Genomic DNA, 72,089 nt, shown 5'->3' with positions numbered 1-72,089 from the left:
TCCATGTCCTCAAGTCTTCAATGTCAATATCCTCAAGTCTTCAATGTCCATATCCTCAAGTCTTCAATATCCATATCCTCAAGTCTTCAATATCCATGTCCTCAAGTCTTCAATCTCATTCATATCCTCAAGTCTTCAATATCCATGTCCTCAAGTGTTCAATGTCCATGTCCTCAAGTCTTCAATATCCATATCCTCAAGTCTTCAATAATCATATCCTCAAGTGTTCAATATCCATACCCCCAAGACTTCAATGTCCATGTATTATAGTCTCCAGTGTCAATATCCTCAAGTCTTCAATGTCCATATCCTCAAGTCTTCAATATCCATATCCTCAAGTCTTCAATATCCATGTCCTCAAGTCTTCAATATCCATATCCTCAAGTCTTCAATATCCATGTCCTCAAGTCTTCAATATCCATATCCTCAAGTCTTCAATGTCCATGTCCTCAAGTCTTCAATGTCCATGTCCTCAAGTCTTCAATATCCATGTCCTCAAGTCTTCAATATTCATATCCTCAAGTCTTCAATATCCATGTCCTCAGTCTTCAATATCCATGTCCTCAAGTCTTCAATGTCCATGTCCTCAAGTCTTCTTCAATATCCATATCCATATCCTCAAGTCTTCAATATCCATGTCCTCAAGTCTTCAATGTCCATGTCCTCAAGTCTTCAATGTCCATATCCTCAAGTCTTCAATATCCATATCCTCAAGTCTTCAATATCCATATCCCTCAGTCTTCAATATCCATGTCCTCAAGTCTTCAATATCCATGTCCTCAAGTCTTCAATATCCATGTCCTCAAGTCTTCAATATCCATGTCCTCAAGTCTTCAATGTCCATGTCCTCAAGTCTTCAATGTCCATGTCCTCAAGTCTTCAATGTCAATATCCTCAAGTCTTCAATATTCATATCCTCAAGTCTTCAATATCTATATCCTCAAGTATGTTTCAGGTTCATCCAGTCACAGGAATGGTCTTCGATTCTGCCTTACTAGGAAGCCTTATGACTGTAAGCACGCGTATGCTGAAATGTTTGTGTGTTTCTGTACACGCTTGTGGGTGTGCTTCGATCTGGACAAGTTTGTAAATGTGTCTGTATGTCTGTAAATGTGTTTTCGTCTAATTGCTTCGTTGCAGGGGTGCATGTAAATGTCTCTTTAAATGTTTTAAATGTTTGATGGCGTGTGCTCACAAGCGTAATAAAGTCCTTGATCACTCTCTCGCCCTCCGAAACAGGAGTCAGCTACATGTATATGATTTCAGGAATGTATCATGGATGTCCTTGACCACAAGAACATCAACATGGACGTCCCTGACTTCTGGGATACGGTCACGTGAGTTTCCCAGCCTGGTCTGTAGATATAGAGCTAGCACGGCTCTATTTAGTACAGTGATTTCTGACCAGTAGGTATTTGACCTGCCTCCATCAGACCTGTGTTTACGGGTAGCAAGTTGTCCCAACCGTGAACTACACTTAAGCAAATGGCATACCTTACACGTGTTATTTACATTAGTTATTCTAGTTATAATTCGCAGATCCTAATACCAACTATGTAAGGTAAACGCACCAACCTATTTTATTGTCATCATGACTGAGCTTGCATGGTACAGAGATATGTTGATTACCCTCAAATTATCTCAAAAACGTGTGTTATTCAACACTTAAGACCATTCTAGCTTTAAGGTCACAATGTGAGTTTCTAATATTTCATGCAAAATGTCTGGACATTATACTGATGCCATGTTCAGATATTATCAATTCATACTGATCCAATACCTATGCTGACATTGTGATTACATTTTCTAAGTAAAGAACATATTCTTGTACGTTTTCGTGCAAGTTCCATGTGGGATTTGGATCCACACTCTCAAAGTGAGGAAACTTGTCTCCAGCAAGTCAACGGTCAAACCCACAGTATGTGATATAGACTACAGCTGTCAGGCTTTCATTTGTTGAAGCGGCGGCTGTGTAGTGTAATCCCAAATACAACATAATTATGTTGCAACTGACTACTTTCTGAAAGTCATGCCTATAACATTTTGAATGGTCTGAGCTTTTCACAAGCGACCGATTACCATTTATCTAGAACTTTGATATTACATGAAATGTAGCAAATTGTGTCTTGGTTTAATTGCAGGACCACGGAGAACATCGTGATGTTCATCTGGAATCAACTGAAGAGAAAGATCCCCGCTGATCTCCTCTACGAAGTGCAGGTGCAGGCCAGCGAGAGAAACACAGTCTCGTACCGTGGGAGAACGAGGCTGCGCAGTCACAGTTAGAGTAGTCTCCCCTGCAGCTGAACACAATTTACTAAGACTCACGGTCACGTAATACTGTACCGTGTGGGGACGGAAATGCACACATGTACGCATAGTTGCACAAGTACACTATGCATCTGGGTGCCGTTGTACAAAGCAACCTTAGCGCTACGCTAGTTGTAAGTCTATGTTAAGGTATGGGAGTTACGGTCACCTTAGCGCTGAGATCGCTTTGTACAACGGCACCCTGATCAGGAGATCACCGGACACCTGCCTCGGGGAGAACGCGGTATATTCCACCCCAAGTCAAAATAATTGACGTTGTTCTAATATACTAAGTATGCCCTTTTAAAATGGAATAAAACACAATTGCTTTGTTGATTTGCTGTCTGTTTTTTCTCCTTTACTCTCTGAAGAAGGAACATATAGAGAATATTTCATGTGTCAAGTGAAATATGATGGAATATGATTAAATACGACTTTGGATTTTGGATGTCTTTGTTTAATAAATAGTGTACTTCAAAATAAGAATTTGGTGATTTTGACATTTCCAGGCAGTTTGTGTTGCTTGAAGATTGTGACTAGTGTGACTGAGACATTGGACGTATGTAGTCGAGCAGAAAGATGATCCGTTGCACCAGGCTGCTGCTTTGGCAAACGATTGTTCACCAACTCACAGGGTTAATTTTAGGCAGACAGGGTTTTCAGGCAGGAATTCACAGGTTCTAAACAAGGAAGGTATAGTTCAACCTCTCCTAGATTTCGTTCAAACATTCAAGTTCTGGTTCTGACTTTGTTGCCAAAAGGTCAAGTTCTACCCCGTGTGGTTCTAAATATACTTCCCTCGGAGCCTAATTGTTGATATTCCTGCACGCCAGGGTTTACGGGTGTGGAAAGCTCGCAGTCACAGCTTTGTCAATGTCACAGCTTTGTTTTTGTTTGGCTTGGAGGGGCTGGTACATCAGTCACCAGAGACTGTTGTGAGGGAGTAGTACTTGCCTTCCTAGTAAACGTTTTGTGTCAGCTACAACTGACAGTTTTTTAGACCTTGAAAACATTAAGCTGTCAATGTAAGTCTAAAACATGACAAAATTAGGGGACGAGGTATGTAAGGGAGAGTTGTCTTTAAGATACGTATAACATTGTTGGGCGCACACTGGACATGCGCTTTCCGTTAAGTTACAGTCTGTCCTGGTAAAGCTGGAACATTGCCGATCGTATTGTTAAACAAAATTATAGTTTATACAATATCGACTATAACAACAGTTATTTCAATTTTTAGTTCCTTAAAAAGCTTGGTATGCTCACTTTTGCATCTCGGTTTATATATTGTCAACGCGTGGATATATGCGTTGACTGGGGAATTTGCTCATAATTAAGATGAAGTGTACGTACAATACGTTGACAAGACGAAAGAATACGTTGAGCTCAAAGAGGTGAGTGGAGTACCTGCTCAACCCCAGGGCGTTTCCTACGAGCGGCATTATCCTGCTCGTCGTCGTCCCTACACAGAGAGTCGGAATACCACACTCGTACTCCTTCACCGTATAGATGTGAGCATACTAAGTATATATACAATTTTTTGACAACAATGGACAGGCGACGACTCGACAATGGACAATTAGAAAAACAATAGCACTTCCTTGACCAGTTGATGTGATGGCAGACACGGCCAAGGGCAATGACCAATAAGGGTTGTAAATGTCATATACAGTAATTAATTGTCAATGTACAATGCGGAAGTGATAAGGATTACATAGAATACAGATTAGCGTCATATAAATAATTACAATAAAGTCTCACATGTCTTGACTACATAGTTTTTTACTTTTTAAATATGTGGACGATGGCTGACCTGAATTAGTCACTATAACAATATTAAGGGGTGGGGGTAGTGTGAGTGAAAGGTGTTTATGGTGTGACATATATATGCACAGGTGACATATATGTACAATTTTTACACATTAAAATTAAAAAGATAGAGGACCTCGCCAGGAGTGGAGTATATGGAATTTTGATATATGGCGGTGTGAAAATGTAAATGACAGACGTGTGTATAATACTTTCGATAACGATAACATTATCTGTGAAAAACACGCCTATAGATTCTGGGGGAAAATTCACAGAACACAGATCTGATTTTTAACCTTTGGACAGCCATATTGAAAATTCCCTCTCTGATCGTCTGCTGCTGAAGTACTCTCAATAGCCAGGTCGAGATGTACTTGGCAGGAAGCCAGTTCTGTGTAAGTTACTAAACTACCGGGCAAACGACAGTAGACTACTTGAAAACTAGACTTGACCAAAAACTTTCAAACTGCATCGAAGTCGAGTAAATATCTTGTTCATTTCATTTCTGGCCACATCAACTCATGGATATAATTTTGCTTTGTCTGGTTGTATTTTGTGCATATCTTATTGCATATTGTTAAATAATGTATATATGCAGGCACAATTTATTCATATAATTTAAGTCACGGGGGTCGTTGCCAAAAGAGGTTTCGTGCTACTGCTACTATAACTAGTTATATCTATTCTAGGTAATGGAAATTATAGCTGAAATATTGCTAAGTGCAGCGTTAAACCCCAATCAATGATTTGAAATAGTATCCACAGTCATTGTAGGTCGCTTCCATCAGCTAGTTAATTAACACTGCTTCGGATTCGGAACACACAACTATTTCAGCACAGACAGATATAATCACCTAAAGTTCTAATCGGAATTCGGAGAGGGAAGGTATCGGCCAAAGCACCACAGTCTGCCGTAAGAGTTCCCTCCCTTAGCAGCCTCCGATTCCGATTCATCAGGATTCTGATTATTTTGTAACTATCATCCTATAGTCTCCGGCTATCGACGTTGCATCAAGTGTCAATTCCAGTCTTCATTCATTTTGCAACTGATAAAATCAGGGATTTAAAAAAAAATAATCCTGTACTCACGTCTTGAATTGCAATAATTAATTCTGTGCGTATACTTGGCTAGAATTATATTCCTCACTTTTGAAGGTGGATTGACAGTTTCCCTCAATAAATAGCCATTTCTAATGCACGCCTTTTGTTGTCAGGTAGGTACTAAAATGTTATTAGGGTCATGTACACCCAACACAACTGAAATTGAAGCTTGGGTCAAATCCATGTATTTGACTTGCACAAATACTTTCAGATGATTAACGAGGAGAACCCTAAAATATAACGTCAACATCTTAAAAATGAAGCACTCGTAAAAGAACCATGGTTGACATAAAGTAGCTTACAGTCTCCATATAGTGGTTGCAGCACACGTGTCAAAGATTTTGTTCAGCCTAAAGTCTCAAGCAGAGTTTAGATACACAAGGAATTCCCAAGGAATGGAGCATCGTTACATGCAATGTGTGTGTTTACCATTACACGCCAATACGCTAAAAGGTGTTGGCTATCTGATTCACGAAGGTTTACTTAATACCAATGTCGGTGGCAGTAAAACATACAATGTTAACACACACTTTCTCAGATGATTACATTTACTTTAACAATGAAGGCGTTTTTAGGATGGAAGAATGGTGCAAATAAATATTCTCACATTCAGACGAAACAGATGAATTCTCGCAAGCCCTTCGCCACAGGCCATATTGAATGCAAGCTAAACGACTAGAACGTTCACAGAAATACAACGGGTAGAACATGAAACAGACGCGAAAACTTATCATCAGAGTTGCACTTGTTGAGATTCTAAAGTATTCACATCAACAATCGATTTTTAAATTCCCATGTGAATGCCAGAATACACATATACTAACAGTTAATTAAACGGGGGTGGATTGCGGGTCAACCGAAGTGTGACATAACTCACAGGCTTACACAGGTCAACTGAAGTGTGACGTCAATCACATAGTCTAACAGGCTTACACAGGTCAGCGGAAGTGTGACAGTAGTCACAGGCTTACACAGGTCAACCGAAGTGTGACAGTACTCACAGGCTTACACAGGTCAACCGAAGAGTGACAGTACTCACAGGCTTACACACGGAAGTGTGACAGTAGTCACAGGCTTACACAGGTCAACCGAAGTGTGACAGTACTCACAGGCTTACACAGGTCAACCGAAGTGTGACAGTACTCACAGGCTTACACAGGTCAACCGAAGTGTGACAGTACTCACAGGCTTACACAGGTCAACTGAAGTGTGACAGTACTCACAGGCTTACACAGGTCAACTGAAGTGTGACAGTACTCACAGGCTTACACAGGTCAACTGAAGTGTGACGTCAATCACATAGTCTAACAGGCTTACACAGGTCAGCGGAAGTGTGACAGTACTCACAGGCTTACACAGGTCAACCGAAGTGTGACAGTACTCACAGGCTTACACAGGTCAACCGAAGTGTGACAGTACTCACAGGCTTACACAGGTCAACTGAAGTGTGACGTCAATCACATAGTCTAACAGGCTTACACAGGTCAGCTGAACGCCCGTTCTCACTAATGAGGTGCAAATGGGTAAGCGTCGTAAGTCAAAAATCAACTACACAAAATCTATGCAAAAACATTTTATTTAGACAGTTTGGTATATGGTCTATTACATATCACTTTTTCAGCCACACCATTTTACAAATAACCATACAGCTGTTATCTAAATGTGGCACCTTGAATTATAAAATATTATCACCTGATACGTACGTGACTAGTTTTTCTGACTAGAGAATTAAGTGACAATGTGATAAATTATTTGAGTAACCTATCAAATATTCCGCATGAGTTTGGCGACACACATGTCTGCTCAAAGACTTTAGAAGTACTTTGACATACACATTGTAAATCATTATTACTCAGATTGTTTTTTAAAAAATACCAACAAATTGCAAAAACATTCTAAAATCAAACCTGATAACTAGATTAGCCGACAATCTGAGGGCGTAGTAGACTAAAAAATGAGTAGCAAAATATTTGATCGATAGCCAGTTGCAACAACATAAAACTCATGAAAATTACCAGTCACTTTTTGCAGTACGAACAGTAACGTATGTAGCCCAACTTTCAATTGTTTCAAATAAGATTTTTATTATGAAGAATAATACTTTTTCTTACCTAAAACATCGATTAAAACACATCAGTATCATTTTCTTCAGGATTACAAGATTCTATCGTTTCTTCCTTTACAGTTGTTAGTACTACATAAAGACAATATCAGGGTGATCAATATTAATCATCATAAATTTGTTTTCCACAAAAGGAACATAACAAGACTGTATCCTCGATCGTTCTTTCTCAAGGAAGGCAGGTCCTTTTGCTTTCCGAATTTACCGATATTCTGTCTGATTTTCTGCTCTACGTTTTCCCACTTGAAATAAGTCCAAAAACAAATGAGTAACGTATGTATAATATATTTCGATACATACGTTACCCTATAATTATGCTCTTTCACATAACAAAGACCCAGGACTAATCCAAATGTTATTACAAATATATAAACTCTGTCTGATAAGCTACTAATAAAGTACCTCCCATTTGTGCATCAATCCTTCCATTCCATTAAACAATCAAATATTCATATCAATATTCATATCATTCAGAGAGGTGACCATCTCTTTCCCAACACATAGCTCATTATGTGAAAATTAAAGGACATTAAATAGCACTGATTGCCAGTTTAAGTCTGAATGTTTTTAATAAAAAAACCAAAGTTTCTGGCTTCAAATGATATGACATTTACGTTTGAAACCTTCAACAAATGTTGTTACCTACGTTACCGTTGATAACGTATGTATCAGTTACTTTAGCATGCCTTGATCGAAAACTGGACCACCAAATGATGCCCTTAGCATCGCTTTCCTGTTTGTTATGATGGTAGTTAAAACACACAATGACAATTTGAAAGAATTACACTTTGTAACATGTTTAACATGACGTCTTTAATTATGCATGGTATCACCTGAATTTTAAACAACATTACCTCATAAAACTGATGTGGTTTCTCTCTCAAAATGTGTCTGCTGTTCGATGACTGTCGCCACATGAAGTAGGTATAGCCAAAACCTAATCATATTGTTTCGAACACTTAATTCCGTACTTTCTAGTAACGTATGTAACGGTTACGTATGTATATATTTTCAATGGTTTTCATTTTCATTTTGCAAATCTATACACACTACTGATCGTGATATGAACTGTTTTACAATGCTAGAAATGTGTGTTGTTGGTATAATGTTTTGCGTGAAGTGTTATAGAAATTGAAGTAATTATTGGCATGATAACGTATGTATTGCTTGATTTCTACGCATCTTGTTTGTGGTGTTGAAAAGTATTTTTTCCAATACTGAACTATACTTATAGTTAAAACCTGTCGTAATTAAATTGGTAAATGTTTTGAGTATAAATAATTGATACTGTACTTCACTTAAGCCAGAAAGGTACGCTGCTACACTGTCATCCAGAAAAACACAACGTATGTATCCAAAGTTTGGCGACAACATTTCAACACTCTATAACTATTCCAATTTGGATGGTTTGCCTTCTTATTCTCATTTGAATGTAGCGTAATAAGTACATTGTTCTTTAAATATTCAATCTGAACCCAAACTGCAATATCAAAATGACAGAATTAACTTAAGTGAATCGTCTCCAACATGGCGACAGTAGTTATAACAAGTCTTTATGGATGCAAATATCAGCTCAGCCAAAATTTATGACTTTAAATATCAGTAATAACATGTGTTTACACGTGTAAATATCACAGTTATAACCAGCCCTTAGGCGTGTAAATATCACAATTAGAACACGGGTATATGTTTGTAAATGGCATAATTATACAGAGGGTATATGTTTTCAAATATCACAATTATAACAGGTGTTTATGCTTGTGATCATAATAATAACTAGTGTTTTTGTTTGTAAATATCAACATTATAACACGGGTTTATGTTTGTAAATATCAACATTATAACACGGGTTTATGTTTGTAAATATCAACATTATAACACGGGTGTATGCTTGTAAATATCAACATTATAACACGCATCTAGTTGGTGTGTGTGTGCGTGCGTGCGTGCGCGTGCGTGTGTAAACGGGTGTTTGTTTTCAGCATCAACATTATAACACGGGTGTATGCTTGATAACATTCGGGTGTCTAGCTTCCAAATATGACATTATAACACGGGTGTATGCTTGTAAATATCAACATTATAACACGGGTGTATGCTTGTGATAATAGTTATAAGAAGTTGATAAGCTTGTAAAGTCCTAAGTATCTAGTGACATGTTTATTTCTTCCAATGATATATCCTTCCCTACTTAATGTACATGGTAAGACAGTGTGTCGAGCCCTGTCGTGTGTAGGTCGTATACGCACCACGACGGGGACAACAGCGAGTAGCCATCCACACTGATAGCTGGCCGCCCAGAATAGTGGCAGAGCTACTGACAGAAACATTTTCTCGTTAGATTGAACTGTTTCACAGTATATATCAATCTGTCACACATAATATGTGACTGTGCTGATGTTTGTTCATCATCACATATTGCACAACGACAGCCTTGGACTTTCGCTGTGATTTCTCACGTGACATGTGGTTATCACAACAACTCGTGATTCATTCAGTGTACCAGTACAAGTGACAGTTCAGAACAGCTGACTCTGCATTTTGCAATAAACACGTGGCACAACACGTGAGCTTCAATGACGTACAGCTTTCAGAAACCTCCACAAGTAGATGAAAGTGGTGTTCTCCAATGGCATCCTAGACCAAGGTTGTCCTTGTTATTGGGACTAACCCGTTAAACCGACCATCCTGTAATGTGACTTAATGACAGTATAGATGGTGATGTGGCTTAATGAAAGTGTACATGGTGATGTGGCTTAATGACAGTATACATGGTGATATGGCTTAATGACAGTATACATGGTGATGTTGCTTAATGACAGTGTATATGGTGATGTGGCTTAATGACAGTGTATATGGTGATTAAGTTGTTTAATGACAGTGTACATGGTGATGTGGCTTTAACGTACAGTATATAACGGTGAAGTATTTACCGACAGTAGCGCAATCACGTATTTAACGACAGTGTGTTGGTGATGTTTTCACGACAGTTGTATGGTGATGTGGCTTAATGACAGTATACATGGTGATGCAGCTCCCTATGACAGTCCATGTATGACGATTGCTCTGACAACAACGGTATACATGGTGAATCTTAATGACGCATGGTGAACGTCGCGGTGCTTAACGACAATGCATATGGTGATGTTGCTTAATGACAGTATACATGGTGATGTTATATGACAGTATACATGGTGATGTTGCTTAATGACAGTATACATGGTGATGTGGCTTAATGACAGTATACATGGTGATGTGGCTTTAATGACAGTATGCATGGTGATGTGGCTTAATGACAGTGTATATGGTGATGTGGCTTAATGACAGTATACATGGTGATGTGGCTTAATGACAGTATGCATGGTAATGTGGCTTAATGACAGTATATGGTGATGTGGCTTAATGACAGTGTATATATGGTGATGTGGCTTAATGACAGTGTACATGGTGATGTTGCTTTAATGACAGCATACATGGTGATGTTGCTTAATGACAGTATACATGGTGATGTGGTGCTTAATGACAGTATACATGGTGATGTACTTAACGACCAGCATACATGATTATTTGCTTAATGACAGTGTACATGGTGATGTGGCTTAATGACAGTATACATGGTGATGTTGCTTAATGACAGTATACATGGTGATGCATAATGACAGTGTACATGGTGATGCGCTTTAATGACAGTATACATATGGTGATGTGGCTTAATGACAGTGTACATGGTGATGTGGCTTAATGACAGTATACATGGTGATGTTGCTTAATGACAGCATACATGGTGATTTGCTTAATGACAGTATGCATATGGTGATGTGGCTTAATGACAGTGTACATGGTGATGTGGCTTAATGACAGTGTGTATATGGTGATGTTGCTTAATGACAGTATACATGGTGATGTTGCTTAATGACAGCATACATGGTGATGTGGGCTTAATGACAGTATACATGGTGATGTTGCTTTTAATGACAGCACCCATACACATGGTGATGTGGCTTAATGACAGCATACATGGTGATGTGGCTTAATGACAGTGTACATGGTGATGTTGCTTTAATGACAGTATACATGGTGATGTGTGCTTAATGACAGTATACATATGTTGTAATGACATGGTGATGTTGCTTAATGACAGTATATATGGTGATGTGGCTTAATGACAGCATACATGGTGATGTGCTTAATGATGGTGATGTGGTAATGACATACATGGTGATGTGTTTAATGACAGTATACATGGTGATGTTGCTTAATGACAGTGTATACATGGTGATGTGGCTTAATGACAGTATACATGGTGATGTGGCTTAATGACAGTATACATGGTGATGTTGCTTAATGACAGTGTATATGGTGATGTGGCTTAATGACAGTGTATATGGTGATGTAGCTTAATGACAGTATACATGGTGATGTTGCTTAATGACAGTATACATGGTGATGTGGCTTAATGACAGTATACATGGTGATGTGGCTTAATGACAGTGTATATGGTGATGTGGCTTAATGACAGTATACATGGTGATGTTGCTTAATGACAGTATACATGGTGATGTTGCTTAATGACAGTGTACATGGTGATGTGGCTTAATGACAGTATACATGGTGATGTTGCTTAATGACAGTATACATGGTGATGTTGCTTAATGACAGTGTACATGGTGTACATGGTGATGTTGCTTAATGACAGTATACATGGTGATGTTGCTTAATGACAGTATACATGGTGATGTTGCTTAATGACAGTGTACATGGTGATGTTGCTTAATGACAGTATACATGGTGATGTTGCTTAATGACAGTATACATGGTGATGTTGCTTAATGACAGTATACATGGTGATGTTGCTTAATGACAGTATGGTGATACATGGTGATGTGCTTAATGACAGTTAATGACAGTATACATGGTGATGTTGCTTAATGACAGTATACATGGTGATGTTGCTTAATGACAGTATACATGGTGATGTTGCTTAATGACAGTATACATGGTGATGTTGCTTAATGACAGTATGCATGGTGTGTGTGGTATACATGGTGATGTGGCTTAATGACAGTGTATATGGTGATGTGGCTTAATGACAGTGTACATGGTGATGTGGCTTAATGACAGTGTATATGGTGATGTGGATTAATGACAGTATACATGGTGATGTGGCTTAATGACAGTATACATGGTGATGTGCTTAATGATGTGGCTTAATGGTGATGTGGCTTAATGACAGTATACATGGTGATGTGGCTTAATGACAGTGTACATGGTGATGTGGCTTAATGTGGCGACAGTATACATGGTGATGTGGCTTAATGACAGTGTACATGGTGATGTGGCTTAATGACAGTATACATGGTGATGTGGTTTAATGACAGTATACATGGTGATGTGGCTTAATGACAGTATACATGGTGATGTGAATGCTTAATGACAGTATACATGGTGATGTGGCTTAATGACAGTATACATGGTGATGTTGCTTAATGACAGTATACATGGTGATGTAATGCTTAATGACAGTGTACATGGTGATAATGGCTTAATGACGGTAGTATACATGGTGATGTGGCTTAATGACAGTGTACATGGTGATGTGGCTTAATGACAGTATACATGGTGATGTGGCTTAATGACAGTATACATGGTGATGTGCTTAATGGTGACAGTAATACATGGTGATGTGGCTTAATGACATGGTGAGTGTACATGGTGATGTGGCTTAATGACAGTATACATGGTGATGTTGCTTAATGACAGTATACATGGTGATGTTGCTTAATGACAGTATACATGGTGATGTGGCTTAATGACAGTGTATATGGTGATGTTGCTTAATGACAGTGTACATGGTGATGTGGCTTAATGACAGTATACATGGTGATGTTGCTTAATGACGAGTGTACATGGTGATGTGGCTTAATGACAGTGTACATGGTGATGTGGCTTAATGACAGTATACATGGTGATGTGGCTTAATGACAGTATACATGGTGATGTTGCTTAATGACAGTGTACATGGTGATGTGGCTTAATGACAGTATACATGGTGATGTGGCTTAATGACAGTGTACATGGTGATGTGGCTTAATGACAGTATACATGGTGATGTTGCTTAATGACAGTGTACATGGTGATGTGGCTTAATGACAGTATACATGGTGATGTGGCTTAATGACAGTATACATGGTGATGTTGCTTAATGACAGTGTACATGGTGATGTGGCTTAATGACAGTATACATGGTGATGTGGCTTAATGACAGTGTACATGGTGATGTGGCTTAATGACAGTGCACATGGTGATGTGGCTTAATGACAGTATACATGGTGATGTTGCTTAATGACAGTATGCATGGTGATGTGGCTTAATGACAGTATACATGGTGATGTGGCTTAATGACAGTGTACATGGTGATGTGGCTTAATGACAGTATACATGGTGATGTTGCTTAATGACAGTGTACATGGTGATGTGGCTTAATGACAGTGTACATGGTGATGTGGCTTAATGACAGTATACATGGTGATGTTGCTTAATGACAGTGTACATGGTGATGTGGCTTAATGACAGTATACATGGTGATGTGGCTTAATGACAGTATACATGGTGATGTTGCTTAATGACAGTGTATATGGTGATGTGGCTTAATGACAGTATACATGGTGATGTTGCTTAATGACAGTATACATGGTGATGTTGCTTAATGACAGTGTACATGGTGATGTGGCTTAATGACAGTATACATGGTGATGTTGCTTAATGACAGTATACATGGTGATGTTGCTTAATGACAGTATACATGGTGATGTTGCTTAATGACAGTATACATGGTGATGTTGCTTAATGACAGTATACATGGTGATGTTGCTTAATGACAGTATACATGGTGATGTTGCTTAATGACAGTATACATGGTGATGTTGCTTAATGACAGTGTACATGGTGATGTGGCTTAATGACAGTATACATGGTGATGTTGCTTAATGACAGTATACATGGTGATGTTGTAATAATGACAGTATACATGGTGATGTGGCTTAATGACAGTATACATGGTGATGTGGCTTAATGACAGTATACATGGTGATGTTGCTTAATGACAGTATACATGGTGATGTTGCTTAATGACAGTATACATGGTGATGTTGCTTAATGACAGTATACATGGTGATGTTGCTTAATGACAGTATACATGGTGATGTTGCTTAATGACAGTATACATGGTGATGTTGCTTAATGACAGTGTACATGGTGATGTTGCTTAATGACTTAATGGTGACAGTATACATGGTGATGTTGCTTAATGACGGTATACATGGTGATGTTGCTTAATGACAGTATACATGGTGATGTTGCTTAATGACAGTATACATGGTGATGTTGCTTAATGACAGTGTACATGGTGATGTACATGTGATTAACGACAGCATACATGGTGATGTGGCTTAATGACAGTATACATGGTGATGTTGCTTAATGACAGTATACATGGTGATGTGGCTTAATGACAGTATACATGGTGATGTTGCTTAATGACAGTATACATGGTGATGTGGCTTAATGACAGTGTATATGGTGATGTGGCTTAATGACAGTGTATATGGTGATGTGGCTTAATGACAGTGTACATGGTGATGTGGCTTAATGACAGTGTACATGGTGATGTGGCTTAATGACAGTATACATGGTGATGTGGCTTAATGACAGTATACATGGTGATGTGGCTTAATGACAGTATACATGGTGATGTGGCTTAATGACAGTGTACATGGTGATGTGGCTTAATGACAGTGTACATGGTGATGTGGCTTAATGACAGTGTACATGGTGATGTGGCTTAATGACAGTGTACATGGTGATGTTGCTGACAGTGTACATGGTGATGTGGCTTAATGACAGTATACATGGTGATGTGGCTTAATGACAGTGTACATGGTGATGTGGCTTAATGACAGTGTACATGGTGATGTGGCTTAATGTGTACATGGTGGTGTACATGGTGATGGCTTAATGACAGTGTACATGGTGATGTGGCTTAATGACAGTGTACATGGTGATGTGGCTTAATGACAGTGTACATGGTGATGTGGCTTAATGACAGTATACATGGTGATGTGGCTTAATGACAGTGTACATGGTGATGTGGCTTAATGACAGTGTACATGGTGATGTGGCTTAATGACAGTATACATGGTGATGTGGCTTAATGATAGTGTACATGGTGATGTGGATTAATGACAGTGTACATGGTGATGTGCCTTAATGATAGTGTACACGGTGATGTGGCTTAATGGCAGTGTACATAGTGATGTGGCTTAATGACAGTGCACATGGTGATGTGGCTTAATGATAGTGCACATGGTGATGTGGCTTAATGACAGTATACATGTTGATGTGGCTTAATGACAGTATACATGGTCACAGTCACGTATGTAATTATGAACTGCATAATCAACACTAACAGTTGATAATTCCTTATTACACAACAACACAAGCTGCCATCTTGTTCAATCAGGCAAAGGCTGGACATCTGCTGTAAACTGTGGACTATTGTCGGCGCCCCAAGCTCAGCTCTGATCAGCTGTAGCATGCCAGGTTGAGGATTTATGCCGAGGTTGTGTTGTAATGTTGTGTAATGGTGATAAAGCAAACTCCACACACTGCGTCGTTGTGTCCTGCTTGGTGGCAGAGTTTCTAGCGATGATCAGGGATACTCTACTCTTATAGAGTCTCCTGCTATGATATACTGCTATCATAATGGCATTGCGTATTCATAACGATACGGATTTTTGCGCCTAACTATATATCGCGGAGGGTTTTAAACTGCTTCTTAAGGACAGGCATACAGGCTCTGAACTTAAAACTACAAACGCACACACATTATGAATCGATCCTAACATCATCGAAAGGAAAATGTAAAAGCTGGTGGGTACAATGTTTCATAACGACTTCGTTATGTGTGTCACTGCGATGCTGTTTTGACTACATCTAGGTGATTACGTCAGCTCTCGACTCACGTTCGCGAACACACCTTTCTTTGTCCGACCGACAGGAAAAAGAGCTTGTCAGGTGACTTGTTGGCACGATGCCAAAACAGAGTTCAACCTGTTTCGGCCGCGCATAAAGACCTAGATTTATATATATACTAACCGTCACGTACAGAGTTTATTCAAATCTTACAGTTTGAAATTTGTAAATTTAAATCAGTCACATTCTAAGTCTGCATAACGAATTCTTGAACTCGACACACCGGGATTTTGTATGACGGTTATTTGGTTAATGATGCCCGGAAGGGGGCTATAATATATAAATTAGCCCCTTTTGACACATAATTAATTAAATATCCCCGTCGTTTGAAGCTTGGCACGAATGAATACTTCTTATGTAAGTCGAAATAAATGCCATGATGCCATTCTTAAAATGGAAGCGACTTCATTTATTTAGCTAATCCTTTTTATCAATCAACCATCCATTCGTTGATCCCATACAACAACACCGCATTTTAAACGACACATTGTTTCAATTGGTATGACACATCTAAGAAATATACTTTCATTGTTTGACATCGTACCGTACTACGTGAGTGAACATCGTTCTTCTACACGCAGCTTTTTACACGTGTCACACAAATACATGGATGAGTTCAGTTAAATCAGAGACCATATCGGTATATGGTCTCTGGTTTATTCATAAGATCACTTGTCATAATGGTGACTTTCAATAAATTATATAATTCACATCATTATCTACCATGCTAAGAACCCCGTCAACATTGAATGCAGTATATATATACGTCTACATAATTGCTTCTCTGCATGAAATATTCAGCGATTACGCGTCAACCTTGATCAAGTAACACACTTGCCTCTCGGCATGAAATATTAAATGCGTGCCCCGTGAGCTTTGATCACGTGATACTCTCAACTGCTGTGGTCGAAATAGGAATCTGAGCAAACCGTATTTACCACTCAAATGATACTCGCACAAAAGCGATGTATGTACACGGGGTGTAGCTATTTCTTCATAAAGTGTACACTATTACGTGTTACAGACATGTAAGCATTGATGGTAATAAAGTAACACATGACAATAATCATGGTTCTATAGTCTTATATCAACAGAACGGGATCTTGAATTCACGGTGTGTCAACAGGTTTAATGTGGGAAAAGGTTTGCATGGTTTGGCCATTGACAAACATTCCGCTGGCGTCTCAGGGTGCTACGTATATTTATTATGCTACGGAACCATGTTTTATGGATACAAATATGGCTGTCGAATGGCTTCTCTAATCCATTAAAACGCACATACCGCTATGGGGCTAAGGTATAATGTGACACGAGCATAATAATATTCTTACATTATACACGGTATAGCTTGAGCATGCTCAGACGCGCTGTTGATACACAGAACACCGTCGAACTTTCCACGTTGCCCAATCATAGAGCGCACTCATGGTCATGTGACTTGAACAATCTCGCGACTATAAATAAAACCCGCCATTGCAAGAGCGTCATTAACACAGCTGTTCCACACCGAGGAAGAGTCAACGTTACCACCACGTAAGTAATTTGAACGTGTTTAAAAAGCATTGATGTAAGACTTTAGTTGACTTTATCGTAGATGAGATGATTAAGGCGATCGTGAGTTCGATTAGTACCTCTGATCAACGAATGGAAATGAATTAACAAATCTGGGACCATCGTGGTGTTTACATTTAATCAAGAATGATAAGGGAAAACCAACACGAATATGTATCTCAAACTAGACCATCCTTCCCGGGCGCTGCTGTTGCGATGACCATATTTATGTCTACTACTAGGATGTCTTATTACATGATCTGGAACAATGACGTATATACGTGCCTGGAATATATCCGGGAGGTAGTCCGCCATGATGGATTATTGTTACTCGGGAACTGAGACAGGTGTAGGCCAACATTAGGGTCTGTCAATCGTAGTTTATGTAGTCTTGGGAAAGGATTCAATTAACCAGTAATGTTTACATCTTGTCTTCATTACCCTCCTACCAGATGATGTTGGAACTTCACTATGATAGATCTTAATTAATTTGTTCAGCATATTCATGTTGTTTTTTCTTTTCAGAAGATGCAGATCTTTGTGAAAACCCTCACTGGCAAGACCATCACTCTCGAGGTCGAGCCATCTGACACTATTGAGAATGTGAAGGCCAAGATCCAAGACAAGGAAGGTATTCCCCCAGACCAGCAGAGATTGATCTTTGCCGGCAAGCAGCTTGAAGATGGGCGCACACTTTCAGACTACAACATTCAGAAGGAATCCACTCTTCACTTGGTGCTCCGTCTGAGAGGAGGTATGCAGATCTTTGTGAAAACCCTCACTGGCAAGACCATCACTCTCGAGGTCGAGCCATCTGACACTATTGAAAATGTGAAGGCCAAGATCCAAGACAAGGAAGGTATTCCCCCAGACCAGCAGAGATTGATCTTTGCCGGCAAGCAGCTTGAAGATGTAAGGACACTTTCAGACTACAACATTCAGAAGGAATCCACTCTTCACTTGGTGCTCCGCCTGAGAGGAGGTATGCAGATCTTTGTGAAAACCCTCACTGGCAAGACCATCACTCTTGAGGTCGAGCCATCTGACACTATTGAAAATGTGAAGGCCAAGATCCAAGACAAGGAAGGTATTCCCCCAGACCAGCAGAGATTGATCTTTGCCGGCAAGCAGCTTGAAGATGGGCGCACACTTTCAGACTACAACATTCAGAAGGAATCCACTCTTCACTTGGTGCTCCGTCTGAGAGGAGGTATGCAGATCTTTGTGAAAACCCTCACTGGCAAGACCATCACTCTTGAGGTCGAGCCATCTGACACTATTGAGAATGTGAAGGCCAAGATCCAAGACAAGGAAGGTATTCCCCCAGACCAGCAGAGATTGATCTTTGCTGGCAAGCAGCTTGAAGATGGGCGCACACTTTCAGACTACAACATTCAGAAGGAATCCACTCTTCACTTGGTGCTCCGTCTGAGAGGAGGTATGCAGATCTTTGTGAAAACCCTCACTGGCAAGACCATCACTCTTGAGGTCGAGCCATCTGACACTATTGAAAATGTGAAGGCCAAGATCCAAGACAAGGAAGGTATTCCCCCAGACCAGCAGAGATTGATCTTTGCTGGCAAGCAGCTTGAAGATGGGCGACACTTTCAGACTACAACATTCAGAAGGAATCCACTCTTCACTTGGTGCTCCGTCTGAGAGGAGGTATGCAGATCTTTGTGAAAACCCTCACTGGCAAGACCATCACTCTTGAGGTCGAGCCATCTGACACTATTGAGAATGTGAAGGCCAAGATCCAAGACAAGGAAGGTATTCCCCCAGACCAGCAGAGATTGATCTTTGCTGGCAAGCAGCTTGAAGATGAGCACACTTTCAGACTACAACATTCAGAAGGAATCCACTCTTCACTTGGTGCTCCGTCTGAGAGGAGGTATGCAGATCTTTGTGAAAACCCTCACTGGCAAGACCATCACTCTCGAGGTCGAGCCATCTGACACTATTGAAAATGTGAAGGCCAAGATCCAAGACAAGGAAGGTATTCCCCCAGACCAGCAGAGATTGATCTTTGCCGGCAAGCAGCTTGAAGATGGGCACACTTTCAGACTACAACATTCAGAAGGAATCCACTCTTCACTTGGTGCTCCGTCTGAGAGGAGGTATGCAGATCTTTGTGAAAACCCTCACTGGCAAGACCATCACTCTGAGGGTCGAGCCATCTGACACTATTGAAAATGTGAAGGCCAAGATCCAAGACAAGGAAGGTATTCCCCAGACCAGCAGAGATTGATCTTTGCTGGCAAGCAGCTTGAAGATGAAGCACACTTTCAGACTACAACATTCAGAAGGAATCCACTCTTCACTTGGTGCTCCGTCTGAGAGGAGGTATGCAGATCTTTGTGAAAACCCTCACTGGCAAGACCATCACTCTTGAGGTCGAGCCATCTGACACTATTGAGAATGTGAAGGCCAAGATCCAAGACAAGGAAGGTATTCCCCCAGACCAGCAGAGATTGATCTTTGCTGGCAAGCAGCTTGAAGATGGGCGCACACTTTCAGACTACAACATTCAGAAGGAATCCACTCTTCACTTGGTGCTCCGTCTGAGAGGAGGTATGCAGATCTTTGTGAAAACCCTCACTGGCAAGACCATCACTCTCGAGGTCGAGCCATCTGACACTATTGAGAATGTGAAGGCCAAGATCCAAGACAAGGAAGGTATTCCCCCAGACCAGCAGAGATTGATCTTTGCTGGCAAGCAGCTTGAAGATGGGCGCACACTTTCAGACTACAACATTCAGAAGGAATCCACTCTTCACTTGGTGCTCCGTCTGAGAGGTGGAAACTAAGCCTGTGCTATGAACAGTAACTTATTGTGATGTGCTAATAAATATTGGATTGATATGTTCTCTGCAATAAATTCACTTGATGATAATTTGTTTTTGTTACCAGTTTGTGGCTGTATGCACCGAGGACAAAGTTCAGCACCAATCCTTCATTTTCTTTTGCATTGTGAGGTATTACACTTAAGTATGCCTGATGAAAGGTTTGCGTGAGAACAGTGTTCCTCCAGGTTTTCTCAACGACTTAACCTATCAACATTTTTTAGACGCAACTGAAAGCATTGCCTGTTATCTTTGGGATGAAATTACTATTTTGGATGCAAACAGAATGTTATATAAGCATCTGTATTTCAAGGAGGTATTAGTGTTAAAGATGCTTGTTTTGTCTGATTTGAACAAGAAAACAATTATGAAGTGTATTTTTCTGGGAATAAAAGTGACAGGGCATGTTTTGAGATTGGGGAAACTAACTTATCCTTACTGCAGGTGGTGAAAGATATAGGGGGATTACGAACATAAACAGGTACTCAACCTGTGGTTGTCTGGGTATTAGAGATTAAACTGTTATGCATTGATCCTGATAAGCTGACTGTTTACTCTCAAATGACCAAACAATTACATTTGATAATTCATATGATATGCAGCTGCATCATTGGATGATCAGTTTCATGTTAGAGGCATGTTTTCACATCATTCCCACTCAGGCCTCCAATGGCTGCTTAGAGTTAACAAAATGTATTCACAACATTGTAAACATGCACATAACATTATGATCATATGCAACGGCCTGGAAATTTGTTTTAAAAAGCAAGCACAGGGTTTCATAGAAATGATGAAAGATGAAACCAAGTCCCAGTTCCTTCAAAGATAAGGGTACCCAATTATGTTGACAGGTTGCAAGAAAATTGCCCTTAAAATTCAGTTAGTTTATGAGGACAACTTGGAAGCTTGTTCCAGAATGAATTTTGTAATACGAGATTCTGAGAGACCTGCACAGAAGGCCATTGTTGATGATTGCAGTTGGTCTTATCTGAGAATTTAAAAGAAAAATTCAATCAACTTACGAGGGACAATCCGTATGTATGAAAAAGTACCTTACGGTGGGATGTGAACAGATTGGGCTGTAGGAACATAATCCATGGTATATGCATTTGATCTAAAATGCTGAAGTTAATGTTTTCCCAATTACAGCACAGACCTTCCTTTTTGTATTACTGCAAAGTTGATCTCTGTATTCTAATACCTTGAAGTGTGCTCAGAAAGAAATGTTTATATAAAACATACAATCAATGAGTTGAAAATGGTGATAATTATTGAATACCATAAATATACTCATAGAAACGAATATGGGGAACACATGAAAGTACAAGTGTTCCTTTATTTATTTCCAGAAAAGAAACATGGAAAAGAAAACCGACAATACCGAACTTTTAGAATCTTTTTATGAATAATATTTAATGTTTAATTGAATACTAATGTAATTCTCATTAACCGGCTCACACTGATGTTTGGCATATAATTGGTCAGGGCATATGCTAATTTGAACCATGATAACAATAGGAGAATTCAATTTAAACTGTTAAAAGTAAAAAGACTGAAGGAAATCTTCCCCATGCAACACTATTGCTGATGCTGTGAAAGAGATTCCAGTTCTGGCACTGCTTGTGAAGTTGGAAGGTGTTTTGTTAGTTTGTTTGTTCTTTAACACCATACTCAGCAATTGTCCAGCCATGTGGCAGCTGTCTGTAAGTAATCAAGTCTGGACCAGACAATCCAGTTATCAATGACATGAGTGCTGATCTACACAATTGTGATACAATGACATGAATCGGTCAAATCAGTGAGCCTGACCATCTGATCCCATTACCCACCTCTCAGGACAAGCATGGGTTGCTGAAGGCCTCTTCTAAGCTGGATCTGTGACCTGGATAAATGTGTTTAGTCACACCCTGACAGGTGATTCCATCATTCATGCCATCAACCACTGGGTTGCCAAAATGAAAACACATCAAGCAATCGTGTTTGACATAATAGTCATGAAAGATGACCAATTGTAATCATATGTCAAGACAGTCCAGGGTTGTTTGGTGTTGTTTAATAGCCAGTCAGGATCCACATCAAACTCACACTTTCATCTCTGTTAACTTGTTCTTCAATCGAACTGTTGAACTTGTTGGAAATGCAAATAACCACACATTTTGCCATAGCAAGTGCATCAAGTCAGAAGACACACAGATGTTTGTGGACAAACTGAACATTAAAGATTTATATTGATAATGGTACAAAAGACATTTCCTAACGCTTGGATTTGCACGTCGGTACATTATACCGACGACCAGAGAATAAAAGTTCATAAAATTCAGGCGCTATAAAAGTACTCTTATTATTGTTATCATTATAAAACATGAGAGGGATCAGTCATAATTTCGAAGCTAAGTTTAGAGCCTTTCCCCCATGAAGTTCATCTGTTCTCTTAAAGATACGATAGTAATTTTCTCTCTTTGTTTTATAAAGTTTTTTAGTCGGTTTTTATTACTGAGTGAATAGGAGGATGGGTTATACACACGTTTTATAGAAAAGTATAATTGACAATATATATAATTTCTCTCAAAAAAACAATTCCGTGTCAGTCTCACCTTCATTTCCCCAGGAAATTCCGATCTTTTCACATAGGTTCAACTTTTTGGGGAGCTTCCTGGGGAAATGAAGGCTGAGACTGACACGTAATCGTTATTTTTAGAGAAATTATAGTTATTGTCAATTATAGTTCCAAGATACTTACACAATTATTAGTATACAAAGTGAAAAGTATTGGAGACAATACACATCCTGTGGAGCACCGGTATTAATAGATACAGTCTGAGAACGAGTACTTTTCAGTTTGACATATTGGGATCAGTTAGATAGTAATAATGAGGCTATCCAATTAACTAGAGAGGGACATATCTAAATCAATCAGTTTCCTTATCAAAAGATGAGGCTGAATGATGTTAAAGGCTGACTAGAAGTCTACAAACATAATTGATGACTTATATTGTGCTTAATGTGGAGAAGTGAACTTTTTTGGACGGGTGGACGCTCTAACCATCAGGCTTAACTGCCATCCTGGAACACATGTATAGTGGACATAACATGTAACAAATAAAACTATGTTACATAGACGTATCCAGGAATTTCCAAAGGGGGTGGGGTGGGGATCAAACCGCCAAAGTAAAACATAAACTTCAATGTGTTTTTTAGTTATTTCGGGGGAAGGGGGAGGAGAGATTTGGTGGTTCCCCCTTAACACCAACACACACACATTCTCTCTCTCGCTCTCTCCCCCACCCATTGAATCCCCCCCAATGATATTTATCTGAACGAAAACCAAGTTTTATGGAGTGATGCTTCATGAGGGTGTTAGTATCTACACCGAAACGTGGCATTCATTGCAATAAAGAAGTTGACTCTCCATAGAACTTGGTTTTCCTTCATTTTACAACTTGTAAAATGACTCTCAAAAAGTTAATTTATCTGGATGATCGAGTGAGTACAGAACCCCGTTTGAACATCTTCTTATCGCTATGGTTTAACGAAATATATATTTTAGCCAATGACATATCAGCAAATCATTGTGTGCGTGTGAGGATTCGTGACTTCCGTTTCCGTAACAAGGCGGGCTTTCTCTTCTCACGCCGGGTTTCAAGCTTGATAAATAAGACGTAATAATGTCTCGACGACGAAGAGCATCCTACAGCGATGACGAAGATGATGGTGCGTTGATAATGCAAGCCATATGATATAGCTTTATTGTATTTAGTTCCTAAAAGAAAAGTAATGAAATATTGCCTTTTCAGACCATCCAATCTCGTGTTCTGCAGATTGTAGTTGACTGAGATAAATGCTACAAATGTAGATTCAAAAGGGCACACCTCATTCAAGGGACATTTGCCTCTCATTCGCCTGTTTAGTAAGAAGCTGGTCATTTTGTAAAACGTTTATCGTTTGCAAGTTTCAATTGTGTGTCCGTGAACAGCGACCTTTGTTTCTTTTCTAACTATTGTTATATTTTCATAATTTCATAGGCTACTGTGTGTAATGTCAGGAATAATGTATCCTGTTGGTAGACATGCAGCGCACCAGTAATACACAATTAGTAAATTGCTATTCTGACGAGTCAGTATGAACAAATGATTTACTTGTTTATTGCTGCAATTCCAATGTTTACTCTGCAACCTACTGGTTACCTGTCAGACATATCCCGGTGTCAGGGGTTTTCGACGATGTAAGACAAAAACGTAGTTTTTATCTGTAATATCATTTAAAGTTTTTATTTTACTAACCTCAAGTGATAAAGGATATATTCATCTATTTCACACAAAAATATGAAGTGTTTCCTACAAAAATATGATATGTTTCCTACAAAAATAGCGTTGATGACATCGCATCGGCAAAACAGTGGCCGCTCGTAACATCCGGGTATTTTGTATGGGTTTTCGACGATGAGCCATACTTTTTGCTCCGCACTGCAAGGGAGTGTTGTGATCACGTGGCTTCCTATTTATATATTGCCTGTCACCAGCGACGACTGATCTTACTGAATTTTTGCTTGCTATGTTTTGTTATAAAGGCAACTGATTTTGCATCTGAAGTGGTATTAACTATCTCGGGTAAATAATATTGATGTTTGTTTGCTTTTTATATAACTTTACTTTACGATTTCCATTGTCAATAAAACTTTTCACGACAGTGACTGGGCACCCGCCCTACCAGTGAAACTCTTTGTGCACTCCGATCGCACACGTACTCATCCGATATAGTGTGAGCAATGCAATCGTCGAAATCACCAGAACATCGAATTCAGCTCGTGTTGGGATATTTGTTGATGTTTTAAATATTGCAATGTGTGACATAAGTCTAGACTGAAAGATGAAATCTTAAAGATACAAAATTCTACATTCATGGAGCCAAACATTGCCTGTATTAATGGAATATGGCCTTTTTTCTGAATAAACTGTGTAGTCTCTCTGTCGGTAAAAATTGTAGAAAGATGTGTGTGTTATTATTTGTATGGGTTAGAATAATTCAGCATTAAATTAGATATAGTTGTTCATTTCATTGGCAATTTAAATAAAAGTATGACAACTATTGATATAAATGAACAGTATTCGATGTACAGCATAATAAATGGCAATGACAACTTGAATGCTTAGTCATATCAGAAGCTGCTTTTTATCAATAGTGTAACATGTACAATTTAGGGTATTTTGTGCCAGAAAATGCTTAATTGTAAATATATGAACAACATCTGTTATGCGAATCCTGTTGATATATGATTAATACAGGTGGAATGATAATGGCAATCAAAGAAACTGAAAACCATTACTGAGATAAGGAATTCAATATTGGTTGAATGCATTGTGTAAATTATCCACATTTTCAACATGTTTTGCTTTTGTGATATTTAGCAATTCAGAAATATTTGTTGTCCCTGAACATATAATTGGACAGTTAACATAGTTTTATGTTTGTCAGTTTTATTGGAAAGCATTGCCTTGAATTATTTACAATTCGAAAAATAGATCATTTATGCATTTTATAATGTGCCTATCCTAAGTATTAGTAATATGTATCCAGTGAGTACGCAGATTGTCCATTCTGATATTTTTCCACATTAACATGTAAATTTAAGTTGAATACAAATATTGTGGAATAGCAAGAAGCCTTTCAACTTTGATTGTCTTGTCAGGTCCGTCACGGAAAAGGAGACGTCAGTCAGATGTTGTGGACATTGAGGACCGTCTGGAATCTCTTATCACAAGAGTTGGAGAAAAGGTATTTGTTGTCTTGTGCAGACTTTGATAAGAGGCTATTTGGTAACCATGGTAATGTTTTGCTGAACATATATGGCGTATTAACTGAATGGAACTGATTCACTATTAATAGTATCTTTCTCTACAATTCTGAGGCAAAGACACCAGTACACCGGGTATGGTCTTGTGAGCAGCAACATAGATACTATATCTTTACATGCTGCCATGTTATGGTGTTAATCATAAGTACTGACAGCTCACTCTTCGCAGTCGATTGTATTCCTCAGCCCTCGATATGTAGACAGGGCTCCAGATAAAGGCCGTATCGGCGTATGTACGGATAAAAAATATGCATGATACGGTAGCAAAAAAATTCGAAAACGTAGCAGATACGCACCACAGCAATGGTGTATGGTCTTAGAATCATTTACAGACGCATTTATCTGAAAAAGTATTGTTTTATTGTTTATTGACCTGTTTACACAAGAGTAGCAATGTTGTGGTGCATATATGAAACGAAAACACATAATTACTGATACGCCTTTTACTTATCTGGAGCCCTGTGTAGAGCCACATTAGGTCATTTTACATAATATTGGATTTTTACTGATGGTTTGATTGATAGTTTGCTGATGGTAAATCAGTAGAGTGCCTTACCATTAACTCCTGCTCATTAGTTTAAGATAAATTACAAGATACCTTTTAAAGGCAAATCAGCTTTGGATTAAACAACATTTTAGAGATAATTTTGTAAACATTACAGAGTACATCATCTCTGGAGAGCAACTTGGAGGGACTAGCCAGTGTGCTGGAAGCAGATTTGCCCAACTACAAACAAAAGATACTGAGAATCCTCTGTGAATGGTAGGGAAATTGCCAGTGTTAGTCATCTGTTCTCAACTGCTTTGTGCTTCAAAGTATCTACTGGAAGTCAGTGATTCTCATGCCTTTCATATGAGTCATTAATATTATGGAAAATTAACCATATAGCCTTGAAACATTTACTTGATGCATATTGATTGTGAATTTTATGATTCAAATACCGGAACCCATGAACATCTGGGTTATAATTCGTCTTCAGTGACCCATGCTTGTAGTACTGACTGACTGAGTTTTGGTTTTACTCCGCTTTTAGCAGTATTCCAGCAATATCACGGCGGGGGACACCAGAAATGGGCTTCACACATTGTACCCATGCTTGTAGTAAGCATGGTAAGAGGCAACTAACGGGATCTGGTGGTCAGGCTTGCTGACTTGGTTGACACATGTCATTGTATCCCAATCGAGTAGAACGATGTTCATGATGTTGTTCACTGGATTGTCTGGTCCAGACTCGATTATTTACAGCCTGCCGCCATATAGCAGGAATATTGCTGAGTGCAGTGTTAAGCCAAACCAACCAACCAATCAAATACTGGACTCATCCTGAATAATGTCCTTGTACAGACAGTTCCCATTCCATTCTTGTGAGTTTTCCCAAACTTGTTCATGTTTGACCTGTTTGATGAGTGCACCACTTACGGCTTTCCTTCCACATAAGGCCCAAAAAATAAATGTTGTGGTTCCGATTTCCTACATTTCAGAACTAGGGTAGGTAGGTAGGGTTTGGTTTTTTTTGGTGCAAAATATTTTTACATTACTCATGTGTCAGAAAATAAATTTAATTTATTATGTGGTGAGTAAATTTGTTAGGCTCAGCGGGAATATTTAGGGTCGGTCGGGAAATCGGAACCACAAGCTTTTTTTTAATAGGCCTAATGGCATCAAACTGACTGTTTGAATATGATTAGTTTCAAGGAGTTTCAAGGAGTGGTAAAACACCCATCATACTCTGCATACACCAACCAGTACAAATGTATCTTGTGTGTTTCAGTGTTGTGGGAATGCCGGAGAAACTATCTGTCTACACAACATTGATTGGTTTGTTAAACGCAAAAAATTACAACTGTGGAGGAGAGGTTAGTATTATAGAGAAGAACAACCAGATTCAATCGTTCTTGTAATGTCATGATAGTTTATAGTTCTTAATGATAAGAATTCAATAAATACATTGAGAATCAAGAAATTTGAGATTGACGTAGGGAGGTATGTTCCTATGTTCCTTAGGTGAGTCTCCTTGTAGGAATGGATCCATTATTGATTTTTTTAACAATATTGTGAGATATCCAAGTTCTGTTTGAAAAGTTTTAACAACTATTTTCCATTTAAAAAGAAATTTAACACAGTTTTTCATTTAATGAAAGTTGGTTGATACTTAGGACTAAAGATACTCATTTTGAGGTATTCGTGTCTTAACAGTAATGAGAAGTATTGTAGCTACAGATCCCGATTAGTTGGAACAAACACCTCTGAACCCAAGATGGAAACTATGACCCATACTTACTTTTACTACACTGTAAACCACTGTAAGTTTTGTGGTACTCTGTAACAAGGTTGAGTTGACATTAACTCTTCTTTTATATTTCAGTTCATAGAAATGTTAGTGCGCAACTTGAAAGAGTCTCTTAAGACAGCTGAGTTTGAAAGTGCACGCATGATTGTAAGTAGGTTTCAATTTCAACCCAAACATACTTTTCCTACCATGACAATGTGACAGTAATTTATTGTTGATGCTCATCAGATTTGTTAATTCATGTTTCACAAAGATTCATGTTTTCTGAAGGACACAACAACTGTTTGACAAATGATTGTTGTTTGTTTGCTAGTCCCAGTGAAGATGTGTAGGGCAAGGTGTGATATATACCTGATATTGGACTATTGTAACACTGGTTCATCCACTCATGTCTGTTTGCCCAGGTGTGTTTCCTGTCTGACTTAGTCAACTGTCATGTGTCATGTGTCTGTTTGTCTGTGTCAACTGTCATGTGTCTGTTTGCCCAGGCTTCCTGTCTGACTTAGTCAACTGTCAATGTGTTTGTTTGCCCACATGGCTTGTTTATGTCTGTCTGACTGTCAACTGTCATCTGTTTGCCCAGGCATGTTTCCTGTCTGACTTAGTCAACTGTCATGTATCTGTTTTGTTTGTCTGACTTAGTCAACTGTCATGTGTCTGTTTTCCTGTCTGACCGACTTAGTTATATGTCAATGTGTCTGTTTGCCCAGGCATGTTTCCTGTCTGACTTAGTCAACTGTCATGTGTCTGTTTGCCCAGGTGTGTTTCCTGTCTGACTTAGTCAACTGTCATGTGTCTGTTTGCCCAGGTGTGTTTCCTGTCTGACTTAGTCAACTGTCATGTGTCTGTTTGCCCAGGTGTGTTTCCTGTCTGACTTAGTCAACTGTCCATGTGTCTGTTTGCCCAGGTGTGTTTCCTGTCTGACTTAGTCAACTGTCATGTGTCTGTTTGCCCAGGCATGTGTCTGTTTGCCCATGTGTGTTTCCTGTCTGACTTAGTCAACTGTCATGTGTCTGTTTGCCCAGGTGTGTTTCCTGTCTGACTTAGTCAACTGTCATGTGTCTGTTTGCCCAGGCATGTTTCCTGTCTGATTTAGTCAACTGTCATGTGTCTGTTTGCCCACGTGTGTTTCCTGTCTGACTTAGTCAACTGTCATGTGTCTGTTTGCCCACGTGTGTTTCCTGTCTGATTTAGTCAACTGTCATGTCTGTTTGCCCACATGTGTGTTTCCTGTCTGATTTAGTCAACTGTCATTTGTCCGCCCACATGTGTTTCCTGTCTGACTGTGTCAACTGTTATGTGTCTGTTTGCGCAGGTGTGTTTCCTGTCTGACTTAGTCAACTGTCATGTGCCTGTTTGCCCACGTCCGGTGTTTCCTGTCTGATTTAGTCAACTGTCTGTTTGCATGTGTTTCTGATTTGCCCACTGTCATGTCCGCCTACAGTTTCCTGTCTGACTGTCCATGTGTCTGTTTTAGCAGGTGTGTTTCCTGTCTGACTTAGTCAACTGTCATGTGTCTGTTTGCCCATGTGTGTTTCCTGTCTGACTTAGTCAACTGTCATGTCTGTTTGCCCGCATGTGTGTTTCCTGTCTGACTTAGTCAACTGTCATGTGTCTGTTTGCCCATTGTGTTTCCTGTCTGATTTAGTCAACTGTCATGTGTCTGTTTGTGCTCCCACATGTGTTTCCTGTCTGACTGTGTCAACTGTCATGTGTCTGTTTGCCCAGGTGTGTTTCCTGTCTGACTTAGTCAACTGTCATGTGTCTGTTTGCCCAGGTGTGTTTCCTGTCTGACTTAGTCAACTGTCATGTGTCTGTTTGCCCAGGTGTGTTTCCTGTCTGACTTAGTCAACTGTCATGTGTCTGTTTGCCCAGGTGTGTTTCCTGTCTGACTTAGTCAACTGTCATGTGTCTGTTTGCCCATGTGTTTTTCCTGTCTGACTTAGTCAACTGTCATGTGTCTGTTTGCCCAGGTGTGTTTCCTGTCTGACTTAGTCAACTGTCATGTGTCTGTTTGCCCAGGTGTGTTTCCTGTCTGACTTAGTCAACTGTCATGTGCTGGTGTCAGGGTCACTGCTGCAGATGTTTGACAACTTTATCGAAGTGACACTTGAGGACAACATTCCACAGGTAGGGCCGTGAACACCTAAATGTACCACATACCATTGATTGACTTTGTTTATTGTTCTCTCAGCAATATTCCAGCTATATGACAAATTGATTTTGTTTGTTCTCTCAGCAATATTCCAGCTATATGACAAAAGCTTATGACAATAATCTGTCTTGGTCAAATAATTCAATGATTGTCATCTTGAGCATCAATATACACATTTCTGATAGCATGACACACATCAACAATGCTAGCTATCTGAAGAGATATGCAGTATTAAAATGCATGATTTTTTCTTATCCTGACTCATGATCTTTTGCTTATCTCCCTTTCCTTTTCGAATGGTTGTGGAACACTTGAATCCCTTGAAGTTCCCGAAGCGGACGTAAAAATATACTCACCCACGAGTTACCTCCGTTTTGCCCTTTTCCCGCACAAACAGTCATCTGACCAGCCTTACTTGTCACTCTCTCCCTTTTCGCCCAAGCGGATGGTTGGGCGAGCACTGGAGTCCCTTATAAGGCTTTATATCCTTTTTATTTAGGTCCTATTCTTCAAAATTATGCTGTATATGGATTTGGCAATAACTACTATGTATTATTTGTAAAAAAATTGTTTACATTTCATGAAATCTTGCAATGTTTGCAGGCACAGGTTATCCGTGGCTGATCCTTACCCCCAGTGCCCTTCGTGCACAAAACCATGTTCTTCCAGCTTGTGCTGTACTTATTGTGTTGATTTATCAAATCTTCAATTTAATCAATATTTGTCTTATATCTATAGACGTGCCATGGATCGGGTGAGGAAGCCATCTCAAGTCACGCTGATTAAACAGGAGCAGTCTGCTTGCTACTGCTGAAGTTCATAATACTGGGGCCAAGAAGAAATGGCTACAACGCAGTTGACTCCGACGTAAGTTAAGAAAAAGACGTCATCTTCTTCTACATCGCAGAAGAAAGCATCTGTTACCAGATCGGAGGGTAAATCTACGCGTGTTAGTAAGTCAACGCAGCAGAAGCCTTCAACGAAGAGATATTACCTCCACATGAAGTAGACGTTTTTGATGACCCCTCGTTACTTCTACCCGAAGTAACTACGAGATCAGCGACTCAACCGACTTCTACAACTACTAGATCGTCCCTGCAATGGTCACAGCAGGCCAGCTGAGCTGTTTGACGAACTACCACCTACTTCTCAATGGAGTGAAGTTGAGGCGCAGAACTCATCAGCATTTTCGAACGCTTCATCTACACCGCAGCAGCTGCAACCAACGCAGAACTTCGACCTGGAGGACAAATAGACGATGCAGCTAAGGAAGCTACGCACGACTCAACAATCAAGTTGCATCAGGAACGTGGTCCAAAATAGAGCAGCATCTTCACATCAATCTGCTGAAGATGAAAGCCATCATCAACACCTTAAAACTATGGTTGAGCTCGTTGAACAACAAAATACTGATGGTCCACACGGACAACTCTACAGTGGCATTCTCCATAAATCGGCAAGGATCCACAAGGTCTCCAAGTCTGCTACAGCTCACATTCCAGTTGTTCCACATCATGGAGGAAGCAAACATCTGGATAAAGGCGTGTCACATACCCGGAGCCAAGAACGTACTTGCAGACGCTCTGTCCCGACCACTGCACCCGTCACCTACGGAATGGATGCTCCATCCAGAAGCGTTCCGCTCATCATAAGGGAAATAGGATCCTCTTGCATAGAGCTGTTTGCCACGAGGTTCAACAAACAACGGTTCCAGATCCTCAAGCCTGGGCAACAGATGCACTGAGCATATCTTGGGAAGGACTAAATGCTTACGCGTTTCCACCCCCGATATTACTACCGGAAGTACTGTTGAAGATCAAACAGACACAGGCGCTACAACTGACTTTGGTCGCGCCATACTGGCCAGCGAGAGTATGGTTCCTAGACCTAATAGAAGATCTCGGAAGTCCAACAATGGCCGAACCTACTCATACATCCGCACACCAAGCAAGTCCCTGGGAAACCGACAGCGTTCCAGCTACACGTGTGGACCGTATCAAAACATGTTTGAAGAAAAGAGGATACTCCGCCAGGGCAGCCAAGGCAGTAACGCTAGCGTTACGCAGATCTACTCATAACCTGTATGATGACAAGTGGCTGAAGTTTGAGACTTATGCAAGGCGGAAAGGCTTCACTGCGATGAAAGCTACTCATCCTCAAGTGGCGGAATACCTGTGTCATCTTAGACAGACCAGACATCTGAAAGGTTCGACATTATCTACATCACCTACAGTGATTACCATGAAAACAGGCATCAAGTTGACTAAAGTACCAGAATTACTTGCTCTGCTGAGATCTTTTAAACTGGAGGACCAGCAAAAGAAGTTCAGAGCTCCGGCCTGGGATCTGAATGTAATTCTACGTCATCTTACGAGTGATGCCTACGAACCTCTAGACCAGAATACCTTCGAGTTGCTAACACAGAAGACTCTGTTCCTGCTTGCGCTAGCCATGGCAGCTCGAATATCAGAGATACATGCGCTGGACTTTGGTAGAACCAGATTCGACACGGGGGGCAACATGCTGCAGATCATCTAGGACTTAGATGGGACTTCATTGCCAAGAACCAACTACCTGGTCAGCCAGATAGACAGTTCCACGTACCAGCATTATCAACAATCCTCGTCCCAGAGGATATAGAAGACCTATCCTTGTGTCCGGTCAGAGCCCTGAAGATATATCTTCAAAAGACTGAGACAATTAGACGAAAATTCAAGCGCCTGTTCATCCCATTATCAACAGAGACATCAGCAGAAGTCTCAAGAACGACAATATCATTCTGGATGAGAGCCGTCATATTGAGAGCCTATAAAGCAGCAGGACTAGAACCTCCTAGAGCTTCCAACCAACACGAAGTCAGAGCACTGGCGTCAACACTGGCTCTGCACGGAAATTGCTCTATACCAGCAATTTATGGAGGGCTGTTTTTGGAAATCGGACACAGTGTTTGCCAACCACTACCTCCGAGACATAGCCACTGAAGACGTCCCAGGCATTCACCAATTTGGGCCTCTCATTGTAGCACAGCAACTAACGGTTCCTCAAAGGCGCTGAGTTGGAAAATCTCACCCTTTATCACGTTGACTTGTTGATAACTTTTACTAAGGAAAAGTATTAGTTTGAAAGTCAATGCACACAGTCTAGAACAGGCTAGCATGAGTGATTAAAGATCCTGTACGGGTAAAGATCTTACCTATACGTGAAGGGGTCGCAACTCATTTATGATAAAGATCTTATCATAATCTATTGGTTGTTATAAGATATTTAGTAATAAGAAGATACTAGTTTATCTGTAGCCACATAAATCAACATGATTCAACTTGTCTGAGACTGAAGTAAGACAAGAAAGTGGTCCCCCCGAGAAGAATAGGATCGGGGAAATGTTGTTTCGCAGTTCCCATGGGGGGGATACAGGACGCATCTAAGGACAGCTGATGAATCCACGAAGTGGCTTGACCCACCACCAATCCGTCGGATTCTATAAGCTAAAGATCATGAGTCAGGATAAGAAAAAATATGTAATTTTCAAGTAAAATTGATATTTTTATACTTATCCTGACTCATGACGAGAAGCCCTCCTCACCTCCCTGCTGAAGACACTTTGGATTTCACAGCAGATCCAAGTGCATGGGCAGAAAATCAGGAGAGAGTGACAAGTAAGGCTGGTCACAAGACTGTTTCACGGGGAAAAAGGCAAAAGGGAGGTAACTCGTGGGTGAGTGTATATTTATGTCCGCTTCGGGAACTTCAAGGGATTCAAGTGTTCCACTACCATTTGAAAAGGAAAGGGAGATAAGCAAAAGATCATAAGTCAGGATAAGTATAAAAATATCAATTTTACTTGAAAAATGACATTTTTTCATAAGTGAGATTTCAGTAACCATTGTAATGAAAATATGTATACACTGAATAACTGACTGTTGATTGTGTGCACTTTTCCTGGTTCTAGATTCATACTTGTTACGTACACACTCATTATGCCCTGGTGACTTTCAGGTTCGATCTGACTGGTATGTGTACTGTGTTCTGACAGCCTTGCCATGGGTAAGTTTTCCAAGTCTTTGTGTCAAATATTCAAAACCCATTTTATGCTGAATGAATCAATCGTTTATACAGTGTTTGAAATTGAATATGAATGTCAACTATACCTTGTCTTTACCATGAATCCATGATTTTTAATGTTACAAATTGAGGGAGTCCCAGTGTTCAGTAGCTGTCATGTTGTAGGGGCAGTGTACAGGATCCACATTGTAGGGGCAGAGTTCGGTAGTGTTGAGTAGCCATGTTACTGGGGTAGTGGTGAGTAGCCATGTTACTGGGGTAGTGGTGAGTAGCCATGTTGTAGGGGTAGTGTTCAATAGTCATGTAGGGGTAGTGTTGAGTAGCCACGTTGCTGGGGTAGTGTTGAGTAGCCACATTGCTGGGGTAGTGGTGAGTAGTCATGTTGCTGGGGTAGTGTTGAGTAGCCATGTTGCTGGGGTAGTGGTGAGTAGTCATGTTGCTGGGGTAGTGTTGAGTAGCCACGTTGCTGGGGTAGTGTTGAGTAACCATGTTGCTGGGGTAGTGTTGAGTAACCATGTTGCTGGGGTAGTGTTGAGTAGCCACGTTGCTGGGGTAGTGGTGAGTAGTCATGTTGCTGGGGTAGTGTTGAGTAGCCATGTTGCTGGGGTAGTGTTGAGTAGTCATGTTGCTGGGGTAGTGGTGAGTAGCCATGTTGCTGGGGTAGTGGTGAGTAGCCATGTTGCTGGGGTAGTGGTGAGTAGCCATGTTGTAGGGGTAGTGGTGAGTAGCCACGGTGCTGGGGTAGTGGTGAGTAGCCACGCTGTTTAGGTAGTGGTGAGTAGCCACGCGTTGCTGGGGTAGTGGTGAGTAGCCATGTTGTAGGGGTAGTGTTCAATAGTCACGAGGGGTAGTGTTCAGCAGCCATGTTGCTGCGGTAGTGTTGAGTAGCCATGTTGCTGGGGTAGTGGTGAGTAGCCATGTTGTAGGAGTAGTGTTCAATAGTCCGCGAGGGGTAGTGTTCAGTAGCCACATTGCTGGGTTAGTGTTCAATAGTCACGTAGGGGTAGTGCTGAGAAGCCACATTGCTGGGGTAGTGTTCAACAGTCACGAGGGGTAGTGTTGAGTAGCCACATTGCTGGGGTGTTCAATAGTCGCGTGAGGGGTAGTGTTCAGTAGCCATGTTATAGGGGTAGTGGGCAATGTCACGTGGGGGTAGTGTTGAGTAGCCACATTGCTGGGGTTGTGTTCAATAGTCACGTAGGGGTAGTGTTGAGTAGCCATGTTATAGGGGTAGTGGGCAATAGTCACGTAGGGGTAGTGTTGAGTAGCCACATTGCTGGGGTTGTGTTCAATAGTCACGTAGGGGTAGTGTTGAGTAGCCACATTGCTGGGGTAGTGTTCACTAGTCACGTAGGGGTAGTGTTCAGTAGCCACATTGCTGGGGTTGTGTTCAATAGTCACGTAGGGGTAGTGTTCAGTAGCCACATTGCTGGGGTTGTGTTCACTAGTCACGTAGGGGTAGTGTTCAGTAGCCACATTGCTGGGGTAGTGTTCACTAGTCACGTAGGGGTAGTGTTCAGTAGCCACATTGCTGGGGTAGTGTTCAATAGTCACGTAGGGGTAGTGTTCAGTAGCCACATTGCCGGGGTTGTGTTCAATAGTCACGTAGGGGTAGTGTTCAGTAGCCACGTTGCTGGGGTAGTGTTCAATAGTCACATAGGGGTAGTGTTCAGTAGCCACATTGCTGGGGTAGTGGGCAATAGTCACGTGAGGGGTAGTGTTGAGAAGCCATGTTGCTGGGGTAGTGTTCAATAGTCACGTAGGGGTAGTGTTCAGTAGCCATGTTGCTGCGGTAGTGGTGAGTAGCCATGTTGTAGGAGTAGTGTTTAATAGTCATGTAGGGGTAGTGTTCAGTAGCCACATTGCTGGGGTTGTGTTCACTAGCTGCTATGTTGTGTTGCAGGTCGGACAGGAACTGTATGAGAAGAAGGAGACTGAGCTCAGTAAGCTGCTGGCCACAGTGGACAACTACATCAGGTACAGGCATTGGCATGATTGGAGGACCTCTCTGTTTTCTGTGATTAAGGGCAAGGCCTGTTTTAAAATGTTTTAAAAGCATACCAAGCCTGTGTTTTGAATGTCCCTTTTTCATACTTTGAAGACTAAAATGTAGTCATTTTCTATATGCATCCAACGTCCCAAAGGTGGTATTGTGTTGATTCATCCTCTGCATTCCCGATGACTGAGTGTCGAGTCTTGATCATGGACTTTGAGTTTCTTCCAGCAAACGGCAGCACATCCATGTGCCAGCGCTGAGAGTATGGGCTACTGATGACCCTCACCCACAGGAAGAGGTAAGTCAGCTGTTTCACACAATAACACTGTGTAGCTGTTACACACACTAGCACTGTGAAGCTGTTTCACACACCAGCACTGTGAAGCTGTTTCACACACCAGCACTGTGTAGCTGTTTCACACACCAGCACTGTGAAGCTGTTTCACGCACCAGCACTGTGTAGCTGTTTCACGCACCAGCACTGTGTAGCTGTTTCACACACTAGCACTGTGAAGCTGTTACACACACCAGCACTGTGAAGCTGTTACACACACCAGCACTGTGAAGCTGTTACACGCACCAGCACTGTGAAGCTGTTTCACGCACTAGCACTGTGTAGCTGTTTCACACACCAGCACTGTGTAGCTGTTTCACACACTACCACTGTGTAGCTGTTTCACACACCAGCACTGTGAAGCTGTTTCACACACTACCACTGTGTAGTCGTTTCACACACTACCACTGTTTAGCTGTTTCACACACTACCACTGTGTAGCCGTTTCACACACTACCACTGTGTAGCTGTTTGACACGATAACACTGTGTAGCTGTTTGACACAATAACACTGTGTAGCTGTTTCACACACTACCACTGTGAAGCTGTTTCACACACTACCACTGTGTAGCTGTTTTACACACCAGCACTGTGTAGCAGTTTCACACACTTGCAATATATAGCAACTGTTTCACACTCTTATCCTGTGTACCTACTTCACCCATTAGCTACACATTAGTTTAGTGTGTTGCAAGGTATGTTGATTGTTTTGTACTGGCTGCTGTGTTTCAGTACCTTGACTGCCTGTGGGCACAGATCAAGAATCTCCGCAACAACAAGTGGGTTGAGAAGCAGATCCTGCGTCCTTACCTGGCATTCGACAGTGTGCTATGTGATGCCCTGCAGCACACCCTTCCCCAGATCATACCCCCCTCTCACAACGAGGAGATAGAGTATCCCCTACCCACAGTCACTTTCAGATTGTTTGACTACACAGATGTACCGGAGGTGAGTTTACTTCACATTACCAGGGTGGTAGCATTCGCATGGCACTCTTTGAAAAGTATAGGTTTTAGACTTCAGAATTCTGACTTGAATATGAAAAGTTCCTGAAAGATTCTGAAGTGATTTAGTGCCTACTTCATACTTCCTTGAATCCAAAAGAATGACAAGAGATAGCCTGCATGTAAGAAATCAGAAGACTGCTTAAGCTTCTTTTGACAACCAAGGGGATCTCAGAAAATCGAGGGAAGAAAGTTCTTCATTAGTTCAGTCTATTTCTAGACAAGATTCCATAGACAGACTCAATAGTATTGTTCACAGACTTTGATCACGACCATGACGGATTGGATGTTCTGTCTGACCTACATGTCTGGTGCTAGGTATGGGAAACTAGTTATCATGTTTCTTGTTCTTTCCCATGAGCAAGCCACAGCTGAAAGGGGATTCTCCATTAATAAAGTGATAGTGTGCGAATCTAAAGTCACAAGTATGTGTGGCACATACTGTCATCTGTGATCACGTCAGAAGTATTGCAGGAATTGACAATCCAGTGTTCAACAGCATGAGCATCGATCAATACAATTGGGAACCGATGACGTGTAAACCATGTCAGCAAGCCTGACCACCCGATCCTGTTAGTCGCCTTTTACAACAAGCATGGGTTACTGAAGATCTTACATATGTTATTAGAAGGACTGGATATGTATGTTCGGATTTTGGCGACAGTTTCAAGTTTGACCTTGGCTTGACCTTTGTATCTTGACCGTACAGAAATCTTTAACTTAATGGACCGAACTTATTGCTATTTTGAATGAAACAATGTTTAGTACATGGGATTTAACAGTGGACTAAACATGTGTTTCATTTTTTGCTTTATATGCAATATTGACTTTATATCAACTATACCTTTTAATTCTCTCCAAGGTATATTTGGCTCTGACCAGCCTTCTCCTAATAGGTAGCAAGACATGTGAATTGATAAATGGCCAATTGCCCATAAATAAATAAATTCACAAATAATCACTCTGTACAAATTGTTTTCTAACATGTTTCAGTGTTATCATAGTCACATTAGTAAAATTAGAACATTTACAAAAACTTGTGTCATACGTTTGTTTTGTGAATTTTGTTGACAATCATCAGATTATGAAATTTTTATGGTAGTTTTCAGTATTTGTGCTAAATATATTTGAATATCAGTGTTACTGATTTTCATGAATAGGTGAGTTATTCCTAAACCTTTCAAGTCTGAGCGTTGTTTTAATGTGTTTCTCAGGGGAGTGTATTGCCAGGGAGTCATGCCATTGAGAGATACCTGATTGAGGAGCATCTCCACAAGATCATCCACACATACTGCATCGAGAGGAAGGACTGGTAATATACTGCCATCTTCCACTGATAAGTACTGACTGACTGACTGAGTTTGGCTTTACGCCGATTTTAGCAATATTCCAGCAACATCATGGCGGGGGACACCAGAAATGGGCTTTACACACGTTGTACCCATGTGGGGATTCGAACCGGGTCTTTGGCATGACGAGCCAACGCTTTAACCACTAGACTACCCCACCGACCCCACTGATAAGTAGGGCAAGGCAGTATGTGTTACAGAGCATGTTCAGTCAATCACTTATACCTTATGGTTTTAGTTGTTTCTTTTCTTTAAATTCTGCCGTTTTTCATTTTAACACTTTGTTGTCATATACATGTACATTTTTACTTACCATCTTAACTGGTGCACTTAGCTTCAGCATAGTTAATTACGCAGGGTGATGTTCCAGTTGTGCCAGGAGGCAATGGTGATGGGAAAGACAGGTCCATCCTGACTTGGATGGTTGGTTTGTTAGTAGCTGTAGCCACAGCTTCAGGAGTAAATGGCCATGTCCTACGTCACATTACTTCCATTATACAATTGCATAGAGCAGACAAATCATAATATGGCTGAGGAAGACGAGAACAGCAATAATCGGAACTCACTTTATGATTGTAAACACAATTATCTTATAGGATGAAATAACCAACAGTTGTTCATTGTTTGCAGTGCAGCAACATTGCTGAGTTTCACCAGCAAGAATAAGATCCCCCTGAACTACATGATAGTGGAGGTGTGTACAGAAACAATGGTTTACTATATTATGGTACAGATTAATCATTTACCTGATTCAAAGAATAAGGTCAAACATGAAAAGAATATATTTTTAAACTTATCCTATCTCACGACTTGCACCTCTCTCTCTTGCTTCGACTTTTAGTGGAACGACTGTAAACTTTTTCCCATAGGCCTCCTTGTCCATTCGCCCGTGCACTCCATGCTGCTGTCCTTAATTAGCTTCCTAGTTCCTAATAAAGCTTGCAGCAAGCTCCACTAATTGCCCACGTGACTACCTTGAATGATCATTCTCTTTCTTGTCGCACGACTGTGTGGACGTGCTGTATATTAGGGACATTATTTCACCCTAACATCATGGGGAAAACTGATAATGAGTCAAGGAAAGGAAAGTTTGTGCTCAGTGCAAGACGAATTATTCATCCCTCGACCCTCACTCATCTTGCAGTGACTGTATTGGGCAATGTAACTGCAACAAACAATGTGGCAAGTGTAATTCACTAAAAGATGAGGATTTTAAGGCCTACCTTCGTGTTTGCTCCCGGAATATCGCCGATACAGACAGGAAATCAACAGAATCTGATCCCACTCCCGCCAAGCGTATCAAGTTACAGCGACAGAAAATCGTACCTTCACGCAAGAGAGCGACGTCTGTGGTTCAAGAGGATTTTATGGACGCTTCATCAGGTTCTTACTTATCTGAGGACGTTCGGCACCTATTACGTACGCATCAATCACCTCCTTCCATAGCGTCAGATCACTCGCAGGTGGTTGTGATCGATAATTCTTCGTTGCCTGTCCCATATACACTACCAGGGGACCTTAGATCGACACTATCATCATCCAGATCATCGGTACATATCCCCTCGACCTGGGACCTCGACGCGTTGGCAATATCATGGGAGGGTCTCAATGCCTACGCGTTCCCCCCACCAGCTCTGCTACCAAAAGTAATACAGAAACTATTGGCCACCAGCAACATACTACTGCTTTTGGTCGCACCCTTCTGGCCAGCGAGAGGTTGGTTCATCAACCTAAGAAGCCTGGCAGAGCCAAACCCAGTACCGATTCCCAACCGGGACGAGCTACTTCTTCACCCTCACTCGGGACTGCGCCACAGGTTACCTCAGACCCTCAATCTACACGTTTGGCGCATCTTCAGAGGTCTCTCATAGCTAAGGGCTACTCTCGCTGAGTAGCCACAGCTATCACTTCAGCGCATCGTACTTCGACCTGTTCCTTGTACGACAACAAGTGGAAGAAGTTTGAAGACTATTGAAAGCTTAGGGGAATTGCATCTCCAACTTCCACCTCGGCTCAGGTTGTTGCTGAGTTTCTCCAGCATCTCCGCATTACTAAGAAACTCAAGGGTACTACGTTAGCTACCTACTTAGCCGCCATTAATTCGGTTTTGGCTACCACCACGGGCACGAAGATTTCCACTGTTCCCCCGAGTTGCAGAGTCTACTACTCTCCTATAGACTCTCTGACCAGTCCAGGAAGTTCAGACCTCCGGCCTGGGATCTGTCCGTCGTCCTTTGTCATATGATTTCTACAGATTATGAACCTTTAGAAGACAAGGACTTGAACAAGTGACATTCAAGACATTCTTCCTGGTAGCTTTAGCTGCTCGTATATCTAAACTGCATGCGCTTGATGTCAATCGGGTGCGGTTCGAGCGGAAGAAGCATGGCAAGGCTTTCCTGGGTCTCCGCTGGGACTTCATTGCGAAAAACCAACTGCCAGGGCAACCGGACCGGATGTTTACCATTCCCCCGTTGTCCACCATTCTTGGGCCTGATGATAATGAAGATTTGACAATCTGCCTGTTAGGGCTCTACACGTTTACCGTGCTGCCTCCAAGGATCATCGACGGCTACGAAAGCGCCTCTACATACCCTTGTCGACCGCTTCAAGAACTGAGGTTTCCCGAACCACATTGGCCTTCTGGATGCGTGCCACGATCCTGCGAGCCTACACCTTTGCAGGGTTGCCTCCTCCAGCCGCTTCCAATCCTCATGAGACTCATGCACTAGCCTCAACGATGGCCCTCCATAGCAACTGCTCCTTGACCGCTACCATGGAAGGTTGCTTCTGGCGTTCTGATACAGTCTTCTCTTCATATTACCTGCGAGACCTGTCTGTTACGGATGTCCGGGGACTACACCAGTTCGGTCCTCTTGTACTGGCTCAGCAGCTTACATCAGCCCAACAACGCAGATGAGGGACGGTTCCGCATTCGCGTTACTACTTCCTTGTATATACTGAATAAAAGTTGAACTTGATCTCAACCTTTTGTTCTCATTATATGGGTTTAAGAACTACTTCACTTGGCCTCCATACCAAGGCATCGGAATACGGCCACCTAGCGTGGCCCTACGGACTTGAGGCACAATCGGTATGATGATGCAGAGGTGTTGGACATTCACGCTTACTGACCTCTACTCCACGGAGCAATTACGTCAGTGAAGTGTGACACTCCCGAATTCAAGTGGATTTCAGTGCGTTCTGCCTCCAAAGTTGTCAGGCACTTCCTTTGACTAAACTTTAGGCAAAGGAGTGAGGGTCAATTTGATGCTGCCCGGAACTGAACGTTAAACCTTGTAGATGCCGAGTTGTGTTTCTCTTTCACCCGCCTCAGTCGGTGTCTGCGGGGCCTTCTTGAAGCAGGGGCTGGCCTGATTCTAGTCGCAAGACTTTAATTACGGGGTACCTTGTAAATCGTGGCGAGGCGAGGCTTACTTGCCGAGTTGCATCCCTTGTCTTGTACAAGGTTGCGGCCGAACACCACATCGCTCGGGAGCACCCATCTCCCTGGGAGTCGTTGTGCTTAGTAAGCCAAGGGGTTACGGAGAACCCACTACAAGCATAGGAGTTTCGTGCATGTAACAGGCCTCCCTTGTACATCACTATCTACGGTTGTCATCAGTCCACACAGCTCCAAGACCAGCTGTTCGCACTGTCCAGAAAGAAGGGTAATCTGCGGCCCGCCGTCCAACCATTGGATAAGTGCAAGTCGTGAGATAGGATAAGTATATCTCACGCGATGGATGCCCGCCCGTCCTCCCCACTACTCGGATTACAACGTTGGCTCCAAGATGAGAATGATCATTCAAGGTAGTCACGTGGGCAATTAGTGGAGCATGCTGCAAGCTTTATTAGGAACTAGGAAGCTAATTAAGGAGAGCAGCATGGAGTGCACAGGCGAATGGACAAGGAGGCCTATGGGAAAAAGTTTACAGTCGTTTCACTAAAAGTCGAAGCAAGAGAGAGAGGTGCAAGTCGTGAGATAGGATAAGTATATAAATATACAATTTACTTTAAAATTTCCAAGTTTACAACTGTTCACAAACCTGAATCAGGAACAACTGTCATACCTCAATATGAACATTTATGCAACATAAAGGCATATAATTAATATAAAACCGTGAACTTTGATGCAAGAAAAATATTTTCATCTTCTCACCAGTAGCAGTCAAAATAATAATGCCAGAGATTCTGTCGTTGATCTCTCTGTTTCTACATGGTTTATAGTTGTTAGGCCACTATCTGCTTGGACTGTCATGAGTTACAGCATGTCATCTCCGTCCTGACAGGTCGTGTTTGGTCAGCTGTTCCAGCTGCCACGCCCACCCTTCATTGAGATATTGTATGGCTCTCTCTTCATAGAGTTGTGCAAGTTACAGCCAGGTTCCATGCCTCAAGTTGTATCCTTCCTACACATGGCAGAGTTTGTCAAGGTCTCAGAAAGCTGTTTGTCATTTATCTGTTATCAGTCATTTATCCCACTTGTTTTCAAAATCAGAAATAGCATTTGAATTAATTTGATTTTGAAGATATTTGGCAGCTTTTTTATTTGCAATATCATTCGATTATTATGATGTGGACTTAATTCTTAAAGAAACATGTAGTTCATTTTGGAAAAATGTAGTAAATGTTTTCTGTGTGGACGTAAATGCTCTCATGAGGTTCATTACCTTTCAGAGAGTCCAAGTACAGGTAAAATGACTCACCTTGTGTTAGTGGTGCCGGCCACATTAGTGGCATGCACTTGTTTCTCATGTCTCGTCAGTGCTTCTTGGATGTTCATATTCAGTTCATGACTTGTAAATGTTCCTTATCTATGTACCAGCTTGCCCAGGCTACAGAAATGTTATTTGAAAGAATTGATGAGATGCATACTGCCTGCATAGACAGGTAAGGAACTAGCATATCTCTTTGATTGTATCCATTATCTTCAGTTGGCTGTGACAAATAGTCATTAAGGGAGGATTCCATAATCCTGACTTCAAAATATGGTAGAACAGTATTAAATATGTTTGTGTTTGTCTTTTGCAATTTTTTTTTGTTTCTTTTGAATAAAACAAAAAAGATAGAACTGTGTTTTGACTTCTCATTCAGATTTGCAAGTTGGTTTTCCTACCACTTAAGTAACTTCCAGTTCCGGTGGAGTTGGGATGACTGGGCAACATGTAAAGACCTGGACCTTGAGAGACCTAAACCTAAGTTCATCCGAGAAGTCTTCTTGCGTTGCCTCAGGTACAGTACCACTTCAGTACCTCTTTAATACAGTACCATATCAGCACAGTACTACTTTAATACAGTACCCTATCTGTACAGTGCCACTTTAATACAGTACCATATCAGTACAGTACCACTTGAAAGCAGTACCATATCAGCACAGTACCACTTTAATACAGTACCATATCAGTACAGTACCACTTTAATAGAGTACCATATCAACACAGTACCACTTTAATACAGTACCATATCAGCGCAGCGCCACTTTAATACGGTACCATATCAGTACCGCTTTTAATACAGTACCATATCAGCGCAGTACCACTTTAATACAGTACCATATCACTACAGTACCACTTGAATACAGTACCATATCACAGTACCACTTTAATACAGTACCATATCAGTACAGTACCACTTTGATACAGTACCATATCACCACAGCACCACTTTAATACAGTACCATATCAGCGCAGCGCCACTTTAATACGGTACCATATCATCACCACAATGCAATTAATTTTAATACAGTACCATATCAGTACAGCACCACTTTAATATCAGTACAGTACCATATCAGCTCAAAAGGCAGTACCATATCAGTACAGTACCACTTTAATACAGTACCATATCACTACAGTACCACTTGATACAGTACCATATCACTGCAGTACCACTTCAATACAGTACCATATCATATCAGTACAGTACCACTTTAACAACAGTACCATATCAGTACAATTACCACTACCAATCAGTACAGTACCATATCAGCCATATCACCAAGCGCCACTTTAATACGGTACCATATCAGGCATGGCACCACTTTAATACAGTACCATATCAGTACAGTACCACTTTGAATAATAACATATAACCATATCAGTACCATATCAGCACCACTTTAATCACGGTACCATATCAGAGCGCCAGGCGCCACTTTAATACAGTACCATATCACTACGGTACCACTTTAATACAGTACCATATACAGTACCAATTTGATACACTACCACTACGGTACCACTTTTACAGCACCACTTTATCGCGGTTCAGTAATACCATATCACTACAGTACCACTTTAATACAGTACCATATCACTACAGTACCACGGTACCATTGCATGGCGCCACTTTACTGGTACCATATCACTGCAATTACCACTTTAATACAGTACCATATCAGTACAGTACCACTTTAATACAAGTACCACTTTAATATCAGTACAGTACCACTTTGATACAAGTACCATATCACCACAGCACCACTTTAATACAGTACCATATCAGCTACCACTTTAATACGGTACCATATCATACAGTACCATTTTAAGGCCCACTTTTGTACCATATTTAGCGCCACTTTATACGGTACCATATCAGTACAGTACCACTTGATACAGTACCATATCACTACAGTACCACTTTAATACAGTACCATATCAGTACAGTACCACTTTAATACAATACCATATCAGTACAGTACCACTTTGATACAGTACCATATCACCACAGCACCACTTTAATACAGTACCATATCAGGCAGGCGCCACTTGGTACCATATCATCACCACTTTACCATACCATATCAGGCACAGTACCACTTTATCTGGTACCATATCAGTACATTTACCACTACCATACAGTACCATATCACTTTAAGTACCACTTCAATACAGTACCATATCACTACCATATCGGCATACGTACCACTTTAATACAATTACCATATCAGTACAGTACCACTTTGATACAGTACCATATCATCACTACCATATAGCCACTTTAATACAGTACCATATCAGTACAGAACCACTTTAATACAATACCATATCACTACAATACCACTTTAATACAGTACCATATCGAGCAGCACCACTTTACCATAATACGGTACCATATCACTACAGTACCACTTACAGTACCAATACCATATCATACAGTACCATATCAGTACAGTACCACTTTAATACAGTACCATATCAGTACAGTACCACTTTACCATACAATACCATATCACTCATCACAGTACCACTTCAATAGGTACCACTTTAAGTACCATATCAGTACAGTACCACTTTAATACATTACCATATACCATATCAATAACACGCTATCAGTACAATTACCATATCAGCAATTACCGCTTTAATATACCATATCAAGTACAGTACCACTTTAATACAAGTACCATATCACCACAGTACCACTTTAATACAGTACCATATCAGCTGGTAGCCACTTTAATACAGTACCATATCGGTACGGTACCACTTTAATACGGTACCATATCAGCGCACAGCAGCCACTTTAATACAGTACCATATCAGCACAGTACCACTTTAATACAGTACCATATCAGCATACCACGAGCGCGTACCATATCAGCACAGTACCACTTTAATACAGTACCATATCACACTTTAATACGGTACCATATCAGGTAGCCACTTTAATAATACATCTGGTACCATATCACAGATACAGCACCATATGTACAGTACCAGCATACCACTTACCGCTTTGATACAGTACCATATCGGTACATATTACCACTTTAATACAGTACCATATCATCAGATACAGTACCACTTTAATACAGTACCATATCAGCACAGTACCACTTTAATACAGTACCATATCATATTACACAGTACCACTTTGATACCATATCAATGTACCATATCATATGCTACAGTACCACTTTAATACAGTACCATATCAGTGCAGCAGTACCACTTTAATACGGTACCATATCAGTAAAGTACCACTTTAATACAGTACCATATCAGTACAGTACCACTTTGATACACTACCATATCAGTACAGTACCACTTTAATACAGTACCGTATCAGTACAGTACCACTTTAATACAGCACCATCATACAGTACTTTAATACAGCACCATCACTACAGTACCACTTTAATACAGTACCATATCAGCACAGCACCACTTTAATACAGTACCATATCAGTACAATACCACTTTAATACAGTACCATATCAGTACAGTACCATATCAGCACAGCACCACTTTAATACAGTACCATATCAGTACAGTACCACTTTAATACAGTACCATATCAGTACAGTACCACTTTAATGCACTACCATATCACCACTACCACTTTAATACAATACCATATCAGTAGTACAGTACCATATCAGTACAGTACCATATCAGTACAGGACCACTTCAATACAGCACCATATCAGTACAGTACCACTTTAATACAGTACCATATCAGTACAGTACCACTTTAATACACTACCATATCAGTACAGTACCACTTTAATACAGTACCATATCAGTACAGTACCACTTTAATACAGTACCATATCAGCACAGCACCACTTTAATACAGTACCATATCAGTACAGTACCACTTTAATACACTACCATATCAGTACAGTACCACTTTAATACACTACCATATCAGTACAGTACCACTTTAATACAATACCATATCAGTACAGTACCACTTTAATACAGTACTATATCAGTACAGGACCACTTCAATACAGCACCATATCATTACAGTACCACTTTAATACAGTACCATATCAGCACAGTACCACTTAGTACAGTACCATATCAGAACAGCACCACTTTAATACGGTACCATATCAGTACAGCACCACTTTAATACAGTACCATATCAGTACAGTACCACTTTAATACAGTACCATATCAGTACAGCACCACTTTAATACAGTACCATATCAGGGAGGCACCACTTTAATACAGTACCATATCAGTACATTGCACCACTTTAATACAGTACCATATCAGTACAGCACCACTTTAATACAGTACCATATTAGTACATTACCACTTTAATACAGTACCATATCAGTACAGTACAAGTAGCCTAGTGGTTAAAGCGTTTGCTCCTCACGCCAAAACCTTGGATTCGATTCCCCAGGTTGGTACAATGTGTGAAGCCCATTTTCTGGGGTCCCCTGACGTGATATTGCTGGAATATTGCTAAAAGCGGCGTAAAACCAAACACAATCACTCATTCATTCATTCATTTGCATGAAGACTTCTATTTTCAGACTGTCAAAATCAGGTGTGTCTGTGTTGCAGGTTGTCTTACCACCAGCGTCTGGTAGACGTTGTGCCAGAGACCTTTGCTAACCTGATCCCCATCAAGCCCGTGCCATTCTTCAAGTACGAGCAAGAAGGAGCAGGTACTATGTTGTGAGATATTCTTACCTGACAGGGTTAGCAAATATGGGTGGTCAGACACATTGACCTGGTTGATTGAGTGCCATCCTATATCAAATAGCGTGAGTCTTTACTCCTTAGCAACAACTGGTTACCTGGCCAGTACTTGATGATTCTATCAACAACTGGGTTCCCTGGCCAGTACTTGATGATTCTATCAACAACTGGTTACCTGGCCAGTACTTGATGATTCTATCAACAACTGGTTTACCTGGCCAGTACTTGATGATTCTATCAACAACTGGTTTACCTGGCCAGTACTTGATGATTCTATCAACAACTGGTTTACCTGGCCAGTACTTGATGATTCTATCAACAACTGGGTTCCCTGGCCAGTACTTGATGATTCTATCAACCACTGGGTTCCCTGGCCAGTACTTGATGATTCTATCAACCACTGGTTTACCTGGCCAGTACTTGATGATTCTATCAACCACTGGTTTACCTGGCCAGTACTTGATGATTCTATCAACAACTGGGTTTACCTGGCCAGTACTTGATGATTCTAGCAACAACTGGGTTCCCTGGCCAGTACTTGATGATTCTATCAACCACTGGTTTACCTGGCAAGTACTTGATGATTCTATCAACAACTGGTTTACCTGGCCAGTACTTGATGATTCTATCAACAACTGGGTTACCTGGCCAGTACTTGATGATTCTATCAACAACTGGTTTCCCTGGCCAGTACTTGATGATTCTATCAACCACTGGGTTCCTGGCCAGTACTTGATGATTCTATCAACCACTGGTTTACCTGGCCAGTACTTGATGATTCTATCAACCACTGGGTTACCTGGCCAGTACTTGATGATTCTATCAACAACTGGTTTACCTGGCCAGTACTTGATGATTCTATCAACAACTGGTTCCCTGGCCAGTACTTGATGATTCTATCAACAACTGGTTTCCTGGCCAGTACTTGATGATTCTATCAACAACTGGTTTACCTGGCCAGTACTTGATGATTCTATCAACAACTGGGTTCCCTGGCCAGTACTTGATGATTCTATCAACCACTGGTTCCCTGGCCAGTACTTGATGATTCTATCAACCACTGGGTTACCTGGCCAGTACTTGATGATTCTATCAACCACTGGGTTACCTGGCCAGTACTTGATGATTCTATCAACCACTGGTTACCTGGCCAGTACTTGATGATTCTAGCAACAACTGGTTACCTGGCCAGTACTTGATGATTCTAGCAACAACTGGGTTCCCTGGCCAGTACTTGATGATTCTATCAACAACTGGTTTTACCTGGCCAGTACTTGATGATTCTATCAACAACTGGTTTACCTGGCCAGTACTTGATGATTCTATCAACAACTGGGTTACCTGGCCAGTACTTGATGATTCTATCAACAACTGGGTTCCCTGGCCAGTACTTGATGATTCTATCAACCACTGGGTTCCTGGCCAGTACTTGATGATTCTATCAACCACTGGTTACCTGGCCAGTACTTGATGATTCTATCAACCACTGGGTTACCTGGCCAGTACTTGATGATTCTATCAACAACTGGGTTACCTGGCCAGTACTTGATGATTCTATCAACAACTGGTTACCTGGCCAGTACTTGATGATTCTATCAACAACTGGGTTCCTGGCCAGTACTTGATGATTCTATCAACAACTGATTTACCTGGCAAGTACTTGATGATTCTATCAACCACTGGGTTTCCTGGCCAGTACTTGATGATTCTATCAACAACTGGTTTTACCTGGCAAAGTGCTTGATGATTCTATCAACAACTGGTTTCCCTGGCCAGTGCTTGATGATTCTATCAACAACTGGTTTACCTGGCAGAAGTACTTGATGATTCTATCAACAACTGGTTTACCTGGCCAAGTACTTGATGATTCTCTCAACAACTGGTTTTTTTACCTGGCCAGTAATTTGATGATTCTATCAACAACTGGTTTTACCTGGCCAGTACTTGATGATTCTATCAACAACTGGTTTACCTGGCCAGTACTTGATGCATCTATCAACCACTGGTTTACCTGGCCAGTACTTGATGATTCTATCAACCACTGGGTTACCTGGCCAGTACTTGATGATTCTATCAACCACTGGGTTACCTGGCCAGTACTTGATGATTCTATCAACAACTGGGTTACCTGGCCAGTACTTGATGATTCTATCAACCACTGGGTTACCTGGCCAGTACTTGATGATTCTATCAACCACTGGGTTACCTGGCCAGTACTTGATGATTCTATCAACCACTGGTTTACCTGGCCAGTACTTGATGATTCTATCAACCACTGGGTTCCCTGGCCAGTACTTGATGATTCTATCAACAACTGGTTTACCTGGCCAGTACTTGATGATTCTATCAACCACTGGGTTCCCTGGCCAGTACTTGATGATTCTATCAACCACTGGTTTACCTGGCCAGTACTTGATGATTCTATCAACCACTGGTTTACCTGGCCAGTACTTGATGATTCTATCAACCACTGGGTTCCTGGCCAGTACTTGATGATTCTATCAACCACTGGTTTACCTGGCCAGTACTTGATGATTCTATCAACCACTGGTTTACCTGGCCAGTACTTGATGATTCTATCAACAACTGGTTTACCTGGCCAGTACTTGATGATTCTATCAACAACTGGTTCCCTGGAGGGCCAGTACTTGATGATTCTATCAACAACTGACTTTACCTGGCCAGTACTTGATGATTCTATCAACAACTGGTTTACCTGGCCAAGTACTTGATGATTCTATCAACAACTGGGTTCCCTGGCCAGTACTTGATGATTCTATCAACCACTGGTTTACCTGGCCAGTACTTGATGATTCTATCAACAACTGGTTCCTGGCCAGTACTTGATGATTCTATCAACAACTGGTTTACCTGGCAGAAGTACTTGATGATTCTATCAACAACTGGTTTACCTGGCCAGTACTTGATGATTCTATCAACAACTGGTTTACCTGGCCAGTACTTGATGATTCTATCAACAACTGGTTTACCTGGCCAGTACTTGATGATTCTATCAACAACTGGGTTACCTGGCCAGTACTTGATGATTCTATCAACCACTGGGTTACCTGGCCAGTACTTTGATGATTCTATCAACCACTGGGTTCCTGGCCAGTACTTGATGATTCTATCAACCACTGGGTTACCTGGCCAGTACTTGATGATTCTATCAACCACTGGGGTTACCTGGCCAGTACTTGATGATTCTATCAACAACTGGAGTTCCCTGGCCAGTACTTGATGATTCTATCAACAACTGGTTACCTGGCCAGTACTTGATGATTCTATCAACAACTGGGTTCCCTGGCCAGTACTTGATGATTCTATCAACAACTGGTTTACCTGGCCAGTACTTGATGATTCTATCAACCACTGGTTTACCTGGCCAGTACTTGATGATTCTATCAACAACTGGTTACCTGGCCAGTACTTGATGATTCTATCAACAACTGGTTTACCTGGCCAGTACTTGATGATTCTATCAACAACTGGTTTACCTGGCCAGTACTTGATGATTCTATCAACAACTGGTTACCTGGCCAGTACTTGATGATTCTATCAACCACTGGTTTACCTGGCCAGTACTTGATGATTCTATCAACAACTGGGTTACCTGGCCAGTACTTGATGATTCTATCAACCACTGGGTTACCTGGCCAGTACTTGATGATTCTATCAACCACTGGTTTACCTGGCCAGTACTTGATGATTCTATCAACAACTGGACGGTTTACCTGGCCAGTACTTGATGATTCTATCAACAACTGGTTTCCTCTGGCCAGTACTTGATGATTCTATCAACAACTGGGTTACCCTGGCCAGTACTTGATGATTCTATCAACAACTGATTTACCTGGCAAGTACTTGATGATTCTATCAACAACTGGAGTTTACCTGGCCAGTACTTGATGATTCTATCAACAACTGGTTTTTACCCTGGCAGAAAGTACTTGATGATTCTATCAACAACTGGGTTCCCTGGCCAGTACTTGATGATTCTATCAACAACTGGTTTTACCTGGCAAGTACTTGATGATTCTATCAACAACTGGTTTACCTGGCCAATACTTGATGATTCTCTCAACAACTGGTTTTACCTGGCAAGTACTTGATGATTCTATCAACAACTGGTTTTACCTGGCCAATACTTGATGATTCGGCATCAACAACTGGTATTACCTGGCCAGTACTTGATGCATCTATCAACCACTGGGTTCCCTGGCCAGTACTTGATGATTCTATCAACCACTGGTTTACCTGGCCAGTACTTGATGATTCTATCAACCACTGGTTACCTGGCCAGTACTTGATGATTCTATCAACAACTGGGTTACCTGGCCAGTACTTGATGATTCTATCAACCACTGATTTCCCTGGCCAGTACTTGATGATTCTATCAACCACTGGATTACTCTGGCCAGTACTTGATGAATCTATCAACCACTGGGTTACCTGGCCAGTACTTGATGATTCTATCAACCACTGGGTTCCCTGGCCAGTACTTGATGATTCTATCAACAACTGTTCCCTGGCCAGTACTTGATGATTCTATCAACCACTGGGTTCCTGGCCAGTACTTGATGATTCTATCAACCACTGGGTTTCCCTGGCCAGTACTTGATGATTCTATCAACCACTGGTTTACCTGGCCAGTACTTGATGATTCTATCAACCACTGGGTTCCCTGGCCAGTACTTGATGATTCTATCAACCACTGGTTTCCTGGCCAGTACTTGATGATTCTATCAACCACTGGGTTACCTGGCCAGTACTTGATGATTCTATCAACAACTGGGTTACCTGGCCAGTACTTGATGATTCTATCAACAACTGGTTCCCTTGCCAGTACTTGATGATTCTATCAACAACTGGGTTCCCTGGCCAGTACTTGATGATTCTATCAACAACTGGGTTTACCTGGGCAAGTACTTGATGATTCTATCAACAACTGGGTTCCTGGCCAGTACTTGATGATTCTATCAACAACTGGTTTACCTGGCCAGTACTTGATGATTCTATCAACAACTGGGTTCCCTGGCCAGTACTTGATGATTCTATCAACAACTGGTTTACCTGGCAAAGTACTTGATGATTCTATCAACAACTGGTTTACCCTGGCCAATACTTGATGATTCTCTCAACAACTGGTTTTTACCTGGCCAGTAACTTGATGATTCTATCAACAACTGGTTTTCCCCTGGCCAATGCTTGATGATTCTCTCAACAACTGGGTTACCTGGCCAGTACTTGATGATTCTATCAACCACTGGTTCCCTGGCCAGTACTTGATGATTCTATCAACCACTGGGTTTACCTGGCCAGTGCCTTGATGATTCTATCAACCACTGGGTTACCTGGCCAGTACTCTGATGATTCTATCAACCACTGGTTTACCTGGCCAGTACTTGATGATTCTATCAACAACTGGGTTCCCTGGCCAGTACTTGATGATTCTATCAACAACTGGTTCCCTGGCCAGTACTTGATGATTCTATCAACAACTGGGTTACCTGGCCAGTACTTGATGATTCTATCAACAACTGGTTTACCTGGCCAGTACTTGATGATTCTATCAACCACTGGTTTACCTGGCCAGTACTTGATGATTCTATCAACAACTGGTTTACCTGGCCAGTACTTGATGATTCTATCAACAACTGGTTTACCTGGCCAGTACTTGATGATTCTATCAACAACTGGTTTACCTGGCCAGTACTTGATGATTCTAGCAACAACTGGTTACCTGGCCAGTACTTGATGATTCTATCAACCACTGGTTTACCTGGCCAGTACTTGATGATTCTATCAACAACTGGTTTACCTGGCCAGTACTTGATGATTCTATCAACAACTGGTTTACCTGGCCAGTACTTGATGATTCTATCAACAACTGGTTACCTGGCCAGTACTTGATGATTCTATCAACCACTGGTTTACCTGGCCAGTACTTGATGATTCTATCAACAACTGGTTTACCTGGCCAGTACTTGATGATTCTATCAACCACTGGTTTACCTGGCCAGTAGACATTTAATGAATAGTGACACTATGGCAATAGCTGCTGTATCCCACCAAGCTAACTTAGTCATATAACATTTGTTGTTCTCTCCAACAGGGTCCATGCCTGGAACAACGGAAGCCCATGCCTTGATGTCTGCCATCAAGTCAAAGTGTCTGCCTGATGAAGCTGCACAGGTTCTCAAAGACCTGCCCAACCCACTGGCTGATGATGATAGAGTGGGTGAGTAGTTTGTTGTGTTGTGTTATTATCTTATGTTAGGCCAGACCAGTTGTGTTATTATCTTATGTTGTGTTATGTTGTGTTGTTATGTTATGTTAGGCCAGACCAGTTTTATTTCTTGTTTTACAGATTTTTGTCCTCAGAAAACCTAAAGGAGGGAGGGAAAAAGAATAAAAATAAAATCACCAGTCAAAGTAATATTCCTTCTAAATACTAAAAGTATTTTACTTTTGGCAATTTATGAAGTGTATATGGGGCAAAAAACAATCTAAAAAACATTTTCTTGTAAGTTTACACTTTTGGCCAATAAAAAACATTAGCATTTTGTTTTTGCGCGGGGAAAATTAATTAATTTATTTTTTCTTATTCTTGAAAAAATACGACAGGCAGATCCGTAAAACAAGAAATAAAATTAGTCTGGCCTTATTGTGTTATGTTATGTTTTGTTATGTTAGGGTATGTATGTATTGCATGTGTGTGTATATATATACAGTGAAGCCTCGTTAATCCAGACAGTTGTGTTTCTCAGCCCATTCGTCCGGATTGCGAATAGTCCGGACTACTGAATCAAGACCCAAGTTGCTTCCCTTACTATTACAAAAACGACACGAATCTGGATAAAACAAATAAGCATTTAATGTAAAGCTTATTGAATTCATCACATCAATAATTTTACCGGGTGACATCCGCATGTTGATCCGACGTGTCTGATCACGTCCATCCTCAGCACAGGTGAGGTAATGTCTAACAAGCGATCTATTGTAGTATGCCTTGAATGTCCGAATTATTCCTGCATCCATCGGTTTAATATGAGACGTGGTATTTGGTCACATTTCGCAAAGTTAGCGAAGCACACTTGTGACTTGCAGCGTTGTAAAGCAAAATCACTTTAAGTCCACGTGACCGCATCTGTCTGTCAAAGTACATTAACCAATCACAAAACAGCTCACTTGTCATCCACGCCTTTGTATTGTGGTGTCAATCAAGGTGTAAATGTACAGCATCTTCAGTCGGGAGCTTTTACTGTCTAATTAAAACAACAACCCAGTTGGCCAGTTAATTAAGTAAACATCGCCGGGAGGTGTTGTTACTGTTCGTGAACACCCCTTCCACACTGGACTGTGAAGCAATTTACTGTTTATTTTACTGATTGGTGACAGCTACTTACCGTCCGGTTCCGGAAACCGAATTTCCGGATTATCGAGGCAAATTATATAGGCATAGATTGGTAACAAGCTGACATGGTCCGGGAGGCGAGACATCTGGATTATCGTAGTCCGGACTAACGGGGCTTCACTGTATATATATATAGTGTGTGTGTGTGTGTAACCGCAACTGGACTGTTTCAGGTGTGTATGTAGTGTGTATAACATCAGCTGAAATATTACAGATGACCCACCTTACCATCCGCTGAAGATCGATGTCTTTGTGTCAAGCCTGCTGTACCTAGGGAGCAAGTCATTTAGCCATTCTTTCGCAGCACTTGCCAAGTGAGTACAAGCCACTGTGTAGCCTCTAACCGAGCCCTACTAAACCAGGAATCTCAGATCATAGAAAATGTTGAACTGTTGAGGCTGCTAGTTTGCACTTGACCCTAGCCATCATATTGGTAAAATATTTCGTTTTATGAATTTCTGTTAGCTGAGCTTACTAGACAGGTTTTTACTAGATTCTGTCAACAGACCAGTTGCTTAGTCTCAGACTTTCATGTAGGAATTATTCCAAAGATAATATCAAGATTATATGAAGCAAGCACTGAGTGCTGGCACCTGCAGTTCCTGGTATAGTGTGAGTGTCAGACTGAGGAACATACTCCTTCCTGATGTAGGAATAAGACTATACTCTGAAAGGTTATGTTCCACAAAATAAACATGTTAAGATCCATAAGTACTCACCTTCTAAATACTGTTCAAATTACTAATTATTATTACGAAATTACTAAATAATTGATTCCTGTTCATACTGTAGTGCTTATTAAGTATGTTTTTTTCTGACATTATCATGGCTAAGCTATGAAATCTTGGAGCTGCGTTTGGATGATAAACCTTTTTATTACATAATTCAAAGTTGTACTGATATTGATGTCGATTCTAACATTGTTTTCACTTGCTTAATTGTTGTTACAATTTAACTAAAACAGGTAATCTTATGCAATGCTGAAGGCAGAATATTGGTGTCTGTGTCAAGATATATCACTGATATATTTACTGTTTGAATGCTTCTTCTCTTCAGATTTCACTCCTACCTGAAGTCCTTAGGGGAAACTGAAGAGGCCCAGATCTGCATCCTCAAGAGTCTTTACGAGGTCTTTAAGACTCACCAACAGGTAAGTATTTACGTGAAACATACAAGGCCCAGTTTTACATCCTGAAGAGTCTGTACAAGGTGTTTATGACTCAACAACAGGTACCTGTCTTATATGCTTCTTATGTACACAGACCATCAGGCGACCGGCCATGTTGGTGGTCAAGGCCTGGGTTGAGGAAGTGTTTTGATGGGACAATTTTAACGGGTATGGACTCCATTATCTACTGTAACTGGAACATTCCTTACTGTAGCATTAAACAGCAAACAAACAGTAGTACTTTTATTAAGTTGAGTTCAGTATCAATGTACGAAATGAAAAATACCTCAGTTTAAGGGTCAGTGGTTTGCGACCAATTTTGACACATTTTGACTTTCCGGTTACACCAGGCCAGCTGTGCGATCCCACTACGACCAAAAAGTGTTCACGGGTAATTTTTTGGGCAAGTGAGTTGAGACTGAGTTAAGAGCGATACGATCGGTTGTATAGTCATCGCAATATGGTCATACTGTGGTACGACAGTATTGGCGATTTTCCCTGCGAGAAGCCACGACTGGGTTGAAACCAACCAACAGTTTCTGCGACTGACTTGCAACCGACCTGCAATTGACATGCAACCAGTGCGACTGTTCATGCTATCGAGTACGACCGTATTACGACCAATGCGAGTCTGTGAGTTCTGTGCGACTTTAGTACGACCATGGCTTTTTGTAAGATCGCATCGAGACTTATACGACCTCACCAAGACTTATTCGCGATCGGTCACCAAAAAAGTTTAAAAACGGTCGTGACCGACTGAGATCATTCTGAGCCTCAACAACAGACTGAAAACACCTAGAGACGATGGACACTGAAATGACCCTGGTCCTTGCTTTGCTGTCGGAAACCCACCAACAAAAACAGGATATTGGTAATTGCACCTTGGCTATAGTTGAACACATATTCACGGCGAAGGAGAAGAAGGCGTCGATGGCATGAAGTTTGGATACGAGAGTGGCTTACCCCTTCGGAGAGACAAGACCGCTGTCAGTACTACCATCTTGTCCAGAAGTTGAAGGAAGAGAATCCAACTCAGTTCAAGAACTACATGAGGATGCCAGTCGAACGAAATTCTAGAAAGAGTAGGGCCCATGATAACTGGAGAAGGCACCAATTACAGGCCCTCTTTGGAAGCAGGGTTGAAACTCGCACTGACATTAAGACACCTAGCCACCGGTGACCAGTATGCAAGTATGGCCTACAGCTACAGCGTCAGCAGGACATCAGTTCAGTTCAACTAGGTACCCCTAGTTTGCAGAGCTATCGTAGAAGCCTACAGAGACGAGGTATTCAAGACACCTACAGCAGAGGAAGAGTGGAAGAAGATAGCCCAACAGTTCGAAGAAAGATGGCAAGTACCTCATGCCATAGGAGCTCTTGATGGTAAACACATCAAAATCTGTGCACCTCAGAGTGGAAGCGACTACTGGTGTGTCTACAAAAGCTGCTACTCCATCGTTCTGCTGGCAGTGGTGGACCACGATTACAAGTTCCTGTGGGTGGATACTGGAGGTCTTGGACACCAATCAGTTGCCCCAAATCTTCAATGCATCAAGTTTCAAAGAACGCTTGGAGAATGGTACACTTGGCATTGAACCAGCTGAGCCTAAATAAGATGATCAATCTAGAAACCGGCCCTACTTCATACTGGCTGATGATGCTTTTGCCATGAGAACATTTCCCATGAAGCCCTGGTCCAAGAGAAATTTGAGCAAAGAAGAACTGATCTACAACTACCGTATATCAAGGGGAAGACGTGTGGTTGAGAATGCCTTCGGTATTTTGGCTAACAGATGGATGTGTCTCATGACTGTGTTGCATCAAACCCCTGAAATTGTCCAGACCATGACAGAGTGCTGTATAGTACTTCACAACCTCTTGAGGTTGAGGCACCCAGGCATCCAAGAAGTCGAGGTTGACCATGATGACGACAATCATGGACTCGTGTTAGGTTCCTGGAGATGAGGCATCACTCTCGACGAAGACAACGGTCCTCCTGAAACCACAAACAAGGACCATACAGCTGCCCATACTCAGTGGCTGTACCTACAAGACTACTTCAAGGACCTAATGAGAGGAGCAGTTGCTTGGCAGGACAGAATGGTGACCCTCACATGCCCACCTCGAGGCTGTACCTACAAGACTACTTCAAGGACCCAATGAGAGGAGCAGTTGCTTGGCAGGACAGAATGGTGACCCTCACATGCCCACCTCGAGGCTGTACCTACAAGACTACTTCAAGGACCCAATGAGAGGAGCAGTTGCTTGGCAGGACAGAATGGTGACCCTCACATGCCCACCTCGAGGCTGTACCTACAAGACTACTTCAAGGACCCAATGAGAGGAGCAGTTGCTTGGCAGGACAGAATGGTGACCCTCACATGCCCACCTCAGAGGCTGTACCTACAAGACTACTTCAAGGACCCAATGAGAGGAGCAGTTGCTTGGCAGGACAGAATGGTGACCCTCACATGCCCACCTCGAGGCTGTACCTACAAGACTACTTCAACAACCTAATGAGAGGAGCAGTTGCTTGGCAGGACAGAATGGTGACCCTCACATGCCCACCTCGAGGGTTGTACCTACAAGACTACTTCAAGGACCCAATGAGAGGAGCAGTTGCTTGGCAGGACAGAATGGTGACCCTCACATGCCCACCACCTGAGGCTGTACCTACAAGACTACTTCAAGGACCCAATGAGAGGAGCAGTTGCTTGGCAGGACAGAATGGTGACCCCTCACATGCCCACCTCGAGGCTGTACCTACAAGGCGACCCTCCAGTTGCACATTGCCCACCTGAGGCTGTACCTACAAGACTACTTCATAGACCTAATGAGAGGAGCAGTTGCTTGGCAGGACAGAATGGTGACCCTCACATGCCCACCTGAGGCTGTACCTACAAGACTACTTCAAGGACCCAATGAGAGGAGCAGTTGCTTGGCAGGACAGAATGGTGACCCTCACATGCCCACCTCAGGCTGTGCCCACCCCTAATGAGAGGAGCAGTTGCTTGGCAGGACAGAATGGTGACCCTCACATGCCCACCTCGAGGCTGTACCTACAAGACTACTTCAAGGACCTAATGAGAGGAGCAGTTGCTTGGCAGGACAGAATGGTGACCCTCACATGCCCAGAGGCTGTACTTACAAGACTACTTCAGCTGAACCCTGGACCTAATGTTGCTTGGGAATGGTGACCCTCAGATGCCACCACCCCTGAGGCTGTACCTACAAGACTACTTCAAGGACCCAATGAGAGGAGCAGTTGCTTGGCACAGAATGGTGACCCTCGAGAGGCTGTACCTACAAGACTACTTCAAGGACCCAATGAGAGGAGCAGTTGCTTGGCAGGACAGAATGGTGACCCTCACATGCCCACCTCGAGGCTGTACCTACAAGACTACTTCAAGGACCCAATGAGAGGAGCAGTTGCTTGGCAGGACAGAATGGTGACCCTCACATGCCCACCTCGACGGTTGGACCCAGATATGTAATAACATTCCTTGGTGTGATGTGATTTGATGTCATGGGAGAACATTCCAGAATGTGGTGTGGTATGAAATCGAAACAACCATGTCTTTATATATTATACAGTATAGTGTATTAAAACTTATTAATCTGTCCACGTTAATGATTATGTCATTAAATAGTTAATTCTATCTTATTGTCTGTTTTTTTTCTGCATGAGTTGGGTTTCACAATGTGTATGCATGATAAGCAAGCACAGGGTTATATCTTTCACTTCTATTTATACTCAAGGGCCAAGCCTCTTTATTACACTCAATTTACAGCAAGCATGATCTCTTAATTCAAGTATATGAGTCAGAAGAAAATGGAAACGTCTTATTTTAAGTCAAGTCCAGTGAGACGACAATGCCTGTAGCTTATTACTTCAAATCAACTTGTATTATAAGGAAGGCAAGATTTCTGAGTGAACTTCTTTATTGGGAATAACACCACTTTTTGGAGTATTTCCTTACTCCTTCATCAGGTGATTGTCTTAATATTGCCTCTCCTCCACCTGATACAGGAGTAAGGACATATTCCGAAAGTGGTGTTATTCCCAATTAAGCTCACATCCAGACATGTTGCTTTTCTTATATATTCCACTTGTAAATGATTTAAGCCATATTATACCAAATAAACAAACCAATTTGTCATGAAAAGGAAGACAAAGATGTGTTGAAGCTTATAACAGGTCGCATTGAAACCAGTGTAATACACAGTACTCGCACAGGGGTCTTGGTGTGCTCGACACTGATTGTCATTGCTCGCACTGGGGTCTTGGTGCACTCGCCACTGATAGCGCTATTTGGCCGACATGCGACCACACCAGGACCCCACTGCGACCGATGCGAGCACATTGCGACCGAAATAGCGAGTGAGCCATCGGTGGCATCGGTTGCAATAGTTGATGCGAGAGTATGGAACCTTTTCATACACTCGCAGAACCCTCTGCAACTGATGGCAAGTGAGGGAGATTGTTTTGGCGAGTATGGCGAGCTTCCTAAGACCAAATGATGATCTCAGTGCGAGTCTGCGCGAGTGAATGCGGCAGAGAGGCAACAATCGGTCGCAGTGGGGTCGCAAGCTCGGTGTAACGGTGGTGTAAGGATTTGTCACTGTTTTGCAACTGTGAAAAAGCCAGCCTCCATTCTTGAATCCAGAATATTGTTAGATGCTGGCAGAAGTTTGTTGTTTTAATTTGGTATCCACACTTAGAAGATGAGTCACAAGTCAGGCATAAGAAGTCCATGAAGTGTCCTCCTGTCACTCGTATATGGGTACACGCAGGCTACTTGAGTCGATCCCGTCATGAAACATTGCGGCCATGTGTACAAGGGAAGTAACTCTGAATCTTTGCTGCCACAGACAGTTACTACAAACAATTCAGTCGTTACTTCCACAATTCAGTGCCTCCTCTTCCTTCAGATGATGGTGGTCCTTGTGGACAAACTGGTGAGGACACAGGTCGTAGAATGCTCCTCGGTGGCCAACTGGCTTTTCTCAAATGAGATGCTTCCTGACTTCTCCTGGTAAGTAAATATTGCAGAGTGTTGTGTTTCTGTAGCAAATATGAAGTAGGGGCTTTAACTACCAATTTTATGCTTGGTCAGTACCGATTCCAAGGTGACAAAGTTATAATTACATTCCATACGTCATTTAGGTGTATATAAGACATGAAATTTAGGTTTAAATGGCAGCAGATATGTATTTAGGAATCAAGTGGTTTGTTTAGAAATGTGATGTGTCAGTTCTATCACAGTTGTCAAATTTGAGGGTCCCTTGGTATTTGTAGCTTTCAATATTAACTTATGTGGCAAGTGTGGAACTATAATATACTAGTTTGGCAGTAACATAGCTGCCCATTTCCGCATAGCAGTTGGTAAAACAGAGGCCTTCAGCTTCTCTAACATGGTCATGTGTGGTGATTCATGAATGGCTTTTTTGTTCTGCAAAAAGCAAGTTATTGTATCAGTTTCTTCTTCATAGTAACATGGTATCAAGCAAGGTTTAATGTTCTTTTGGTCCTGCAGTTTCTACGTATGGGAGATAATGCATAGTACAATCCACAAAATGAGCAACCAGGTTGGAAAGTTACAACGCAAGGTAGAAGATGCTAAGGATAAGCTGGAGGCAGCACAGCGGAGGTTAGCGGACGGCCTTGACCCAGACCCTATCGAGGACGAAGACGTGCCGACATTAGAGCAGATTGACAGGATGGAGGAGAAGCTGGAGGCAACACAGAGCCAGCAGAAGAGGCTGTTTCTCATCATCTTCCAGGTGAGACCAACCTCATTCAAAACAGGTTGTTATATGATACCGCTCATGTTCAACATCTGACAATAAAAGATCTGATTTCCATGATGGTGAGGCTGGGAATTGAGTGTGAGTCCAGCACTGATTCCCCACATGGGCTTTAAGAGGATACAGATTTGGTGTGGGTGAAAAAACTCAGTCAGTCAGTTGATGGTGGTGGAGTCCAGCACTGCCGGGTTTTAAAGAGGATACAGATTTGGTGTGGGTGAAAGGGGTGAGGTGGGCGAGCTGTCTAAGGCGCTAAGCTGGTGATCGAGCCCAGTGACCGGGTGTAAAACTTGAGGTCAACTTTGTGTGCAGACTCTTTCAGTGTTGTCACAACCATGTGCACTTAAAAGAACCCACGAATCCGTTGGTATATGACCAGATGGTGACAACGTGAATATGTGCAAGCACCCAGTTGCGGGTACAGCAATGTGCAGTAAACTTGGACAAAGTACTGTGACTATGTGTCCCAGTCCACCCAGCTGTGAATGAGTACCTCGTAAGGATGGGGAAAGCCACATTAACTCGGTGTGCCTAGTGGCTGCAAGAGTTGTATGCTTCCCAGGGAGTTGAAATTGATAATATGTGCCATTCGAGATTGACATCCAATGATCGAGGGAAAAAACAAAGTGCCTTTGGATATTGGCGCTATACAAATATTAGCTAGGATATATTCATACTGTATCTTATTTTGAATGTACTTTAATTATCACTGAGTGTAATAAAAAAGGGAAAAAAAATATTAGCATGATAATAAAATGTAATGGTGCCTGCAGACAAACATTTCCTGATAGGGATTAATGGGTTCATTCCAATTCCAAATATGCTTTTGAAAAAGAATGGTTTCAGATTACAGATGGGGTCTTGATGGGGGGGAAAGGGTTTCTGAAAAAAATAGGATGCTCTCTCAATGCTGATAACAGGTTGTATTTGTGTTCAAATGTTTTGGATAGGGGGGACCTGTTAAAGGCTGTTTCTATAAATACAGCATTCTCATTGGTCCAGCCATGTTTATGTTTTCTCCTTTCTACCACTAATTTCATGTGGAGAGAAATCTGTAGGAAGTTACTGATAAGAACTTACCAGTTGAGGCTGCGGTAAGGACTGTGTTAAGATCTTGTTTTTTCCTTTAATTGTTTTGTTCATTTGTTTTGTTTTATAGTTACTTGTATATGTTTATAGATATGTGTAATGGTCTGAAACATTTTTCTGATCACTGAAACCTGACAACTGTTTCAGCGTTTTATCATCCTGTTAACGGAGCACCTGGCACGATGTGAAGGTGCCGGCATTGACTACAACACTCCATGGTACAAATGGGTCATAGAGAGACTCCAGCAGATTTTCCTACAGGTACAGCTAGGTTCATTGCTTCAACATTCCTTCTGAAGAACTCCGTTTTCTGGCAAAATAGATTCAGACTTATTGTTGCTTGCCTAATAAGCTGCAGTGAATGTTAATGTTATCAGTAGATGGAATATTATTCCTAAAATATACAATGCCGTCCGGTAATTCCGTGCACCTAAGCACATCGATCGCAACACGGCCACTAACGTCTCTTATTTTTGTGGTTTACGTGACTAAACATGCTGATATGCATCATATTTACCTAGAAATATAAGTTTTATTGACGACTATGAGATTCGAACGTTGCATTATGCCATACGGTTGACCTTACTGGCGTTCAGACGACATCGCTTGCTGTCTGGTAATTCTGCACAGCAACTGATGCGCATAACATCCAGCTATAGATCCAAAGTATTGAAGAAAAAGGTTTCAAAGTCTGAAGAAAACGAATTTTCATAAAACTGTCAATTTATCTGTCAATTACTGTTTATTTACTTACCATTAGTGATTAAAAGCCAGTCCCTTGTAGAAATGTCCCTATTTCAAGTGTAAATGTGGTCGCAGACGATGTTTACCTTCGATAGGGAAGTACGCTATTGCAGCTGCGCAGAATTACCAGACGCGTGGAATTACCAGACTTGCTTGTATATGAAATCCCATTTTTTGTTTCAGCATCACAAGTTGGTGTACAAGTATATCAGTACCCTTGAGACACTTCTCTTCACAGCAGACATTGACATTCACATCCTGGAAATATTTCAACAGTTTTGTGCTCTCCGCTCATAAAGGCCAGTTGTTGGTCAGTGTGTGAGACTCCTTCCCAGCAGTGTGTCGACCATTTTCCATGGAATAATCTCCCATGGTGTGAGAAATTAAGACATTTGAACAGTTGTGAATATTTTAAAATACACACAGTCAAATGAAATGATTTCTTCAACAGATCATGCAGATAAAAGTTTGGAATTCCCTCTTATTTTTTAGATTTTACATTGTACATAAGAGCAGTAGCAGTAGAGTACATGTATGTGGGAACCTATGGAGGAGGTTGTTGTCGTGGACCATCTCACTGTAGAATGAAGGACATTCCCTTTGATCTCAAACAATCAGTTGAATTCAGAGGGAAATGATCTGAGACTGAAGCAATGTTTCAGATTGTCAGTTGGAAGCAAAGTGTTAACAATATCTGGACTTTGGTCACTGATCTTAACTTGGCTTATTCTGAATGTGTTGAATCTAAGTCAAATGGTGCATCTAATGTTGTCATTTTGCATTATTTTCACAAATCTGTAATGCCAATTACTACATAAACAAGTTTTGACTAGAAATAAATCTGAAGTGTGCTTGGAAGTTGTTTCTGGTTTAATGGTCAGTAGTTGAAAGAACTTAGCAGTTCTTGAAAAAAATTGAGAGTGGTCATTGGTACTGTTTCAGTGTTTGTCAACCCTTTGCTTTTGACAGAACTTGGCCTCCAGATTGGTTATGCTCAAGTGTGAATATTCCAGTTAACTGATATGAATGCATGTGCACATCTGAAACCCAAGATAACAGAATTTCCCTTAAAAGAAACTGGAAAATCAGTTTTATGTTTTTGTCTGCTTGCCTCACGGGGCCAGCCCGCCGATTGATGTTGCAGTAGGAGCATTGTTGTCCCCTGACCGGTGATACCCACACAGTAATGGTCACCATTGTCACTCTTTGTCAGAATTTTGCCTGTATGGCAAGACTACACAAATGAAAAACTTCAGATTTTTTTGTTCAATGTAATCAACTGAAATATTTATTTTTAATGTTATCTTTATTATACTTGGATGGAATTTGTTGAAAGTTTCAATAATTGATCACTATATTATAACTTAGATGATAAACTGACCTGAGGAAGAGATTATCATTTCGTTGAAGCCTTTAACTTTAAACTTATATTCCATTTCAACATTGGCTACATCATGTACATAGGGGCTAACACCATCGGTAACAAAGCATCCCTCATGTTGATCGTCTGAAAGTCTTCATAGTCTGTATTTGATTATTATATGCTGTGTAAGCGCTTCAGTTTCATGTCTGTGAATGTTTTAGAAAAACTGTTCAATTTATCATGTTAAAATTGAGGAAATGGATTCTTCTTGTGTTAAATATTTTAGTTTGTTGCCTGATGTAAGTAAATCTTTTACTAGTTAACAACTATAAGAACCATGTCATCACTGAGAGAAGAAACATCTTGTTGTAAATAAACATGATCCCCATATAATGTACTGTGTTCTCTCATGTTGTGGTTAGGACAATCCACGGTGCTATTGGCATGTTTTGACTTCACTATTGGTGTGTTTCTGGTGAGGATGATGTACTGTGCTATTGGTGTGTTTCTGGTGGGGATGATGTACTGTGCTATTGGTGTGTTTGTGGTGAGGATGATGTACTGTGCTATTGGTGTGTTTTTGGTGAGGATGATGTACTGTGCTATTGGTGTGTTTCTGGTGAGGATGATGTACTGTGCTATTGGTGTGTTTCTGGTGAGGATGATGTACTGTGCTATTGGTGTGTTTTTGATTAGCTGCATGAAGGTGGCATCACTGTGGTATCTTAAATCGAGGAAGAGTGCTAATTGTTCCTAATTTCTGATGAAACAATAATGTTCAACACACTGGTATTGTAATAAAGAATGTCTTTGATGTCTTTTAGAAATGCCACCTTACAAGTGAAGGCACCTGAGAAATCTTTCTTCCCTCAGGATACCTGTAACATCAGACAAACATACACAGGGCAGCAGGCTCTTGTTACATGGAGGCACCTTAGGGCAGTGAAAACATAAACCTTACATCTACAGCATTGATTACAGTTACATTAATTACTGTCTACTCAAAATGAGCACCACGTTTTCTTTGGAAAACTATCGGTATTCCTCTATGAGTGAGCGAGTTACAATTTTCTGTTGCATACCTCTGCTGTATACTGACTTGGACATCTGTGTCTCTATGGACATGACCAGTCAGGTTTGTGCTTTTACCATGAAACATCCCTCGCCTACATCACCTTCTGCCTGCTGATGGTGGAGACAGTTTCCAGTAGTGGGAAGACACACCCCTGCCACTAGAGTTGAGGATACTTCACTCCTCATGCACAACAAAGATATGACTTTTTTCAATTTTCTTTATTAGCAGTAAATGTACAGTTTTACATATGCACACATGATGGTGTTTCTACCATGATTACATCACCATTCCCATTATTGTATAACCGTGTGAAACATTCACAAATTCATAATGCCATCAGTTCTGACATGGGTACTTTTGTAACTTGGTGTAACTGCAGTTGTGCTAAAGCTGAATGAATGCTAACTTCACAGAGCTACCGCCTCCTGGAGACACAAAGGATCATTAAGTATATCCATAGTCCACATAAATCCCAGTGTGACTAGTTGGAGCAATCATTCATTCTGATCAAAACCAAAATATTTCAATACTGTTGACAGATCAGTGCAGCTGATCAGAATTCAGAAATCTGTGACTCTGCCTTTGCGTTCCCAGTCCCCGTAACGAGTTGGTTCCGGCCCGCGAGGACCCCCAATTTCCCCTGTGATGGGATTTATGTCATCAGGAAATCGCTCTAATGGTTCCTTCTCCAGAACTGGGTTATTTTGCTCATCCGAGGTTTCCATTGGGTCGTCCAGTTTCCCACCAGGGGTTTTGCCCTTCTTCCTACCAGATTTCTTCCCATCTTCAGAGTGATGGCGCAGACTGGCGAGGACTGGAATCCGAGCCCCACTTGATGTTAGGATATTGGCTGTAATGATAACACATCATATTGGTCAGTGATACAAATCAAGGCAAGCAAAGAGTTTAGCATTTGTTTCCCAGGACTTTTAAAGGTCACATGCAACAAAAAAACCAAACATAATTAAAACACAATTATCACTTATTCATGACATATAATATACATTGCTGATTATGAAAAAACAAATAAACATTACAAAATTATAAGCGTACAATAGCAAATCAAAAGTGCAATATTTGGTACTTGGGTTTACTTCCCTCGAAACGAAGCACTGGGAGACCGAACCCAGTCAGAGCGGGTGGGTGTGCACTCAAGTGTAACGAAGTCTTTCATTGGCTGGTTCATTTGCCGGTACGCTGAGGGCTCATTGTGTGTGTGTATATAGAGATGTAGGGTTTTGTAAATACATGCTCATTTTTTCTGCATTTGCGTTCGATCCAATCACCAAATACTGAGATGGTGAACTACTGCGTGGCTGGAAACTGTCGTTCATTCAAGTACAAAGCATGACTTGAAACTGACAATTTGAGTTTGCACCGGTTTCCGGCCGATCCAGTCATCTGAGAAAAATGGATGCAGTTTGTTTGCAACCCACAGACATAATAACATGTCATGTGTACAAGTATCACACCTGCCTTTCTGTGTAATTACATAATGTGACAGAGACAGAACTCAGGTGCACGAACCATACATCAATGTATTTTGTTTATGGTGTATAGTCTGATACGTTTCAAGTTGAAATTGCATGTGGTCAATGATTGAAGTTGTGTATTGCATATTGTCATTAGCAGACAGGCAGGCACACGCATAGGTGTCAATAAAACAGACATTGAGTTTTGTCTGTGACAGATACTGCTTATCACAATCAACATATTTTTCTATGTTTCCATAGACATGTATTAAAACATTTCAGTTTTCAAGCTTTTTACGAGTCGCCTTCCCGGTTCAAGCTGCACGAACCTAATCACTGCGCATGCGCTATGGGCGTAGCGCAGCACAGCTTCACCCCAGCTGTTGAAACCACTGAATCGTTTGATGAACTCCGATTTTCTGCGGGGTGGGGGTTGGTGTGTGTGTGTGTGTGTGTGTGTTTCATCGCGTTATTTTTCAACTTCATAAGTTAAATTTGCAAATTTGATAATTTGTTACTGTAAGTCCACACTGAAAGGTATCAGAATCTGCAAAGTTGTGTTTTGCGTTGCAAGTGACCTTTAAGATTTTCTCTACTATAAAGCTGAAGCTCACAAGCACTCCAGAAAATATACATTGACCACTGAGTGAATCATGACTAAAATTATTTTCACAGAGCTCTGATTCTCATAAACCATACAATATTCACAAAATTATGAGAGCCAACCGTTATCATATCCCAGTTGCATAGATGGACGCTCATGATTTTCTAAATATCTAGTCCACACTCGATAATTTACAGACTGCCACCATATAGACCTTGTTAATGTTATGTAAGTCAAATCCCGATGAGTCGAATCGCTGGGGACCAAGTAATAAATTCGACTTATCGATGTATTCGAGACATAGGTATGTCTATGAGGGAAGAAAAAAAGATGATCCAGTCCTAATTCTTCCGCCTAAGCATTTGTTTATCTAATGATTTCCATATCACTAATAGGGACACCTTATCAGTTCCTGTCTGATTAGCACAGACAGTGATTTCCGTAAAATCACTAATCTGCCTTTTGAACTCCCCCGTCAATGGCGGAAAGGTGTGAGCCGCGCTGGTCAGTTTGCTACACCAATCAACTTCTCATTGACTGACTTCGGCTTATGTATACAAGATTGCTGTTATTTGAATCTCATGGGACCAAATTTCCTTCTCGAGTCATCGTGTGTATTTATGAGACGAATTCGTGTAACCAGTATTCAAATGATGACAACTATAACAGGGAATGGTCGGAACCGACAGGTACTTCGAGTTATGCATAATATTCGAGACACCGGCATTCGACTCATCGGGATTTGACTGTAGTTTGAAGTAGATATAATATAAAAAAAACATGATGATATGTCTGCAGTGTAATTATCTGGATTGTATTTGTCAGTGGTAATAAGTTCATCATGTTGAATGCTCTCCTAATGATGTTGTTAAAATAAAATTATATCCCTCACCTTTTATAATGTCCAAAAATTATGTAATTAGTTTTGTAAACACAGATTTATGCACCCTGGTACTGAGGTAGCAATTAAAAATTATAACACCATAAATAAAAGTCTAATCACTAGTTTTCTTTAAAATCTGGTTTATTTGCATCAAGACAGCAAGACTCTATTTAGTAAATTCGAAATCAGATGACATTAAATGATGTAGGTTATAAGCTTTGTTTGTTTTCACAACCCTTACCATTCCACATTTGTCCTTAGTCCTTCCACCCAAATTTGTCTTCATTTAGCATTTGGATTATCTTTACTGTCATAAGGATATAAGGTAATATATACAATACATCTGAGGCTCAAGGAAAACGGATGAAAAGAGTGTTGTTCGATTAACATACAAATTCCTACTATCACATATTCTTGACCACTGGGTTTAGCTATACTGTGTTGTGTTGCTGAACTATTCTTCTTTCCAGTATCAAATGAGTGAAAACAGCTTGAAATGTAATTGTTTTCTGCAAATATTTTGCATAATCATCAACTGATGGTGGCTCAGTCTTAGATCTACAGTCAACCAAGCATTCCAAATGTTTCGATGCGTTCGCCCTTGGCTTGGTTCACCGGTTTCATAATGGAGTAATATTGCCTAGCATATATATCATAAACTTCAAAGGATTTACATTCAAGTATCTAAGCGTTACCGTGGAACGCAGTTGCTAAATTTCAGTAATAACAGCCAGTGCACTTTGCAATAACTTACATAACGAACTTGAAAGCGCTCTCACGTTTCTCCCCACTGCAGCCATGTTTACATTTGAAGGTGAAGGTCGTGGATATAGAAGCGGGTTGTACAAAAAGGTTGTATTCTCCTAATATGTGAATAGAGTTTAATATTTTGTTACATTGCTGTGGTCGTCGAAACGAAAGAAATGTCGAGGGTTTGTGTCATATGTATAATTTTAAGTTTCTTTATAAAGACATCTTGTGTAATTGACCGTATCGCGGATATTACTTTATACGTCCTTTTCGGAGGTCTTTTGAAACGTGTTTTATAAAAAACCTGAATGGGTCAAGCTGGTTCCTGGCTTTCTATGCGCAGTTTCTTCTTGTATATAGAAGAGACGGAGACTAGCATGAGAGGAGTGAGATTGCTTTCAACAACCTTTCAAACAGTAATTTCGGTTGTATCGTCAGCTAATGTTGTAGAGAGAGCTAAATGGC

The 72,089-nt window shown here is 41.1% G+C and overlaps 4 protein-coding genes across 4 annotated transcripts in view; 3 read left to right on the top strand and 1 right to left on the bottom strand.

The window, feature by feature from the left end:
• Window positions 1-2,646, top strand: part of LOC124265710 (6-pyruvoyl tetrahydrobiopterin synthase-like) — a 24,411-nt gene extending 21,765 nt beyond the window's left edge. Inside the window, exons 5-7 of the mRNA XM_046700513.1 lie at window positions 956-1,012; window positions 1,267-1,337; window positions 2,142-2,646. Coding sequence (XP_046556469.1) covers window positions 956-1,012; window positions 1,267-1,337; window positions 2,142-2,286 — 273 coding nt within the window. The 3' untranslated portion in view covers window positions 2,287-2,646. The remainder of the gene's footprint in view (window positions 1-955; window positions 1,013-1,266; window positions 1,338-2,141) is intronic.
• Window positions 2,647-17,807: 15,161 nt separating this feature from the next.
• LOC124265640 (polyubiquitin-C-like) lies at window positions 17,808-20,813 on the top strand. Its single transcript, XM_046700433.1, is given in 7 exon segments — window positions 17,808-17,902; window positions 18,446-19,517; window positions 19,520-19,742; window positions 19,744-19,971; window positions 19,973-20,145; window positions 20,148-20,195; window positions 20,198-20,813. Coding segments are annotated over 6 exon segments (2,271 nt in total). The 5' UTR covers window positions 17,808-17,902; window positions 18,446-18,448; the 3' UTR covers window positions 20,728-20,813.
• A 3,532-nt stretch (window positions 20,814-24,345) lies between these two features.
• LOC124265649 (nuclear cap-binding protein subunit 1-like) lies at window positions 24,346-67,233 on the top strand. Its single transcript, XM_046700442.1, has 23 exons — window positions 24,346-24,474; window positions 26,450-26,535; window positions 27,277-27,377; window positions 28,387-28,471; window positions 28,981-29,052; window positions 30,928-31,035; window positions 35,057-35,104; window positions 37,026-37,099; window positions 37,347-37,416; window positions 38,185-38,400; window positions 39,671-39,768; window positions 40,436-40,499; window positions 44,098-44,208; window positions 44,634-44,698; window positions 44,903-45,040; window positions 49,114-49,217; window positions 55,367-55,492; window positions 56,883-56,982; window positions 57,725-57,818; window positions 62,769-62,872; window positions 63,374-63,620; window positions 64,881-64,994; window positions 65,661-67,233. The coding sequence occupies exons 1-23, from the start codon at window positions 24,429-24,431 to the stop codon at window positions 65,772-65,774; spliced, it is 2,385 nt and encodes a 794-aa protein (XP_046556398.1). The 5' UTR covers window positions 24,346-24,428; the 3' UTR covers window positions 65,775-67,233.
• Window positions 67,234-68,127: 894 nt separating this feature from the next.
• Window positions 68,128-71,719, bottom strand: LOC124265647 (succinate dehydrogenase assembly factor 4, mitochondrial-like). Its single transcript, XM_046700441.1, has 2 exons — window positions 71,629-71,719; window positions 68,128-68,765 (listed from the first exon to the last, which is right to left on the bottom strand). Exons 1-2 carry the CDS (start codon window positions 71,672-71,674, stop codon window positions 68,476-68,478), a joined length of 336 nt encoding a protein of 111 aa, XP_046556397.1. The 5' UTR covers window positions 71,675-71,719; the 3' UTR covers window positions 68,128-68,475.
• Window positions 71,720-72,089: the final 370 nt, after the last annotated feature.

Source organism: Haliotis rubra, unplaced genomic scaffold, assembly GCF_003918875.1.
Source record: "Haliotis rubra isolate DU_JTF1 unplaced genomic scaffold, ASM391887v1 Scf99, whole genome shotgun sequence".
NCBI lineage: Eukaryota > Metazoa > Mollusca > Gastropoda > Lepetellida > Haliotidae > Haliotis > Haliotis rubra.
Note: the sequence above shows the minus strand (reverse complement) of the source record. Positions and strands in the feature narration are given on the sequence as shown.

What these genes read in the sequence shown, in the direction of transcription:
- LOC124265649 (XM_046700442.1), top strand. Translation starts at nt 24,429, where the DNA reads ATGTCTCGACGACGAAGAGCATCCTACAGCGATGACGAAGATGATG. An exon ending in CATACTGCCTGCATAGACAG is followed by an intron (nt 44,699 to 44,902) that starts GTAAGGAACTAG and finishes CTTCTCATTCAG; the next exon opens with ATTTGCAAGTTGGTTTTCCT. An exon ending in TCCAGCAGATTTTCCTACAG is followed by an intron (nt 64,995 to 65,660) that starts GTACAGCTAGGT and finishes TTTTTGTTTCAG; the next exon opens with CATCACAAGTTGGTGTACAA.
- LOC124265647 (XM_046700441.1), bottom strand. Translation starts at nt 71,674, where the DNA reads ATGGCTGCAGTGGGGAGAAACGTGAGAGCGCTTTCAAGTTCGTTAT. An exon ending in AGCGCTTTCAAGTTCGTTAT is followed by an intron (nt 68,766 to 71,628) that starts GTAAGTTATTGC and finishes TTATCATTACAG; the next exon opens with CCAATATCCTAACATCAAGT.